General features: G+C 33.9%; 10 protein-coding genes across 14 annotated transcripts; 7 read left to right on the forward strand and 3 right to left on the reverse strand.

Annotated features, from left to right (window-relative positions):
• Positions 6,309-10,535, forward strand: LOC18593722 (WD repeat-containing protein 25). The gene is made up of 4 exons (XM_007021075.2): positions 6,309-6,619; positions 7,495-7,659; positions 7,882-8,366; positions 10,000-10,535. The coding sequence occupies exons 1-4, from the start codon at positions 6,343-6,345 to the stop codon at positions 10,369-10,371; spliced, it is 1,299 nt and encodes a 432-aa protein (XP_007021137.2). The 5' UTR covers positions 6,309-6,342; the 3' UTR covers positions 10,372-10,535.
• Positions 21,638-24,411, forward strand: LOC18593723 (indole-3-acetic acid-amido synthetase GH3.6). Its single transcript, XM_007021077.2, has 3 exons — positions 21,638-22,087; positions 22,459-23,387; positions 23,489-24,411. Exons 1-3 carry the CDS (start codon positions 21,765-21,767, stop codon positions 24,070-24,072), a joined length of 1,836 nt encoding a protein of 611 aa, XP_007021139.2. The 5' UTR covers positions 21,638-21,764; the 3' UTR covers positions 24,073-24,411.
• Positions 33,653-35,895, forward strand: LOC18593724 (multiple organellar RNA editing factor 9, chloroplastic). Its single transcript, XM_007021078.2, has 5 exons — positions 33,653-34,075; positions 34,981-35,078; positions 35,164-35,229; positions 35,326-35,502; positions 35,590-35,895. Exons 1-4 carry the CDS (start codon positions 33,735-33,737, stop codon positions 35,496-35,498), a joined length of 678 nt encoding a protein of 225 aa, XP_007021140.2. The 5' UTR covers positions 33,653-33,734; the 3' UTR covers positions 35,499-35,502; positions 35,590-35,895.
• Positions 36,453-41,264, reverse strand: LOC18593725 (disease resistance RPP13-like protein 4). 3 transcript variants are annotated; one of them, XM_018124046.1, is made up of 4 exons: positions 40,807-40,895; positions 40,122-40,264; positions 39,960-40,011; positions 36,453-39,276 (listed from the first exon to the last, which is right to left on the reverse strand). In XM_018124046.1, exon 4 carries the CDS (start codon positions 39,257-39,259, stop codon positions 36,719-36,721), a length of 2,541 nt encoding a protein of 846 aa, XP_017979535.1. In that variant the 5' UTR covers positions 39,260-39,276; positions 39,960-40,011; positions 40,122-40,264; positions 40,807-40,895; the 3' UTR covers positions 36,453-36,718. The 3 variants fall into 3 exon arrangements, with proteins under 3 accessions (XP_017979535.1, XP_007021141.2, XP_007021144.2); XM_007021079.2 differs by lacking the exon at positions 40,122-40,264 and having other exon boundaries at positions 40,807-40,898; XM_007021082.2 differs by lacking the exons at positions 39,960-40,011; positions 40,122-40,264 and having other exon boundaries at positions 40,807-41,264.
• On the forward strand, positions 45,402-46,814 carry LOC18593726. The gene is made up of 2 exons (XM_007021083.2): positions 45,402-45,990; positions 46,571-46,814. The coding sequence occupies exons 1-2, from the start codon at positions 45,546-45,548 to the stop codon at positions 46,621-46,623; spliced, it is 498 nt and encodes a 165-aa protein (XP_007021145.2). The 5' UTR covers positions 45,402-45,545; the 3' UTR covers positions 46,624-46,814.
• Positions 49,919-52,275, forward strand: LOC18593727. Its single transcript, XM_018125087.1, has 4 exons — positions 49,919-50,411; positions 50,990-51,161; positions 51,556-51,649; positions 51,741-52,275. The coding sequence occupies exons 1-4, from the start codon at positions 50,026-50,028 to the stop codon at positions 52,052-52,054; spliced, it is 966 nt and encodes a 321-aa protein (XP_017980576.1). The 5' UTR covers positions 49,919-50,025; the 3' UTR covers positions 52,055-52,275.
• LOC18593728 (mRNA cap guanine-N7 methyltransferase 1) lies at positions 52,688-57,595 on the reverse strand. Its single transcript, XM_007021086.2, has 13 exons — positions 57,262-57,595; positions 56,543-56,682; positions 56,386-56,454; positions 56,218-56,289; positions 55,575-55,676; positions 55,247-55,303; positions 54,770-54,908; positions 54,165-54,229; positions 54,013-54,063; positions 53,746-53,808; positions 53,424-53,547; positions 53,217-53,278; positions 52,688-53,074 (listed from the first exon to the last, which is right to left on the reverse strand). Exons 1-13 carry the CDS (start codon positions 57,335-57,337, stop codon positions 52,976-52,978), a joined length of 1,119 nt encoding a protein of 372 aa, XP_007021148.1. The 5' UTR covers positions 57,338-57,595; the 3' UTR covers positions 52,688-52,975.
• Positions 59,556-62,987, reverse strand: LOC18593729 (putative beta-glucosidase 41). Of its 3 annotated transcripts, none has more exons than XM_018124054.1 (13): positions 62,619-62,987; positions 62,446-62,512; positions 62,305-62,363; positions 61,731-61,806; positions 61,566-61,637; positions 61,394-61,481; positions 61,053-61,308; positions 60,833-60,948; positions 60,516-60,739; positions 60,392-60,423; positions 60,196-60,298; positions 60,016-60,124; positions 59,556-59,868 (listed from the first exon to the last, which is right to left on the reverse strand). In XM_018124054.1, the coding sequence occupies exons 1-13, from the start codon at positions 62,742-62,744 to the stop codon at positions 59,667-59,669; spliced, it is 1,530 nt and encodes a 509-aa protein (XP_017979543.1). In that variant the 5' UTR covers positions 62,745-62,987; the 3' UTR covers positions 59,556-59,666. The 3 variants fall into 3 exon arrangements, with proteins under 3 accessions (XP_017979543.1, XP_017979545.1, XP_017979544.1); XM_018124056.1 differs by having other exon boundaries at positions 61,731-61,796; positions 62,619-62,986; XM_018124055.1 differs by having other exon boundaries at positions 61,566-61,654; positions 61,731-61,796; positions 62,619-62,751.
• LOC18593730 lies at positions 65,222-65,882 on the forward strand. The gene has a single exon (XM_007021091.2). The coding sequence runs from the start codon at positions 65,280-65,282 to the stop codon at positions 65,832-65,834; it is 555 nt and encodes a 184-aa protein (XP_007021153.2). The 5' UTR covers positions 65,222-65,279; the 3' UTR covers positions 65,835-65,882.
• Positions 68,751-69,480, forward strand: LOC18593731. Its single transcript, XM_007021092.2, has one exon. It carries the CDS (start codon positions 68,859-68,861, stop codon positions 69,393-69,395), a length of 537 nt encoding a protein of 178 aa, XP_007021154.2. The 5' UTR covers positions 68,751-68,858; the 3' UTR covers positions 69,396-69,480.

A 69,637-nucleotide genomic window follows, 5' to 3' on the forward strand; every position in this document is an offset into this window, starting at 1 on the left:
GAGTCAGAGCCCCGAAAATGACCATTTTTATTCCTCCTTCCTAATCATTTGCTTCCCCTACCCTCGTTTACACGTACCCATCGTCCTCCTCTTTCCTTTCTTTTTCTTTCTTTCTTTTTTTTTTAAATAAATTCAATGATTCAACAACAAATATACTATTAATATTAACATATTACACAACCATTTCATACCCTAACTTTTCTCTTTGGTAATTTAAATTCGAAGACAAATAAGTTGTTTCAATTCTTACATCGATTATATTTTGTTGTCTATTTTTAGACAATAAAACACATAATGCACCGAATAAAGAGATAATAAGTTAGATAATGATATTTGCATGTGCGTGTGAGCGAATTCAATATCGTAAATGAAAAACGAGTTCTACAATATGGCTTTTAAATTTTTTTTATCCATATCAATAATTTATTCCTTTTGAGAATTGTCGCGGATTGATTTTAAAATATCAAATATTTGATATATGTTTATAATGGTTGTATAGAGTTTCACATTATTTGCAAGTTGCTCTTCTAGATATTCTATACAATAATTTTAGGTCTTTTTTAATTCTCACACGCTTAGATAAATTTGTCATGATTAGATTATTTTTATTACTTTATTTCCTTTTTAAAAAAAATCAAAATCAAATTCTCTATTACCTTTCAATTAAAAAGATTAGTTTTTTATTTTCTTTCTGATAATTATGTTTGAAAAATTATCTCCTGTATTGTCGGCGGAGTTTTTATTCGTGCTTTTTGTAAGTGAATGTGACAAAATATTTTTTTATATATTTTTTTGAAGTAAGTACAAATTAACATAGTATATGGATAGTTTGTGCATGGAAATTTTGTTAATGTCTATTGAATGCTAGGCAAGAGGCTTTGGGTAGAAAATTTAGGCTCAAACTCATAATGCCATCTCCCATTAATTAATATTCACGGTTGTGCATATACGTAAGAGAGATTTTGACAATTTAGATCATCATTATGGTGAAAGTGCTCAAAATAGGTCGAAAGGGTGTAATGATTTTTCTAGGATCTTTACTTGTTTCTTTCATTCTTATTATTTTTTAAAATTAATTGAAAATACATAAATATCAATTTGAGTCTGTTGTCGTGAACAATCCAACCATAGACTCGGTGCCACATTATTTATCGAATATTTTAACAAGTTGTTTATACAAAACTTGTTTTGTAGGCTTAGTGGTGGTAGCTGGTTGGGTTGTGAAAGCCTTCTGATAAAAGAGAGATTCATTCCTCTGTGAAAGAACCTGTTGCCATCCCCATGTATAGATATCTTTTAGTTTTCTTTGATAGACATCGGTTGAAAGACAACTAGCAGCCACTTGAAGATCATTTGAACACTCAATGTTTTTCCAATAGCATGTGCTGTATTTTTCTTTCATTGGTCCCCATCAACATACTAAACCCAAATATCACTTGTTCAATTCATGAGAAGCCCTTGAATCATGCAATAAACATGAATTTTGCAAACCCTAAATGGAGATAAGTACAAAATGACATGACGGCAAACCCTGGGTCACATATATTGCACGAATATATGAAAACATGAATATATCTAAACAAACAGTCGCATACGTGCACACACATTACACACAGGTGAAAATTGCACAAAAGAAAAGCATCCCACTATGTGGAGAACACAAAGTTTTCTTTCCAAGTCCTATTGGGAAATGTAATTATTGCCCTAACATGCAGGTTTCAGACTGTGTTTATGCGAAAATTGCGCCTAGTGTATTTTGGAGGCAGCCTGTCATTTTCGGATACTGAATTTGTGTAACCCATTAAAATTGTACTATGTGTTTCAATGTGAAAGAGTTTCACATCTCAGTCTTGGTTCCTTTTGGTAACTTTCACATTTCCCCCATCCTTTGTTTGGGTTATTACCAACTGCCCAAAGAGAGGAATGTCAAGAATATAACATAATTAAGAGACAAGAAGAGTATATCAATCCGAAGCTATATATCAAAGAAGATTTTTTTCTTCCTATATTGGATGGGGGTGTTTGAGGTATCTCTTCTAATTCTAAGACAGATTGAAGAAGAAATGTTTGTCTTCCAAATTTATCATTCTAATGACAATATGATGTCAGATTGCTGTAAGCTTATGGTGTGCTAAGAGACAAAATGGAAGACTTTCACCTATAATTTTGACACAAGGTAGTGACCCCTTGCATAAGAAAGAGAAAGAGAGAATCAAAGGGGGACAAGCCACACGAGTGAAGGAAGGACTAAAGAGTGTGACTCCTTAGCTACAAAGCTGACCTTTGTGGGGTCTTTTTAATGATTCATAATCAAAGTGAATACACACAAAGCAAAAAACAATTACAAATAAGTTAGCATCGAAGGGATTTGGCTTTGTTTATGGCCCATGTGTTTTGGTCAATCCCCAAAACAATAAACATGCTTATATATAATTAATTAATTAAATGAGTTCGTCGCGGACAATGTTGAAAGTTATGATATACATAATTAAAAGTCTATCAATTTTTCCAATTCAACGCGTATATGTGGATATGTTTTTAATCGTGACGAATAGGGTTTACTTTTTTCTCTCAACTACCAATAGTATAATAATTTAGCTACCTAGATCATAAAATTGAAAGGGATTTAAAGGTTAATAAAATGGAGCATGTCAAAGCAAACACTTAGAAATATATATCTATATACATCTTAGTTTGATGTGATTGATTCATGCTAGGAGAGACAATCTGTTTGCTAAGTCATAAGTCAATAAATTCTAACCATTTAACAGTAGTCAACTGATATAATTTTGGCGATTGACTTATGCAAAGGATTGAAAACCAGCAGGAGCAATATAAGTGGCTTACATTCGTGGCCTTGTGACTTTGATTTAACCTGTTGATTTTCTTTGAAAATAAAACACTCTAAGCCCTCCCTTAGATCTTTTCATTTCCATTCTCAAAATTAATAAGACCATGTTTTGAATGTACAAAATTGTTTATATTTTTTTATGTACGATTTGGATTACATCAACAAGATAAACTCAACATTTTCTCTTGTTTTCACAAATCAAAAGACATACGCCACCTCAATTGTAAAATTTAAACGTTTTAATTCAAACCCTTTATTGAATCGATATCTTGAATTAAATTTAAGAATTGTCTATTTATGTATATATGTATATACACGTATTATCGGGAAAAATTTATTGTATATATATATAAATATATATGAATTTGGTTTGCTTGACATAAAATAGTGTAATATCGCCGTTACACCCCACTCATCATGATTCATATTTCCTACAAAAAACCAACTAAGATTTCCACTTTGATCAAATGGACTGCGCCGATCCGTATAATAGCCAAAAGACCATTTGCCAACTTTAAAAAGTTGTTGGCTCTCCCCCTAAAAAGACAAGAGGGTATGGATAGAAATGTTTAACAACTTGAAATAATTCAACCCTAATTATTATTTTTATATATATATTAAAATAAGGCAAGCAGATCCCCTAGTTTCTTATTCTAGTAACATCTAATTAATGGCAACATAGTCTATAATATAGTATTCAATTAACTCAACATTCTCTTAGAAGATAATTTTTAATATAAAGTCAGAGATGTGTACACATTGTTTAATCAATCAAATGTATATCTAAATCCCACCTTGTCCTAATTCTAATCATCCTTACCAACTCCCCCTCCAAGCTATAATCCCATCATTTAGGGCTAAAATCACTTTCAATTTTAGGGTTTATCTTAGGGCACAACAATTTCAATTTAGGGGGTTTCATAAAATCATTCATTGGATGTTCATTCTTATCTATATAAAAAAAATCCTAGTTTTACTTTGAAAACAAGACAAGTTTGTAAGAAAGAGTTTGTGCCTTAAACGACCATCTCTCTTTTCATTGACTTTGGTTGAAATTCTCATGGGGTTTGAAAATTGTACTTTGAATTTCCACCATGAAAAAGAAATTAAAATATATTAAAGGGTCATCTTGTCAATACAAAGATGATGAGTGAATAAACAAATTGACTAGTGGACATGTGTCTTTGTCACCTACTTAGCCCTCCCACCTGGTGGGGTTGACATGGATCTTGACCCTCTTTGATGAAACATTCCTTTAGATATTTTTTTTATTTTTTTTTATTTTCTTTTCTTTTTAGTGAATTGAATTTTCTTTTGTTATTGGCCCCCACACCCATCACAACCATGTTATGTAATCCTACAATATTTGAAGACTTGGGTTGAATGCTGTTTCATTGCTTTGTCCTCTTATACTTTTTTTTGTCCCTATTTGAAAAACCATTCTTTTCTCTTTGGTTTGGTCGGTTTGTCCTACAATTCCTCTTTGTCCTTGCTTTCTTTGGGGTTATAAATATATTGGAGAATAGTTGTAATAAGATGAGAAAGCCTAAACATTCACAAACTTTTTGAAAATCAGAGGAAACATTTCTTTTTCTCATATAACATTCATTGTCGATATTATTTGCTTTATGACAAATTGACATATTTTATTAGTTCATCCCACGTTACGCTATTCGATTTAAATGAAAATTATATTATTAGTTAGTCAAATATTTAAGTTAAATTGGTGACAATATCGTGATTCAATATTGAATTTCATCACTATATCTTCAAATTTCATTGATTTTTAAATTAAAAAAAAAAAGATACTCTTTTGAAAGTATAATGACAAAACTCAATGAAAAATTTGATCTTAATTCCTATTACTTATGTCAAAGCAATTTTAGTTTATCTTCTTACATATAATTGAAATGATCAAGTACTATTCAATTATTGAGTTCCAACATTTTTCCCTCATTGTCTCTTCTAAAACACTCTTGTCTCTTTGGGAAGACAATGAATGAAGCAGAGCTATCCTATCAAAACTCCCATGAAGTACCATCATTTTGGCAGTTGGGAACTTGGGTTGGGATCTGTCATTGCTGCAAAACTGCTTCGAAGAATGTACAGTACTTGAAGAATATTGTGGGGGTTAGGGCACATGGGTTAGTTTCTAGGCCAACAGCTTGACAGCATGACCTCATATTTGCATCAATAAAAAGAAACCTATATTCTTATACAAAAGCAAAGGATGCTCTCTATTATTGTTCTTTATTTATAAATCTCTAATTAAAGAGTAGGACCATGGGGAGCCTGGAAAAAGTGAGGGCTCATTTTTTTATTTTTATTGAAGGGTTTATGATGGAAATATGAAGAGTGATTGGATGGTCCTCCTTCATATATTCTCTTTCTTCTCTTGTCATGATTGGTGTTTAGGGCCATCCCCCATTTTTTTTTCTGTTCAGACCCATATTTATTAAGGGAAAAAAAACCTCAAAAGAGGCTGATGTTGGGTTACCTCAGCTTCATTAGCCCATATATTTTTTATTTCTGCAAAAGAATCCTAACTTTTTCTAACTTGGAGGAAGGGTTCAATTCAAGAATTTCATGGACTTGTGTTTTAGTTCGAAGTTTCTTCACAACTCATTCTTTAACCTTTTCTTTCTTTTGGAACCTTTACAAGCTTGACTTCCATGGCAATGTGGGCTTTACATAGGCCATGAAAAGATTGATTGATGATGGAATTTGGAAGGTTGATTCATGTTGTGGTTCAACCAGCTTCATCAAGGCTTGAGAGAAAGATGAGATATAAAGTGTTTAGGGCTCAAAAACAATGGCTCATATAATGGGATTGGGATTTGGAGACAAAGGAAATGCTGCAAATTTCATTTTGCAATTGAGAAAAACATACCCTCAAAAAGTCTATGCATCGTCGAATTTACATTCATCATTCATTTCTGCAATAGTTTTTTAAAAACGTTATTATATTATGAATTTATTTTTGATATACTATCAGTGTATAGATTCTATACATTATACATCAATAAGAAAATTTAAAAACCCTGCAAATGAGCTTATACATTATTCATTTTAACACAGACAAGGAAAGTTTCTTTTAATCATATCAATTACATAAATCTATGACTCACTCCAAGGATATGGATCACTCAAAATCATTTATCCAACTTCAAAATATAGAAATCAATAAGATGAACATTGGCCCATACTGGTTGATATATTAGGGGTTCATTTAGCAAAACTAGGGCTTGTAAATAACCTTTGGGTCCATTTTTTTATGGAAATTGGTCCAAAATGGTTAGATTTAGTAGCCCATTTGGCACTATAAATCATTTTAGGTCCCATTTTTTATAAGATCAAAGATCAAAACAAAATCTCACCAAATTGGCCCAATTTGTGTCCAATTCTTTCCAAATTGGCCCAATTTGGAGCTCTTTATTTGATTGGAAGAAAGGGGCAATGAAAAGGAAAAAGAAACTCTATTCAGTTCAGCCATGGATCTTCTCTGCAAAGCTTACTCCAACATCTCGGATGACGAACCGGAATCGGAACCGGAACCCAAGCCCGTAAACTATAACTACCATCCCCCCCGGCCATCGAAACGGCGCAAACCCGAATACCCATTTCCCATGGTGGATCTTCAAAAGAGAGAAGAAGCTCCGGTTCCCGGAAGATACATATCTAAGAGGGAGCGAGCACTTTCCGGTTCGGTTCCCCGGGCTGCTGAACCGAACCTGAGTCAAAACGATCCTCATTTCATCCCTCAGCCAGGTATTTCTTGCTTCTTCCTTCTTCTTTTATTGGTGACGGTTTTTTTTTTTCTCTTTTTTGGGTTTAAAGTTACAGATTTGATGATTTTTTGGTTGAAAACTGATCAAAAGGGGAAATGGGTAGTGATGTAACTGATGAAATAATTAGTGTTTATAATTAGAAGCTCATTTTAATTTGTTTTTTTTTTCAACTGAGTAGAGAAATTTTGGATAGAATTGGTGATGACCATTTGAGCAAAAGCTCAAAAAGGAACTCTATGTGGCAAGAAGTTAGACTTTTTCATGTCAAGTTGCTAGTTCATAGCTTTAGGAAAGGAGGAGGTGAGGCTCAATTGCCTTACACTCTATTTTCTATGCCTTGTATAATGGATAGTCTCATTCAAAGACAAGTGCCATATTGACTGTTGCCTTTTTCATGTGCCCATTATCTTTTTGATGGATCTTATGTTAAGCTTTCCTCTCCTTTTTTTTTTTTGCATTAATACGGTAGTATTTTACTTATCTATTTTATGGCTTGATTAGAATTGCTTGTGTTTCTTTCGTGTACATTAAAAGATTGGAACTTCAGAACAAAGTCAGGGAAGCAAAATACAAATTGATTGAAATCCTTGAATGATAGAAACAAAATTCTAATAAGGTTTGTTCTGGTAATTGGCACCTCTCGGATGGAGGGTCAAGTCAAATGAGAGAGATGTGAAAAGGAGGAAAGTCGGACTGTGTAAGACTGCTTAATTTTTATGGAGTAGTGTCAATAACAGTAAGGATTATGCATAGTTGTCTTATTCATCAAGTGTTCACTTCTGTCCAGATTAACTTTTACTGTAGTCATAGAAACTTGTCTCTTTGACAGCTGATACAGTAAATTCTTGTTTTCAGGTCTGGGAAGCATTTCAGATTTGGATCTTCCACATCATATTCTCTCATCACTGCAGCATAAACCAAAGGTCCATACACAGTTAAGTCAAATTCCTGAAAAGCTGTCCGTAGCTCTGTGTGGCCATGCAAAAGCTGTTAATGCTGTTCATTGGTCACCAACTCATGGTATGCTCTTATTTTTGAAAACTGTTGTTGTAGTTTAATCTCTTTAGTTGCAAGGATGTTGTTTTAGTGCATTTTTTCTATTGGTTCAAACTTCTTAGTGCCGCTTTAACTGTTTAAACTCAAGTGTCAGTTCATACATCATTCTTTTTGCATGTGCCACTCTATTTCATAGAATTATCAGCCACTGGCCTTATTGATCTGTTCATTGTAGTTAGTTTACAGCTCATCTTCTTGCTTCTGCTGGGATGGATCAAACAATCTGCATATGGAATGTATGGAGCAGAGATCAGAAGAAAGCTCGTGTGTTTAGCTTTCACAATGCTGCTGTGAAAGATGTTAAGTGGTCACAGCAGGGATTATTTGTGCTTTCTTGTGGATATGACTGTTCATCAAGGTTGATTGACGTTGAAAAGGGAATTGAAACGCAGACTTTTAAAGATAATCAAGTTGTTGGAGTTATAAAGTTCCATCCAGATAACTCAAACCTATTCCTTTCTGGGGGATCAAAGGGTGGACTCAGATTGTGGGATGTTAGAACTGGCCAGGTGGTGCATGAATACATTCGAGGTCTGGGTCCAATTCTTGATGTTGAATTCACCATTGATGGGAAGCAATTTGTATCTTCCAGTGATGTTTCTGGGGGTAATGTCAGTGAAAATTCTATTATTGTTTGGGACATCTCCAGGCAGGTTCCGCTGTCTAATCAGGTTAGAGATGCCTTTCAACATCATTTACTCTCCATCACTGAGATTTTTATGGTAGAGCTTTCTCCACCTCATATTTGTTGCAGAAAGTTATCATAAGGCTACCTCCAACCTAGATATATTGCCTTTTGCTACACTGCATTTTTTAGCATAGGCTCCTATTATGATGGTTAGCATATCACAAACAAAAATGAGTAGATACTTTAAAATAGATTTTAAATCAGTTTTATTTGCACAGAAATGGAACACAAGTCTTCCATATCAACTTTTGTTTCATCTCACAAATTTGTTTCTAATTAAAACTGTATGTAGTATGTAGGTAGAGTCATGACATAAGTCTCTACTAATAGTCTATTAGCAACACTTATGTCATTGAACTGTAATAAGCTGTAAGTATTAAATTTTCAGCAAATATTTTAAAAAGAAGTAGCACAACAAGTGAGGATGCATGCTTATCTATTACTGTGTGGTCAGGTTATTGGATCCCACTATTTTAGGTAATGTCATATCAGCATATATCTGTGTTGTATCATACCTTTATTCAATTCCCTTTTCTTCATGTCTCAAACTGCCTTGTTCTAATTTCTGACCGATGCTTTAAGGAGCACAGTGAAAGTATCTGCAGACTGAGACAAGGGGTCTAATAGCCTGTGTGATTAAAAGACCCTTATGTCTGCTATGCTTTGCCATTATGTCTGCTATGCTTTGCGTTAACCTATCTAGCACACATACTTTAGCTTTATAGGTCATAACTGCTTAGATTTTGAACATTTGTGTTAATAATTTCTCAGCACAAATCACAAAAGCCTCATGACCATAATTTTGGGGTTGAATACACCAGGTAAATCAAATAGAAAGAAAGAATACTACTTTAGGCTTTTAGCAAGAGTTAGCATTAAACTATTGAACAGAGATCCAGTGCTGCTTTTATAGAAAACCTTTGCACAAACTTTAAATGAATGCCTTTAGAAACCTTGAAAAATGAACCATTGATTTGATTATTGACTTGGCACTTAGCTTTGCTGTTCAAGTAATCAAGTTGACAGTTCTTGAGAGAGTTGTATGATAATTGCGTCTTGAGTTATATCAACTTAAGTTAGGTTTAACAAGTTGTATGACTTTGAAATTTGACGTGAGTCCTGTCATTAAAATGCACATGCATGCCCAAAATTATTGCTTTTTGTATGGAAGAGGAGATGCGTAATCACTCAACCATGTAAAAACACTGTACCCTTGTTGTGTTCAATTTCTCGTCACTTCAGTTGCCCTTTCAAATCTAAAAGGAGATGTATGAAATATATATCTTTAACCATTTGATATAGATATGTCCCAAGCATATCTTTTCATTTGGCCCTCATCACATGGATATTCTAATTCAAGACAAGCATGATAAGATATATGGACAAAGTTTTGCATGATAAGATATATGGACAAAGTTTTAACATATAAAATGGCTTACATGATACACCTAAATGCTATTGTCTTGTCTTAGTGACAATGGTAATGGTGGTGAACGTTTAGAATATAGGTAAGGAGAGTTGTTCTGTATAGAATATTAATGAATGCATATAAGGTGATAACTTTGCATATTGTTCTAATAACTTATTTGGTGATGCTCATGTTTCCTCTTTTTCAGGTTTATGCAGAAGCCTACACCTGTCCTTGTGTTAGGTACCATCCATTTGATCCCTATTTTGTGGCCCAATCAAATGGAAATTATATTGCCATTTTTTCTTCAAGTCCTCCTTTCAAGCTAGACAAGTATAAAAGGTATGAAAGCCATAGAGTGTCGGGATTTCCAGTTAAGTGCAATTTCAGCTTGGATGGGGAGAGACTTGTCTCTGGTTCCTCAGATGGTTCTATCTACTTCTATAACTCCCAATCATCAGTGCTTGTCAAGAAAATGAAGGCATATGAGCAAGCCTGTATAGACGTCGCTTTCCATCCCATCTTGTCTAATGTAATTGCTTCATGCAGTTGGAATGGAGATGTTTCAGTGTTTGAGTGAGACAGCTTATTTATCCTTAATCCCAGGGCAAGAAAACGACTGTGAAAATGCAAAGATGTATAAAACAGTATCTTCCATTTTTTTTTCTTCATCTGTGTGTGTAAAGGCACTAGTGAAACAGAATCAAAATCATTGACAATGACAATATCTCAGTCTTCTGGTAACTCTTATGGAGGTTCTCTCTAACATAATCTGTGCATTTTTTCTTATAGACCTTAACAATGAAAACAGGGCTTGATCCAGCCATAATACTCTCAGAAGCAGAGAGATCTCACTCTCCATTGGTCAGATTAGCAGACTATGCAGAAATAGAGCTAGTATACCTGGCTCTGAACCATCTCTATCACCCTTTGGTATCATAATGGAAAGTTTTCATATTACTCCATGAGCATGCATGAAAGCAGTCTGTTTCCAGAGACCAATTCAAGTGCCCCTTTGACTATCTGTAAACTCACTTGACACAGCACATGATGTTTTGAGTTTTCTGTAATGAACTCTAACAGTTGTGACATGACATTAAACTCTTTCACCTATCATTGGTTAAAAATAGATTGGTAAACTCAAGACATTCTAAACATGGAATGTTCAGTTTAATTCTCAATCTTCAGTCTTTGAAGAATTTTTCTGTTAAAAAAGGGGAAAAAAAAAAGAGAAAGATGGGAAGAAAGGGCAGCAACAATCCTTGAAATATGTAGAATTTTGCTGCCTAATGTGGCTGTCTGGCAGTGGTGTAGCTGTTATTCAGTGTCTAGGTACCACTAACCCATACCTACCGTCACATAACAGGTATAATTCATTTAAGAGTTGATGTGTGGGGGCATACTCAAAGCTGTGCTTTGTGTTCCATCCACCTCCCTTGCATGAGAAAGAAAGGGGAGATCAAGGGAGAGAGAGACGGAAGGGGTGGGAGGGGGGCCAAAAGCCAAAAAGGATACTTAAACAAAAGACATAATTATTCAACTCCCTTTTCTTCAATTCCTCATGGGGGTCAATTGGAAATGAGGGGGGGACAAAACACGCCACCTCTCTTTTTAGATGCATTTGCAAAATGGGTCCAATGAAAACCCTCCAAGCTCTCCTATCTTTCAACACCACCTTGCACAAAACACAAACCAGAAGTCAAAAAATATTATATCTATAAACAAATTAAAATGTGAAAAAATCCCCAACATGCTAATACCTCCATTTCCCTTAGCACTGTTTGGACAAACCAGCATTTCTTCCTAAACATGCATGGTCCACAAACCCCCTCTTAAAACTGTGTCTATTGGCAAATTAAAACCAAATTATAATCCATGCCTTCAGATTCTTTGATATATTCCCATTTTGAATTGAGGAACACAGTCATGCAGCCTATCTGCCTATGTGCTTATTATATTTTTTTTCAACTTCCATATGAATATGTTCCCCACCTTAACTGGTCTTCAAAGCCCTTGGTTATCATTTCTCTCTCTCTCAAAATCTAATATCTCTATCTCTTTGTCCCAACAACAGAACAATTGAAAAGTTAAATGGAAAAAACGAATGGACCAAGCAAATTAAAGAACCCCTAAAAAAAAAAGGTAATATAAAAAAGGGTGATGAAGCTTGAGTATGCCCCTATTGCATATGACTGCAATCATCATCTACAAGAGATATATACCCTTTTTATTCCATCCTTTCTTTCTTTCTTTCCCCTCCTCTTTGCGTACTTGTGGTCAAGCGGGTGTTCGCTAAATGAGGGACCCCATTGGCTAGCCTAACCGGAGACAAGAAACGATGGGCTGAAAGGTTTTACCTAAGCAAATTGATCTCTCTAGGATTGGACATTAACTCCCCCGTACTTAGCTCTCTCCCATGTTCATTTAAACATCTAATTAACGGGTGTTTACATAAAGATCACTTTAATTAATGTCTAAAACACATCTTAACATTTCTCGTCAACTTAATTTAAACAAAGCAAATCGACAAAGAATCCAAAACCAACACTTAACGATGGAGAATTGTTGCTTTGGAATCATATATAGAACATTAAAACGCATAGGGCCAATTAGTCTTATTCATTATCTTTTGCTAAGCTTTGGGTTACATTTCTTTTTTTGTTTTTTGGCCTTTGCCTACCCTTTTTGATCCATCTTGTCAACTTTAGATTAATGTTTATGTTTATCCTCTCCTACATGCTAGACCATAATCAAAATGTTTGTCCCTTAAGTCTTCTCCAATCCAGGCCCTAAAAAGTGAGCCGACAAACTCATTTTATTGGAACTACCGTGTGATCTGTGGCCACAACCAAGTCACCCATTTGGTTGGTTCTTCCTTCTTTTTTGGCTTAGGGAGGGGGAGAGAAAAACATAAATAAATTAAAAAGATTTGCTTCATCATAAAAAAAAGAAATTAATTTAATAATTTTGTCAAAGCACCAATCATGGTTTTAGTTAAATGCCATTCTTTTTTTTAATTTTTTTCCCTATTTAGGAAATATTCCTTATTAAGGTCTTCCTTTTGTAGGCCATCAAGACATTCAACAAAGTGCTGGCACTTTATTTATATTTTATTCCTAGATAGATTAATAAAATATATTCCACTTTATTTTCATTTTGTTGTATATATGCACCACAAACATGATTATAATCCTATAAGCCCCTCAATTAAACAAGAATTCTTTATGGTAATCATATTACTGAAAAGCTTTTGAACAAGATGTTTAATCAAAGTCACCAGTTGACACCACAAATGTCAAGAAACTGAGTCCAGCTAGAATCCAAGTTGCTTTAGATTCTGTATTGCCAGTGTGCATATGTTCATGCTTTTCTCCGTTCAAAAGAAAGATTTCATTTCAGCTTTTTGGGAAACCCCTTTTCTCCTTTTCTTGAATATAACAATATTATTATTTCAACAGTAACATTAATATATATATCCTCCTATGCAATTGCCAATATTATTGCATGAACTTCTAGTCAACTAGATTTCACCCTGTTACTGTTGGGTTTGCTTTTCTAACATAATAAAATAGTTTTCCAAAGTTGAAACTATTGTTAGGTAAACATTAGAACTGTTTTCCAGTAGACAGAATCATTACTTACAGTAATGTACAATAAGGAAAGAATCTTACTACTATCATTATTTAACCTATGTATACAATTGGTATGCATATAGTATTATGTTAATAACTTTGCTTTTTCCCATCAAGTTGTTTTAGAAAGATTCGAAATCGATGTGATATGAATATCGTGACGTTTCTTATTATCGACAAATAAACTAATTATAAAAAAACACGAGAATTCTGTACTTAATAAAATTACTTGCATCGAAATGTTGTGACCAATAAACTAATTAAAGTTTGTACATCCCAGCTTTCTAAACCTAATGCAAGGCAGAGGCACTAGGGCAATTTCTTTAAGTTATCTTTCTCTTGGAAAAAGTTAAAAAGTGTTTGATTGTGAGTATGATAAGTATTATAATGTTTCAAACTAACCATAATGTAATCCTAAACTCTTTCCTCAAAATGTGAGTTTTTAGGCAGTGACAAAATAATTGGGGGAGCTCTCTTTTGCTAGTCACTGCCTCATATACAACAATAATTCCTCTACATTCTTCTAACCCTATGAAGACTTGACTTATTACAGAGCCATGAACAGTGTCCCCTAATTTTTGGGGCACTGGACCGACAAGAGTGCATGAACAGTAAGTGGATAAAGACCTGTACCAGACGAGCCCCATTATCACTTCCCATATGCTAATCAAACAACAAAAAGAAAGTGTTTGTAACCCATGGAGGTGAAACACCACATCGCTCTAATGGGCAAAAGTTAGCCCCCCCCAAGTGACACTTTTGCCAAAAGGTAAAGGGGAAACATTTTTATGTTGTTACTTAGATAAGGACTTGACTTCCTCGTGCCATTGCATGATACCTAGGCAGTTCCGACTTTCCGATGTATAATCTTGTAAGCAGTCCACGTCATAAAATTTTTTCGCAATGCATTAAGCATAAAGTTTTCATGATCGAAATCAATTCGTATGACTGTGTTGACGAGTAAAATCTAATAACTTTTGAGACATGTAGCTTTGTGGTATATAGTGGGGGTTTGATAGCTTCTTTTGGAGAGTGAAGACTCGATGGGTGATTATCACTTTCGTAGTATAATGGTGTTGTGAGTCATCGATGGATCTTGTTGCATGAAGTGGAGAACATGGCTTCATCATACTATATCCATAAAGCTAAATAGTTTTGGTTTTTTTTTTTTCCTTGTGGGATCGTAAGTACATGTCCGGATGATCTTGGTACTAATGCAAGTACCAAATTTACATCGTAGCTATACAATGTCAATTCATATTTTCTTCCACTCTTCCTACATATGATGATGGGCTTTCACTTGTCGGCAAGCTACATGTGTCGGTAAGAGAGGCTTAAGATTTTTACAAGCAAAAGGAAAAAGAAAAGGAAAAAGCATCAAGTCATGTCATTTAACCTTATCATGCATTTAAGTTTGTTTCCGAATTATAATGACACATATCATCAATCTTTTAGGGCACAAACGTTCAAAAGAGGTGTACTTATGGTTCCCCATGTTGAAACCCTAATGGGAATACTTATGTTAATTCATTGAATTTCAGACTCCGCATGTCATTAATCCCCCAATGATCTCTAGTGACCTAATTGTACTTTTTTTCCTTTACGAAGTGATAAAGCAACAAAAAGTTTAAGATCGCTTCGAATGTTTTAGATTATACTGTGTGGCAGAATAAGAGAAGATTAGTGATATTTCAACAACTTAGATTTCATCCAATTATTGTTATCTCTCTCGAGCGATAGAGTTCAAAGTTAAAACGATCTCTCCTTTCTTTCTCGACTTTATCAAAATATACCAAAAAAAGAAAAAAAATGAACATTAATTACTTCTCAGTACATATAAATTTTACTCGAAAAGAAAAGGGTAAGAATTAATGATAGCTATAAAGTATAAACAAGAAATGATAGGAGAATTTTTTACTGTACCATCCATTTAACTTTGCATTACAACTTTAACTCTCCAATTCCTTCAATAATTTCAGGATGTACGGTGCAATGGGGTTTCTTTTTGTGCAATGCCACTTTTCTGACAAAAAGAAAAGAGAAAAAGGGAGAGGGTACACTGCCAAAAATTTGGCCAATTAATTAATTGAATTTGGTATATAAATCTAAATTTTCTATATAGAGACATAAGGAGAATTAGATTCAATGCATGAATTTAATACATGTAGGGACATTGAAATATTTTTGAGATGACACAGAAAAGCAAGTACTGAGAAGCTATTGCCCTAGAAATAACCTTTAAGAGAGATGCCATATATTTGCTTGCTTTCAACATGTTTCAAAAACCCTCATTATTTTGCTACTTGACTGGCCATCTTGAACAAGGTAGAAAAGGAATGCTACAGAAATAATTCTGCAAGGTAGGACAGGCAGGCAGCCAAAAATTTGATCAAAAGTTGGGATGGTCTTGAACTCCATCATTGCATGAATCGGGAGCTGAGCTTAATTTGCCTTCCTGTGGGCAAAAAGAAAAAAAATACTATGTAAAAACTATGATTTTGGATGACGGAAAGTCACATTTTAAAATAAAAATTTATATTATCATCATCTCATAAGATACAGATATATAAATAATTAAATTTAAAAAAGTTGACATGTAAAATTTTGATTACATGTTGACACGTTCATGTCGGTTGTCTCTTTCTTTTTTGCCAGCTTCGAACCCTAAACAGGTTTATATTAAAGCCATGATTAAGAAGTATTACATTTGATATAAAAAGAAGTGAAATTACACAAGCTCCAAAGCCCTTTTGAAGTGTCAAAGGAAGGAGGACCATGATACAATCCTTAACCCCCCAAAAAGAAAAATATATGAAAAAGTTTTGCATGTGATAATGGAATAGTTTAACATGAACCCTTGATTGTGGATCTTTCCCCACTGCCAATTAACATGCAGTAATGCCTAGATCGTACTTTGCTTAATCATGGTAATTTAATTTAATTTAATTTAACTCAAAAACACCCCAAAAAAAATGTATACATGTATGTCCACGTTAAGGCACAAGATCCTGCCTTAACGATGCAGTGATGATTCTTACCTTTATTGATCTCATAAAAATGTCCTCTATCCCATATGTTTGAACTGTCAAATGGCAGCAATTCTCTTCCCCTTTTCCCACTACCTTAATGCATGGCGACACGATATTAAGGACCACATTATTGGTTTCCTAAGCCCAATTAATGTATTAAATATATATGCATATATGCATATATATAGTATATATATAGTTTCAATATATATATATATATATTCCCTAAGTTAAATAAAAATTTCAGATATTTTATGTGTTGTTGCCTAGAATTTGCTGATAAAAACAATATATATATATATATATTTATTTATATTTATATTTCCAGTTCCCCCTCGTACCATGAGATCTTTTCTCTGAACATTCACTACCCCACATGTTTTTGCAACTATGATTGATCAAATTTCAACCAATGTGGAATGAATGAATATATATATATATATATATATATATATATTATATATATATATTTATATATTTAGACAACTTAATTTCACGCGATCATCTTCTTGATTTTTTAGTTTAATTAGCTTTTGATAATTATTAGTTAATTAACTACATGCATGCATGAAATAATATGTTTAACAAGCTCTTTATATATATAGCATGTAAATTTGATGATAATTAATTAACCAACCTTAATTGTTATAATTCACATGATAATTATAAATGTTAGGATATAAATTTACATCAATTGCTAAAATTAGTGCTATCTTTGATAATTAGGGTTACATTGCTTAGTAATTAACTAAGTGATTATCGCATGTACCCGAGCATTTAACTTATTGATTAATACATTATCCCCTTATCTAAAGAGTAGGGTTCGAATCTCTCTTCCCTCAATTAAAAAAAAAAAACCAAGTGATTATTGCATACCCTTTACAATGAGTATTAAACACATTATTAAAATTACGGTTTGCACATTTAGCTCAATGATAAGTATTTTAGTTTTAGAAATGCCTATGATTAGTGATTCTTACTGGTATGGAACATCACTACCTATTTGAAAATTACAAGGTTATCAAATTATTCTTAATAATGAATTAAAAGCAATTGACATGATCAATTAGTCTTTCATGCACCAATTATACACCTTAATGACTTTATACAAGGAGAAAGGGTAGAAAGATGGGATAATGGGAGACAGTTAAGACGAGCAAGGATTTGGGCATGGTTTTTTGTACTTTCCATAGCCTTTTCACTTACAATATACACAAATACATTAAAGGTGTATATAATATATTTTTTCCCAATATCCACCAAATTTTCTCGAGATGTTAAAAACCCAGTTAAACTTAAAAAATTAAAATAAAATATCTGTTTTGATGTAAATGTCAACGGTCAAAGATTTGCATTACTGTCTCTGTCTCCCACACCCACCACACTCCCCTCCTAAGCTCACACACATTCTCGCACCCCAAAAACAACAATTTAACATTCCATTTCGCCTAAACCCCCCCCCCCCCCACCTCATCAAGCACTATGCACCCCACTTGGCTCCGGTCCTACCTGCTTTGGTGCACACAATTTCTCCTCCCACCAAGCATGGAGGTCCCACTCTTTTTTTTTTATTTTATAAACAAATATTTTTTCATTCTATTTATAATTATATATATATAATTTTCCAACACTTATTTATGGTATTTTAACGGATTTTCGGATAATGTTTTTTCGAGTCGATTTGTTTTGACCGGTCAACGGAGCCGGGTTTTTTTCTCTCCCCCCACGTGGGATTTGCTACGGTGGCGAAAAGGGAGTGGACATGTGGGTGACACGGGTTAGGGCGCATACACGTGTCGGAAGTGGAGGTAACCTTGGTGGAGGGCAATGTGATGATGTGGCAGTGAAAGCCCTTTACCCAACAAAGTCCTCTTGAATTCTGAATGGGTAGGAAACGTTGTTGTGAACTTTGGGTGGTGATACGCTGACGTGGCGATTATTAGTTTATCCTCTTTACATCGCCGATCATCTCCATGGTCATCATCAACGTACTACTTCCGTTTCCTTCATTCTCCTTATATCATCTAAATTAGTGTAATTTCCTTTGTTCTATATATTCATGCATGGAGGAGGGTATGTGATGAGAATATCTTTAGGAAATTGGTGAGACAGGCATTAAAGCCTATGTTTCAACCTAAATAGAATAGATAGTCAAATCCCCTTAGTTTGCATTCCATGAATCTGTTCTATATTTCCATGAAAGATCAAACTCATTTATTACACATTTGTTTTTACATACCAATTTAGAATTATAAACAACTACAACGAGATTAGAAGATTAAACGAGTCTACTTCGAAAAATATTATATAATTTTTATATTCTGCTAACGATATCGGTAAGTGATAATTTAAATGATATGTCTTAGCCTATGATATTTGACAATTAAGGTATTACGTGTGCTATATAAGTCGAGTATTTGACCTAAAAACAACAAAGATAGTCTTGGATATGTTAGGTACCAAATGCCAATGTAGTTTTAATATATTTTTTTTTCCTTGGGTGTTCTTGAGCATGCACCCTTCATCATCAAAACAAGCTAGACCATCCTTGTCGAAGTGATCCTATGAGAAAGCAAGTGAAACAAACATGCTTTTAAAGAAAAAGTCCTGCAAAGATTTCTTCTTTGTCAAAGGTTGTTAGTGAGATTTCGGTTTGAGGAAATATGAGCTGTCCCCCTTTGATCTTTTGCCCATTTCATGTCAACTACAAATGTTTGCCTTCTTCAATCTACTGAGCCAGGGTTGTTGGACTTAAACATAAGTAGGATATGATGAGAAACTACTGGACCACCCATCAAACGTTTTTTATGGATTGCCTTGTCGATATACATTGAATGGTGGTGAAATATGGAAAAAGCATGAGTTCTGCCAAACGATGCCACCAACGTTTTCCTTGACTTGTTGCAGTACTCATAGTATATTTACGGTAAAAGTTTTAGAGTTACTGAATTTAAATAAATATAATACGACAATTTAAAAGTTTTAATAGAAAATTTAAGTTAGAGTTACAGACCGATACATATAAAAATATTATAAAAAACGAAAAACTGACATTAACCCTTTTAATTGACCAATCTCCAAAGATAGAATTATTGAAACAAAGTGATGAAATGGAAAGCGATGGATAAGCGTGATTCACATTATCCACAATTATATACCCACTTTTTTAGAAGTATCCACTCTTTGTTTCACATATATATAGCAAAGCAAACTTTCAAATTCTTAATCATTTTGTTCAAAACCATAAGTCAACTTTAATTAAGCTTGATTAATCTTAGCAAGTTGAAACTTCCTTCTCATAATATCTTGGAGTTTCTTTAACTAATTACTTTGAAATTAATATATAGAGGCTGATAGACCCTTTTGATGTCATGCCGGCAAGACTTGATGCTTCCTTCCAAGACACACCTTCTTCGCAGCAGTATTCGTGCAAAATTTAGTTATGGGTCTATTCTCACACCCCCGCATGCATTCTTTGGTTAGGTTAACAAGTTGTTCCACAATTTTCAAGCTCAACAGTCACTATCTTTTTTTCTTCCTTATAACTATCTTCTGTTCACATTATAAGTGTCCAAGGGTCAAGTTATCTATCCATGTCCATGACCCAATCCAAACTAGAGTCGAGTTTGACATGTATTTCGAGGCTCAAGTTTGATCTCATGTGATCCGATTAAGTTAGGTTTAATAAATAGTATGTTTTTAATTTTAATTTTTCAATATATTTTATTAATATTTTAATATTTTTAAATATACGAGTCAAGCTCGAGTTTGACTTTTAAAAAAGAAGATTGGATAAGTCTAGCTCGAACACGACTCAAACCAATCAATGATCACTCCTAGTTCACTTACGAAAACAAAGTAACTTTACGTTTCTTTTGTATTTGAAAAGTGAGATTAAAACCTAAAATTTTTAATATAAGATATATGCACTTACTATTAAGTTAAAAAATTGAATGCAACCAAGCGAATGAAACCGAATCACTTTTATAGAAAGGGAAAAATAAGTCTATTTTATGCTATTTTGGTTCTCAACATAATACATAAATTATCAATGTTTCTCTCATATTTAACATCTGGATATATATGTATAATAACTTTATGGACTATATATATAATTAATTTTACACTTGTTATTTTCTCTCAATATAAAAGATGGCTACTTAAATACCAAGTCAAACTCCTATAAGATTTTCTACAATCCACTAGAGGGGGCCATACATTTAATGTCATATGAATTATGTTTTTATTAATCAAAAAATTTCATATAAATGTTACAATATTTTACTCAATAAAATTTTAAAATAATATGAAATATGAATCATTGACTTATATATGTATTAAAAATATATTTGTAGTTCATAATAAATGTAAATCAAAAACCACAACTATACATAGTTAATACAAGCGTTATATTTCTTTTTATTTTAATTTTCGGATGGATATGTAATAAATAGTTAATATATCGGGTTTTTTTATATAAAGAGAATATTATGGTTTAGATTTAAATTTGTACTCAAATCTTATTATTTGAGTTAATTCTAAATACTTGAAATCTCAAAAAAAATTAAAAGTGAAATTTCAAAAATACCAAATTATACTATACATACATATATATATATATATATATATATATATATATATATATATATATATAAAGAAGCCGAGTATTTGCCGAGGAAGGAGGGCGACTAGAATCCTAATGAAAATAAACGACGTGAAGGCACTGAACTCCCATTCGTACACGTGTCAACCTATCAAGTTTGGCAGCCAGCTGGCTGGTCCCATTTGGATACTTCAACAAGAAAATTTAATTTAAAAAAGGGAAAAAAAATCCAATTATTTACCGTACACGTCAAACACACAGAATTATTTCTCTCAAAGTTTCGTTTTTATCTTTTCAAGGGAGATATAGACATAATGTGTCGCGAGAAATTGAAGGTAAACGCCGTAATCCATTAACCGGGAATTCCAAGTGATTAAACTAAATAAAGGGAGATGGCTGCCGGTATTTTGTGAGACACCCGCGGTACAAGCGCGACTGTAATCGGTGATTTTACTGCGGGCTTACCTTTTATCCCTCCTAGTATCCATTGTTACTACTCCCTAATCTACACTATGGAAAGCTTAGCCAACTTCATTTCTCCCTCTATATATACCCAAGCTCTTTCTTCTTTTTCCTTCACACCAAAACCAAAAGCAAAGAAAGACTTTCCAGCTCTGTTTGTGTTGAGCACCTCTCTCTTGGTTTTTTATTTTTTTCTCTCTTCTTGTTTCTTTGAAAGGCTTTCTCATTTTCCCATAACACAAGCAACATGCCAGAAGCGCCAAAGAACACACAGAAGCCAACAGATTACAGCCTGGAACTGAAGAACAAGAAGACCCTTCAGTTCATTGAGGATGTAACTTCAAACGCTGATGGAGTTCAGAAGAAAGTCCTGGAAGAGATCCTTTCACGCAATGCTCATGTCGAGTACTTGCAAAGACATGGCCTCAACGGTCACACTGATCGAGAGACTTTCAAGAAAGTCATGCCTGTCATCACCTATGAGGATATCCAGCTTCATATTGACCGTATTGCCAATGGTGATACCTCCCCAATCCTTTGTTCTAAGCCCATTTCAGAGTTCTTGACAAGGTCAGGATAACAAAAATGAAACAACCCTTTGCTTTATACATGTTGAATTTCAGTTTTTCTAATGGCAGCTTACTTCCCCTGATCTCAGAGTTCCTGTTTTTCATGTACAACAATGAATTTCTTTTTTTGGACTTTTTGAGTTGTTTTTCGTTTAAAGAAGCAAATAATAATAATAATAATGACTGTTAATGGTATGGAGTCCTATGGACACCTCCAACAGTTACAAATTGTTAAACTCGGTTATACTACTTTAACCGTCATTATTGTTTCTTGTCTTCATTACACTTTAACAGTCAATATAAATTTCTGGTTTCTTTGGCTTTTTTTTAGCTGGATCTTGGCTAAATGGGTGGTTTTGGTTTGTTCTTCAGCTCTGGGACATCAGGTGGAGAGAGAAAGTTGATGCCAACAATTGAAGAGGAGTTAGGGAGGAGGTCACTGCTCTATAGCCTATTGATGCCTGTTATGAGCCAATTTGTTCCTGGTCTAGACAAAGGCAAAGGAATGTACTTTTTGTTTATAAAATCCGAGGCTAAAACCCCTAGTGGCCTTGTGGCACGCCCAGTTCTCACTAGCTATTACAAAAGCAGCCATTTCAAAGATAGGCCTTATGACCCTTACACAAACTACACTAGCCCAAATGAAACCATTCTTTGTCCCGATTCTTACCAAAGCATGTACTCTCAAATGCTCTGTGGACTTTGCCAACACAAAGAAGTTCTCAGGGTGGGAGCTGTTTTTGCCTCTGGCTTCATCAGGGCCATCAGGTTTCTTGAAAAACATTGGCCTCTCCTTTGCAAGGATATAAGAGCCGGAACCGTTGATGCCCAAATCACAGACCAACCTGTCAGAGAGGCTGTCATGAAAATCCTGAAACCTGACCCTAAACTTGCTGATTTCATTGAGGCTGAGTGTAGCAAAGATTCGTGGCAAGGGATCATAACAAGGTTATGGCCTAATACAAAGTATGTGGATGTGATTGTGACTGGGACCATGTCACAGTATATTCCCACTCTTGATTACTATAGCAATGGCCTCCCTCTCGTCTGCACTATGTATGCATCTAGTGAATGCTACTTTGGTGTCAACCTGAAGCCTCTTTGCAAGCCAAGTGAAGTTTCCTACACTCTCATTCCCACCATGGCCTATTTTGAGTTCTTGCCAGTTCACAGGAACAATGGGGTCACTAATTCTATTTCTGTGCCCAAATCTCTCAATGAGAAAGAGCAACAACAATTGGTTGATCTTGTTGATGTTAAGCTTGGCCAAGAATACGAGCTTGTTGTCACCACTTATGCAGGTACTCAGCTACATGGATCCAGTTAACATTTTAAGAAATTTAGTATAGTTTTACTTGTCCATATCTACTGAGACTCATTGTTAAAACCAATATTTTTGCAGGACTTTACCGTTATAGAGTTGGTGATGTGCTAAGGGTAGCAGGGTTCAAGAACAAGGCACCACAATTCAATTTCATATGCAGGAAAAATGTGGTTTTGAGCATTGACTCAGATAAGACCGATGAGGTTGAACTTCAACATGCTGTCAAGAATGCAGTGAACCATTTGCTGCCATTTGATGCAACATTGGCTGAGTACACTAGTTATGCAGATACCACTACAATTCCAGGCCACTATGTGCTGTACTGGGAACTTAGCCTCAATGGCACCACCCCAATTCCTCCATCAGTTTTTGAGGACTGTTGCTTGACCATTGAAGAGTCTCTCAATAGTGTTTACCGCCAGGGGCGTGTATGTGACAAATCAATTGGACCTCTAGAGATCAAGATTGTTGAGCCAGGGACATTTGACAAGCTGATGGACTATGCCATTAGCTTGGGTGCATCAATAAACCAGTACAAGACTCCAAGATGCGTGAAATTTGCTCCCATTGTTGAGCTTTTGAACTCCAGGGCTGTGTCCAGTTACTTCAGTCCTAAATGCCCCAAATGGTTGCCTGGACGCAAGCAATGGAACATGAACTGAAGGGGAAATGGAGGGAACTCTTAATTGGTAACTTTAATTGGAAGTTCACAAGAACTGTTTTTGTGATCATCTTAGGGAAAAGTTAATGGACCCATTCTAGGATAAACCACCCCCCCCCCCCCCCTCCTTCCCTCCTCCCCTCAATGTTTTTACATTTCTTTTTCTTTCAACTCTTTTTTTTTTTTTTTTGCTGTTGTTCAATATGCATAGGGACTTTTGATTTAGCCATGTACAAAAACGGTTCATGTTTCAAGGAAAGCTCTTCCAAGCAAAAAAAAAAAGAAATTCTCTTTTCTTTTGTTTAGCTGTTCTATCTATAGATAATCATCACATTTTATGGGAATTTGGTTCTTAATTCCAGCCAGGAATCCTGCCCACTGAAGTCTCATGGGCCATTTACTAAAACGGCAAACAAGAAAGACAACTACCATAAACATCTATTCTTTTCCATTATTTTCAAGAAAAGAAAAAGCACACCAACTTTTTTCGATTGTGTTTATCCATTAACTCTTAGTAATTGTAAACTAAACTGTTGTCTTTGATTGCTCAAATGACCAACAAAACCACAATCTGAAAAGTTCAAGGCCCATCTCCTGGAATCTAATAACTCTGCAAGCCAAGTATAGTAACCTAGTTATAAATAAAGAAACAATCATACCCTTTTTTCAGTGGACCAAAAAGAGAATCAAAATCTGTCAAAAGATGATTCCAGCTTTTAATGACAGACCCTATTAGCATCAATTACATGCATAATCCTAGAAGATTAGGCTTTGATTTAGAATTATTCTCTTAAACTCAATTAGCTCCTTGCTCAATGTTCATCACATCACATCACCACTCATTAATGGTTTTTTTAACCCCAGCGATTGCTGAGACTGAAACTAGTATACAAGAACTCATCTTCAAGGATATCCAACTTCCCAACGCCATTTTCCAATTGGCCAAGCACAATATTTTATTGAATACCATCCATGATATTTTCCCATGAAGCCAAAGTTTTAAAGATATATTTAAAAGGAATGTGACAAAATTCAATGTTTATATTAAAAACAATGTCAATGTAAGCCACCTGTATGAAGTGTGTCACTTGGCCCCTACAATTTCTGTTTCCGGCCATAAAATTGGCCAGGAATTCATACAAAGGGGTCAAGAAAGAACTCGAAGACAACAACTGCTGATCGGGCACCAACTTTTGTTTTAAAGTGGCTGGGAGAGATAAGGTAGAATCAGAGGCTGTTCCCTTTGCCAGTGCCATTGTCTGAGTAAACAAACAAAAGCAGTTTTGTTTTTTCACAGAACAATTTGAGGATCCAGACAGACAATTAATAGCAGAGTCACCAGACATAAACCCCAGAAAAAAAAAATAAGAAACGAGACAGTTTTTTCAGCTTTCAGATAAAAGCCATTTTTTCTAAAAGAAATGAAAAGCATTGAAAGTGAATGAAGAGAAGATAAGGTCTTTTCTTTCTCTGCCTTTTCTTTTTCTGTGTGTCTGTTGGTTCATTGCTGTGGTGCAAGGCACTGTTGCCATGTTCAGAATGTGTTGGAAAATCTCATGATTTCTTTACTGATTTTCTTTGAGCACCATTGCCTCAAAGATTTCTCCACTCAAAAATCCCACCAATATGTTCTTAACAAATGTATTTTTACTTATGTTTATGTCACATGTGAATGACTGCTTTAATTGTTTTAGGCTTTGAATTGTGGATAACAATAATAATAATAATGATAAATAAATATGGGAAATTTTTTTTACTTTTAGGGGTTTTCAACAGGACACATTAAGGTTGCAATCACTTTATCAACTCAACTAAATTTTGTGGTTTCTTTCTTCAATGTACAATAGATGGTGATGTATATTGATGTTGAAGCTTTCTATTAGAAAGTGGAGGCATTTTTCAGGTCTTGATTGGACCTTTGCTAATGTGAGATTAGGTGTTCTTGTATAAATTAAAAGGAACAAGAAGCTCTTAATTTAATGCATGGTAACTCTACCTAAGCATGATAAACAGTTAAGCAGAATTTAAAGTCAAATTAATGAAGAGAAACAAGCCTACCCTTAATCATAACTTAAAACTTATTTTACTCCAACTGTTTGACTTTAATGGGTTTAGGATTGTGTACGCCAAGAAACCTCTGCTCCCTATTCAATCATTTTCACCTTTGAGATAGCCAAGTTGACTTTGTTTCTCATGTACCAATTTCAGCACATTATCCAAGTTAGTGAACAAGCCACAATGGTGATGAAACTTTGGTTTATCTTGTGTATGCAAGTGCCTTGATTAGCTGAATTGGGCAAAGATTGTGACCCTTGGGCACAAAACCAATTGTTAAAATATATAAAATGCCAAAGGTGCTGGTTCCCCTTATAACTAAAACATTTTTAGTTCAAAGATTTCTCCCTAAAATTTTGAATCATACAAAATGGGAATAATTGAAGAATTGACCTTCTTTAGGACAAGTCCCTAAAGTTGTGGGTGAAATTTCTTTCGAGGAAGTAACAAATGAGGTAAGCAGAAAGTGTCCCATAAATCATAGCATCTTTGTTGCCTCTATAATGCAAGGTTGAGGACTAAGCTTTTCCCACTATTAAATGCCTTCATTTGCCAATTTATACATGCTATCCTCCCCTTATCCCACTGCTTTATCCCATCTTAAAACAAAAGCTTCTTGTCAAATAGGGGTCACTTCACCAACATAATGTTTGTACATCAAATTTTCCTTTTGGTATCACATATCAGTGATAAGGTCGATATCTAGGTAGGGGGGCTAACAATCCATTCCTTAAACAAGACATTTGAAAGCAACTTTCACCTATGATTCTCATGTAGTGGGGAGGGGAAAGAAATGAAATGGTACTTTGACATAAATTATTGAAGTGATCATTCATTAATGAAAAGAGTTAAGCATGGGATGGGTGGGTGATTGCAAACAAGGCAGGGGGATCGATGGAGGGGGGGTACTTACTCCATTAGGAAAGCCCAAAACCAACCCTTTAAAGAGCAAAAGTTAAAGACGAAGGACAAATATCTTTTTGCCACAGTCACATGCTTGAACATTATCTCTTTGTTTTTCGGCCTTTCTTTTATGACTATGAAAGACAACCCCACCTTTTTTCTTTTGCTAGTGACTTATTTTTAATTAAGGGTGAATTAACCCCATGTTTAAATATTACTCAATGGAGAAAACTCTAGCATGCAACAAGATTTCCTTAATTATCTTACTCAAATGACAATGTTCCCATTTTAGGATATTTTGATTATTGAGCAATTTTAATCTCCCATGTTTGCTTTGAATATTTATTATATAGAAATGGAATTCAACACTTTTATGACAAAAACCATATACTAACTTCAAATAAGAAAAAACCCAACACTAAAAACCTTCATAATTTTTTTTAAAAAAAAAGATTCGATTTAAATTTGTCTGATTTTAATTAATGAAATGAATTTTTATAAAGGAAAATATTGATATAAATTCCTTAATTTTTTTATGAAATATTTAATTTTAAATTTATATTGATGAATATTTTCTTAATAAAATTGGGTGAAATGCAATATTTTTCTTTAATATAATTTTAATTAGATATCGTTGAAGATAGGTAGCATGGGCACAAAGGAATCGAAACCCAAAATCTATAGAATGATCAGCAGTTTGATAAATCGGCGAGGAGGACTTGAAAAGATCAAAAGGAGAGACAAAGCCACGTGTACCGTTGCCCGTAGGGTCCACGTGGCAAGGTGGGACCCAAAAGTCCATGCAGATCACGGTTCTGGAGAAGCGTAGAATCCGGGGAAATTTTTGGAATTAAATTTTGAGTTAAAAAATAATATTTGACGTGGGGACCCTTCTCAGAATGCAGCCACGTGGCAAGCAATAACCGTTGACCAGACGTACTAAACAAGGGGTCCTTTTGGGTGGGGCCGCCCTCTTGTTGTTGACACCAATCAGAGCACAGAAATCCACGTGGGGATGTTCAGCTTTTCGTTGGCCCCATGAGGATATATATAAAAAAATCAGACGCAATGCTAGCCGTTCGATTTGAAGATTTTGATATGGTTGGAAGTGACTAGGTGGAATTAAAACTGTTGGATTTTGGTGGTCTTAGGGCAAATTATTTTTAAAGTATTAATTGAGAATATCTTTGCTTGAATCTTAAAATAAGTACATTTAAATTTTAATTTTTTTTTATTTTTACTTTAACAGGAGTGAATTGGATAACTTATTGAAATAAAATTCAAATAAATTGAGAAAAAAGAAATGCTTGATATAAAGGTCTCAAAGGATGATACTGATGCTCTTATAATTTTGATTTTTTTATTTATAGAGTTTTTGTTCGATTCCAAACAGAAGATGCACTTCTACGAAAAGCACTTTCTAAAATGATTTTGATGCTGCTGAATACTTAATTTTCGTTACTTAAACGTGTTTCTAATTCAAAATATTAATATTCTTTTTATCCAATTTAAGATTAAGTTGAGTGATTCTATTGAATTAAAGTTGGAAAATACCAATTTGGACATGAGCTAATCCAATTTAAAAATAATTGTAGCATATTCTACCTCCATATATTCACAAGGTAGTGAAAGTTTCTTAATTGTTAACCTTCTAAGATTGGAAGCAAAGAGCATGATGAACTCATGCTTAATGAACACAGACCACTCTATTGCTCTTTAGTTCGGGTATAATAATCTTCATTTGATTCCCCCTTGCTTTTCTATAGATGCCCAATGAGCTAAAATAGTATAATAATCCTCCACAATGACATAATCAAGTTGGTCGTAGGAGGTGGTGGTAAGGGCGAAGATAAAAAGTTGCTAGTGGTGATAGTCGTTATTTTTTAATTTTTATTTATTTTTTATTATTTTATGTATAACTCTTAATATATATAATATGATTATTTTATAATTATTTTTTAGTCACCTTTCATGCATAATTCTGAATTTGTCATTGGGTGGTGATTATCATTTTTGAGTTTTTAATTTTTTTTATTATTATATGTATAAAATTTGAAATATATAATATAATTACCCTTTAGACACTTTTAAGGTAAAATTCCAAACTCGTCTTTGATCCTTCATTCCTCTAAAATTAACATCTCAAATGCCCAAAATTATGAATTAAAAAACAATGGTAGGAAACTAAATTGTAGAGTTGAGAGTGATTGACAGATCGGAGAAATGTTTACAAAGGGAAAGAAGCTTTATAGGGAAAAAAGTAGAGGTTTTGCTTTTGAGGGACAAATTAATCCAACAATGGTTTAATTGATGCTGATTATGAATCAAAAGATGATTTGATATGTGGACAATGAAATTTTATAACAAATAATAAAGCAAAGGATGTCGGATTGAATATCAATCTTAATAATAATATCACAGAGAGAGAGAGAGGCACACTCTCAAAACTATGAATGGTATCAAAATCCCAAACTTTTTCTCTTATGACTATGCAAATTTTGTGATTAAATATGATTGATTATGTTCTAAATATATAATTGAAAAAAGGGTAAAATTTATTTATAGAGTTCTTTGATTTCTATTCATAATCCTGCCAAATTGTATAGTCGATTTTTGGTTCAAATTGTTGTCGGAAATAAGATACATGCATATCTAGGAAAATGTCAATGGATTACATGGAAAAATGGTGAGATGATAGCTTTGAATAATGCAAGTAGGAGAGCTAATTTACAAAGTACAATAATAGAATCAATTCCTTGTCTAAAAATTTATTCTCAAAGTAGACAATTTCATTAAAAAAATTTTAAATTAAAAATTCGAAATTGTTCTCGCCAACTGTATTCACATATACGTTTGATTTTATATAACAAATTTAAGATGTTTGGATTTTTTTAATTTAGAAAATGAAACAATTTGGTCAAAAGTAGAGACAATAGATTTTCCAAAGAGGACCCCTCAAAAATGGGCATCATGTTGTGACTAAAATTTTGTAGTATTACTCATTAGGTAAACCCTAATTAAGAGCCATTCCACTAAGACAAAAAAAATACAAAAAAAAAAATTATAAAAAAGACCTAAGTTGGCCCAAAATTCACGTGAAATGGTGACTATGGCCATGTCGGATGGTTTGTGGAGGTACCTATTTGACGTCACCTCACACGTGGCCATCATCGATATGACACGTCATCAGACAATAACACGTGTGGCCCCATAGCTTATGGCCTTTGACTGTCCCAAAAAACCCCACCCACACGTGAGGGATATCTGCCTTAGTTCCCCCTTGGGCCCCTTGCTACAGGCCCAACATGCTGGCCCAAAAACATTGTCATACACAGTTTGTGGTAAAGCTGATTGATTGATAACATTCCACCATGAAACTGTGGTTACTGTCTGGTCTTGTTCAATCTGAATGATTAATTCATATTTTTCTTTTTTAGGTTTATTTCGTTTCCAATTTAAATAGATAGCAATATCATTAATTATTGGCCACTCTTGGCCAATTTGTAACTATCTTGGTACATTAATAATGTATTACAAATGTCGTAATCGTTTTATGTTCGACATGAAAATTACGTAACGTGTTGTTTGTACATTAGATGACGTGAGTTGAACAGCACTCTTGATTCTGATCCGATCCCTGTCTGATAATTGTCCTTCTCCCACTCATGCAACTTCATGTGCAAATAATTGTCAACAAGTTTGGATAGTAGTAGTTTTAAGGTCTGGTAATGGTGTCAAACTCATACCAACAAAGTAAACAAAAAACATTTGCCCTATATAATTGAAGGTGATGAAAAGATGACAGGAGCAGCTCCCTAATTTGGGAAACTTTCTTTTGGTCAAGCAACTACCTGATTTAAGGTCAAGACAAGGTTTGGTTTGTTGAGTTAGTATAAAACTTTGAAAGATTCCCTTAATTCTACTTGTACTCCTTGCTGAAATTTGTTTATTGAATACCAATCCTAGAGGGACAAGGTTGCAGTTTTACTCAGTATTATCTGGTTCAGTCTGGTCAGAAGTTCTTGTCTAATGTTCTCCTAACATCTAGCATTGTTGAATTTAACAAAACCCCAGGATAATTACAAGGGTTTGTGATGTTGATTGCTGAGGTTGAATGAGAGAAAAAAAAAAAGAAGAAGCTGATAAAGATGGATTTATGTTAATTTATGGGAGAATTTTCGGACTTTTTTGTTGTGAAATAGACACTTGGACAGCCTGCATGAATTAACTATGGCCACCTGAGGCGCATTATTCATGCAAAAAGCCTTAAAATACTCTTTCCGGTCTGCAATCTGAATTGACTGTATGTATATATTGGAACCACACTATTCATGCAGAAGCTTTGAAAAACTGGAATTTGCATCATTGATAGCTGCTTGGAAACATTGTTTAATAAGCAGAGAGAGGGTATATACCTTTTCTTTCAGAATTTATAAAGGAATTGCAGTAATCTCAGTTGGTGGAGTCAGCATTCAATCAAGTTCAAGACTGGGAAAAGATAATTTTCTTTTTTCTTGGAGTTCTTTACAAGGTATCATGTGCAACTTTTCAAGGTGATGTCTGAGACTTTGGAACAAAGATAACAACACTTGACATTATTTTCAAGTTTGAATCTATGGCAAGTTGTAATATGACCCTTAAACCACCCCTCAATTTTCAAAGACCCTTCTCTTTTTTCTTGGTTTTTTAGGCTTTTCTTAACTGCTAAAATCCTAGGGGTTTTTTTGTCTCAGCAATGATTATTCAACTATATTCTGATGTTGGGTTATGTTAAGAAGTATATGTCCATGTCTTCCTACCATCTAACACTGCTAAACTCAACTGATTAAACAGCCTTCCTTTCTTTCTGTGTCCATGTCTTCCTACCATCTAACACTGCTAATATTTCAACCGATTAAACAGCCTTCTTCTCTAACAGAACCAGCAGGTTTCATCTTCAAATACATGGAAAAGACTAAATCAAATGATATACAATATGCCCAAACATGTTTGAATGTCTACCCCATTGAGATCAGTGATGATGATAATAATAATAATAATAATAATAAAAAGTCAACTAAACCACTCTTTGAGCTAGCTTTATAATATTGTCTTCTTATCTGCTATCTCCCACTAACTACTCTGGTTACTTAAACAAGTTGATTTTGACACTGTTTTCAAGCTTCCATCACTGACTGCTAGTTAAAAAAATAATTTTGCATTTGAAGAAGAGGAGGAATGGGCCAAAAGTGGTTGAGGAGTTGCTGATATTTCAAATCTGTTATTTTCAATAATGATGTGTGTCTGCTTAGATGTCAAATAGTTTGGAGAATCATTCCAACAAATTCTTCTTGGAAGAATTCCTCAAGTTGGGCCATAGCCCCAGGAAGCTTCAGTTAAGCCCACTTTCATGGCTTGGCCTTACCTTGGCCAAGTTGCTCCATTCTTGACCATACTCCAAGTGACTTAAGTTTCACCTCTTTCTTGGTTCCATTTCTTTCTTCATCTGACCAGTACAATCCAGTTATGTAGTAAATAATGGGAAAAGAAGTGAAACTAGCTTCAAAAGGTCACAAGGAAACTCTATTTTTTAACCATTGACATGAAACAGGACATAATTGGGATTAGAATTCAACATGAAAAAGGTTACAATGCCATTATTCTGCTGCTAGGTGAAGAAAACAGTAATGAACCAGAATATAGCTTCAAATGCATGTCTTTGCATCTGAAGCATTCTAGCACATTCATTAAAATGAAGTTCCACTCTGACCCAAAATTTTAGGATAACAGTTTGCTGCTCCAGTTTTCACAGCATTTGACTTATATTTCAAATCAGAGTATCAGCAAGAGCAAAAGTCCTCTAGCCAGGAATTGAAACCAAGTCCTGAGGCATACCAAATCTAAATAAAGTTCAGGCTGTAATGCACTTGCATGTAGCAAAAACTCATGCATAATTCTATGTGACATATGCATCTGTTACTTATTTCTAAGCTTCTTCTGTCACCAGTAAAAGTAGCTTGAATTCCGCAAGGTGATCAACAGAACATCATTTTAGTGTAGATTTTAGCAAACTCAAATTTTTCAGAGAGGACCCAAGAACATGTGAAAATGAGAATTGATAGTAACACTGGATAATCAGGTTGTAAGACCCAATTCTCCTTTAGGCCCAAGGAGATCAATTATGGAACTGATTTACTATCTACATCATTAATGAATATGTTAGTACAGTTTCTGGAACCAGAAATAGCATCTTTTTGTTAATGTCATTGTCGAGTAAGTACAAGCAAGAATGTCATGTACCTTAATGCAAAGATTTCAAAGATTACAGAATTTGAGCAGAAGCTGAAGTAGCTAAATCAAGGCTCCTCACGAGTGAGGGATGGTAATGGGTACCCTATAAAGATGTATTCGTCGTTATCCAATCCAATTATATAAAGTATGCATATTATCCATTTAAGTTGGAGATGAATTCGGATAATAAATATAAAATAAATAATCAGGAACTATTACAATTCAAATTTATGAATTTTAGATTTTAAGCCCACAAAAACAATTGACACAAACTCAAATTTTTATTCTTAGCCCAGGCTCTTTGTTTGAGCCCAAACTCAAATACTGATATCAACTTCCTTAAAGCCTTCAAACCTTGTAACATTTTACTTCAAAGTCCAGAAAATATCACAATCTAATCTCTTCTCCTCGCCCTCTCTCTGGCTGACACTTCCAATGGCAAGTCTCTTAAACCCTTCTTCTCTCCTTCTACGCCCCAAACCCTTCCTTTCAACTCGTCTCCAACCCACCCCACCTCTTTCTCTCCGAGTCAACTCACTGACTCATCACCTTCCTTCAACATCAGCTCGTCTTCCTCGTTCCGTCAAAGCTGCAGCACTTGACAGTGACTATTCACCCAAGAGGAGCAGCAGCAATGAGCCGAGGGAAACGATAATGTTGCCTGGATGTGATTATAATCATTGGCTTATTGTTATGGAGTTCCCTAAAGACCCTGCGCCTACAAGAGAGCAAATGATTGAGACATATCTTAACACTCTTGCTACTGTCCTTGGCAGGTGAGACTTTGTGGGATTCTTTTGTTTTGTTGAAAAAAGACTGAAAGGTATGGAATTTTGATGTAACTTTTTGTGGGTTCTGCTTGGTCTTTTATGAAGTGTTTGAAAACTCCTCTTTTCGTGTTTTCTGGATTTGCTTTTGTTGCCTTTGGGAATGTCAAATTTTGGTGAGATTGTTTGTGGTTTTTGCTTTCTTTTATGATGTAAGTGTTTTAGGTTCTTTATGATATATAGAAAGTGAATTCCTTTGTTTAATAGTTGTAGTGAGTTTAAGGTCCGGAGTTTATTATAGTTATGTATCTAATTGTTTGAGAAGTTATGATGGAGCCTTGAGTTAAATGAAAGAAATAAGATTGAAAAATACATTGCTTACAAGCATTTGAATGACCCTAATTAGTAGTTGCCAATGAAGTCTCGCATAGAGTAAAGAGGAAAAGAGTTGGCCCTTTGCAATTCATCTGGTTTATCTAAAGCCTTTGAGACCTCATTATAACAGTTTATTCTTAGAAATTGAAGCTAGTTAGGGCAGAATCTTTGGCTTGGGCTAGAAATATATCTGTTTACCTGAATCTGCTGACTCAGCTTTGTGATAGAATTAGTTATTGTCAAGAACTCACGAGCATAACTGGTTTGTTTGAGCTGCATTTATATATATCAGTGAAGCTCACAACTCATATGTCTCTTTTTCTGGCCGTCTGCTGTCTTGTTCAATGCCAGATATCATGAACAAGCCTTTCTTAGTTATGAACATGAGATCTGCATTTCTTTGTCCATGTGTTTAATCATTAAGAGCCTGTTATGTGTAATAATTTAACATACGATAAGCACCATTTCCATCAGTACATGTGTATCTAGTAATTGTAATAAAGGACCCTTAGAGATGATTTTTTTCTTCTTTATCACAGCATGGAAGAAGCAAAGAAGAACATGTATGCTTTTAGCACCACTACATATACAGGGTTCCAATGTACTGTATCAGAAGAAACCTCTGAAAAGTTTAAGGGTAAGTAGATTTATCAGGAACTTGTTTGTTTAAACTATGTTGTTATTTGTGACTTAAGAATGAATTTCTATTCTTTTGGGTGTAGGATTGCCTGGAGTTCTGTGGGTGCTGCCTGATTCCTACATAGATGTCAAAAATAAAGATTATGGAGGTTGGTTGGGCATATTAACTTTAGTCATGCAAAGAAATCTTTTGTTTTTACCAGACCCTATATTATGGTCATATAATGTGCTTTTGCATGTTTTAGGTGATAAATATATCAATGGCGAAATAATTCCCTGCAAATACCCTACTTATCAACCAAAGCCAAGAAAAGAATCAAAATATGTGAACAGAAGATATGAAAGACGAAAAGATGGTCCTCCTGCTGGACAGTTCAGACCAAAGCAAGCAGCAAATCAGTCAGAATCATCATCTTGACAAGGTACCAGAAACGCCTTTTTATACTCCTGTTTGTTATGTGGTCTAAAGTTTAATTTTTATCTGACAACTTATTTTCTTTTGTTGACAGTTAATAAATGTTTCACTGCAAGGATGATTGCTACTTGGCAAGCTGATATCACTACTCTGCATGTTATTGGAACACTTGTTCTGGGGTAGCATATATCTGTTCTATAAATTTTCCCTTGTAAAGCCTTTGTGGTAGTTTTATGCGAACTGAATTAGACCTATATGATTTTATTATTTAAAACATTGTCGATTAAGAAGTATGTTAGCAAACATGTTATCTTTGATCTCACATCAGATCTATTTCCGTGTAACTTTGAGCTATATGGATGCAGTTGACCTTTTGGTAATCAGATGGATTTTGGTTATATGTGCTTGCTTTGGTTTCCCGTTGCCTTTGTCTTGGCCAACTTTGTGTATATGAGGGCATGCAGAGCACTTAGATATAAACACAGTTTGACAAAACGCTATGAACTTCTATGCAGAAAGCCTTGATTTATGTATTAATTGATGAATGTGGGATATATTCATGTAACCAATCTTGAAATCTAGTACTCGTGAACCAAAAGCTAGGTGTTTGAGCTTTCATTGTACGAGTAGAATCTTGCTAAAACCAAATTTCCTACATTGTTGAATAACAATATGATTATTCTCTATCATTCTGTGGACTTAAAACGAGTTATATCATCAGTTCACTATGTTAACTAACTAATTTAAGGAGTTATTTCGGGATCATTGCTTGGCACTGAGTAGTTTTGAGCCTTTTGGCATTGACACAAATGACAATGACAAGCTGAAGGTTGATGTTTTGTGTTATTTGCGTTAGTGATTACAGTTTAAAGGCCTACTTCCACACATTTTCATATAGTTTCAAAGGAAAGGTAAATAGTCAATCGAAGTTAACTATACCAAACAGTTCTATCCAAATGAAGGGGGAAAAAGAACATTGCGACTCGTTTCATAGATTTTGAAAATTATTGGTACATTCAAATCCGTAAGTAAGCTTTAATAAGATACTAATTTCTGCAGATTATTTGATGATATAACAGCTGCTTTCTGTTAAAAAAAAAACTCAGACTTAGAAGAACTTGTAAGCCTTGGGCACGACGATCACGTCCCCATCTTCAAGAGTGAAAGACTCTGCAAGCTTGGCTGTGTAATACTACTTAATGCAACACTTTAGTTCTCTTCTGTCATTTCCTCCAAACTCCTAGCTTTTCAATGTTGCAAGGAAACGATTTCAACATGTAACAATGACTAACTTCCACATATCTTATTCGCGGCATCACATTCTGCAGCAAATCCCACTCCACCTGTAGCCTCGCCAGGAACTTGAGACAAAGACCTTCAACCTTCCAAGTGACTGTCTTGCCACCCTCGAAGCTAGGGTGCATGAATTGCAGGTCTCCATTTTCAATACAAAGATACTGCAATTGACGGAGTGACTCAGGATTTATCCACATTGGTGTGGTTACACCACGGTAATACCTGAGGTACAGCTCCTCAAGATGTGGTGGAGGAGACAAGGCATCTAGTTTCCGGAAAATCTCCTCTTTCTCGCATCCTTCGGTGTTGATTGATAAAACCTTTAGTTGTTTGAGGCGGGACAGGACAGTCAGTTCCTGTTCTGCAATGTCGCTTTCTTCGCTTATGTTTACTCGCAGCACTTTAAGCTGTGACAGGCCTTGGAGCTCACCTAAACGACAGCCATTCCTGTCTGCTGCACTTGGTACTGTGAATCCTGACAGCTCTTGAAGATTTGAGAGCCTCCCTAGCCCCTGAGGGAGATATTGGATAGGACAGTACCCTATGTCCAATACATTTAACTTCTGCAGATTTGTGATCGACGAGGGCAGTTTCTGTAGATTGTTGCATCCAGTTAAAACCAAAAGCTGGAGGTTTCGGAGCTCTCCGATTAACTGTGGCAGTTCCTTAAGGGCAGCAACTCCTCTTAGGTTTAGATATACTAGGCGTTCAAGGGAGGTGATCCAGCGCAGTAGTTTCTGAATGGGAATGTTATCTAACTTATTCTGTGAGAAATCCAACACCCTGAGGGACTTTACTCTGAACAGTGGGATGGTCCTATCAAAGTCAACTGAAGAGCTGCTCATCATCAGGAAAGCCCGGAGCTTCGATTTTCTATTCAGTGATTTCATATCTTCTTCACCTGTAACACCCAAACGCCTGGATCGTACAGTAGGTATTTGCTTGCCATGTTCATCAAAGCTGCAAAAGGCCTCTTCTCTAGCAATTTTAATGGTCAAGTCTCTGACAAGATCATGCATCTTGCAACTATAGACTCTTCCATCAAAACCTCTCTGCTTGACAACTTCAACAAGGCATCTACCAATGAGCTCCGACAGGTAATCAAATGCTAATTCTATTGCTGTTCTGGTGTCTTTTCCCTGGACGAAACCCTCTCCAACCCACCAATGAACCAACTGCTCAGCACTTATCACCGAGTCCTCTGGATAGATGGAGAAACATAATAGACACTGCTTCAGGCGAGTAGGCAGCTCATCGTAACTCAATTGTAAGGAAGCCATTACTGAGCTTTCACCTTCTCTAGTGGCCAATTCCTCATGGAAATTGTTGTAAATCCGTCTCCAAACATCAGTTGACAGAGTTTTTGATTTCAGCAAGCCTCCTACTGTCTTAATAGCTAGCGGAAGTCCACTGCATTTCTTCACTATATCTTTCCCTAGTTCTTCCAACTCATAGTGCTGTTTTGCTTCCTTTTCTGAAGAAAATGCAATTCTACAGAATAAGGCCCAGCTTTCTTCATCATTGAGAGTTCGGGGTTGGTGAATTCGAGCTTTCTCCACCCCCATCTCCGTGGCAACACTTTCTTTCCGTGTAGTGATTATTATAGCATTGCTCTGCCCCTGCCTCTTGGGTAGTCCAGCAAGTAATCTTTCCCACCAGCCATGAGCACTCCAGACATCATCCATCACGATCAGATAGTCCTTACCTTCAAGTGCATTTTTAATCTTTGGCAGCATTTGACCCATATCCAGTCCATAAGTATCCTCTCCCAGTTGTTTCAGAATGGTCTTCATGATCTCTTCCTCATTGACAGTCTGAGATATTGACACCCAAATCCTCTCCTCAAATCGCTCGAGGATCATATCATTGTTGTAGATCTTCTGGGTTATGGTTGTTTTCCCCAAACCCCCCATCCCCACAATCCCAACTTGGTGTAACAGTTTTTTCGTAGGAAGAATCCACCCTATAATCTTCTGTGTATCTTCTGCCAAACCAACTATGCTGGATTCATCAAAAGCTGGTGACGTCCACCTCCTAGCGATACTGCCACCATCATCATGGACACTCTGCTGTCCAATTGTCTTGAAATAGGTTTTCAAGATCTTCTGCATCTTCTCTATCCGTCCATTAATCTCTTTCAGCTTTTTCCCAGTTCGATGCTGAAAGATCATCTTACGATGGAGGAAATTGTTGCAGTGGAAAACTTCTTCCTGGTATTCAGCTCTAAGTAAGCAATCTGTCAGTATATCCTCCGCATCATAAGTCAATTCTCTGATCATGCTTAGAGTTGTCTTCACGGTTTCCTCCTTCCTTTTCAGCTTGTTAGCATCAGCAAGAAAGGATTTCATCAGGTCAAGCTGCGTCTTCAGCTCCATGAACTGGCTTCGAAATTCAAGCACACGACCACTATGCTCTTTCAGTGCATCAATCAACTTCCCTGCTACAACTTCTATGATAGCATCTGCCATCTTTTTCCGTTGCTGACCTGCAAAATCCAGCATTATAGATTTTATATCATCAAATCTGATAAATCATGTTTAATTAATCGGCGTGCTGAAGATGTAAGTTCTATCTATGTAATTATTCAGTAGTTGAAAATATCTATGGCGCATTACTGTTAGTATTCTGTCCCCTCCCCCCTACCTGCATCCTTCTCTTTACCACCATCCCTTCTTTGTTTCAGATCGATAACAATAACTTTGATCATTTGCTTCGTGGAGTAGCATCTTTTAACGCACATAAACATTAACATTCTATACCCTATTTGATTCAATTTCCAATGACAATTTTGATCATGATTCTAGTTAGCATGTTATAAACATTATCTAAATCTCTTTCATCCTTTCTCCCTTTGGCCTGCTCTCCTTTTCGTAACTCCTTTCCTAAAGGCTAAACGGATGCAAGTGGAAAGGGGAGGAAGAACAGAGAAAGAAGGGAATTCTAAGTGCAATTCAGAACACAGGAAAAAAAAAGGAGGAGAACATCAACATGAACAGAAGCATTCAGATACCTACTCAGATGTTTCTTAGTGGTTCTATGATTATCTCTAGTCCGTATGAACAGTAAATCCTGAAAATCTGAGTGTTTGTGGATTGAAGCAAATTGATAACCAATTAAACAGGAAATATTGAAAACAACATGAACATGAAGATAAATTCAAGGACTTACTCAGATGTTTCTTTCAGATATTATAGTATCCGACGATTATGAACTTCAAATCCTGAGAAACATCAAGTTTTGGGAACGAAAACACATCAACAATCACCTTTGTGAAAAGTTAATATATCTATGAAGATAAATCTGAAGAGACATTGAAAACATGGATCAAACCTGAAGTTGAGGGGAGTTGCTTGACTCAGATGAGAGAGGTAGTTCATGTTGGAAGGGAAGGACCTTGCAATCTAAGGTCTTATATGGTAAACAAACCATTGAAAAAACTTGTTCTTCCTTGAAATTGCTCATTTTTTATTTTCCTATCCACCATCCGAGTTCAAATGATTGTCAATTAAGACTAACATTAAATGATGTTAAAAATGATCATAGTCCAATGGCAATCCCAGGCTTTCTCTAGTGTAAACAGGAGAAAAGTTGATGACAGCCGATTACAGAATAGGATAGTGGACTGTCATCTTCCATCATCCTTACTCGTTTCCTTTAAATTTTGATTCAATTAACAGGGTAAATGGGATTAGGGTCCTACCACTAGATTTGCCACTAAATCCTGCTTGTTGACAGAACCTGGAAACTCATTTCTTGGCAATTCAGAAGATCATACTGATCTTGTTTCCTTAAAACCTTTTTTGATCCTCATTTCAAAAGGAAATTATATATCAGTAACAAAATTGCAACCACAAATTGTTTCATGTGATCATCTTTATAGCAGAATTTATCATTGGAATAACATTGAAAGTTGACTGACTGCAAACTTGTCAGATTATCAGCTCCTGAATCAAAAGAATAAAGACTTGCAGAAGGATTACAAAATACATAAGACAGAGGGGAATGTGAGACTTACCAAGCTGAAAAAGGTTGGTATGGGTGTGAGCCTGTGAATCTGCCAATGACCAGAACCTTATTTCTTTTCTTTTTTCTTTTTTTTTATTTGTTTCTTTTTCTGGTGGGAATGGAAAGCTAATCCTTTCTATCATCTAGCAAGGTAAAGATAAACTTAATTTACTATAACTTAAACTTGAAGAAGTAAGTTTGATTATTCTTTGAGTTTGATCTACTACAACTTAAACTTAAGTTAAATCTAAGTAAACTTAATTCACTTTCATCCCTCATGGCATCCCTTTCTAATACCATTTTTTTCCTTTTTTTCATTTCTCCCCACTCCCTGGACCCTTGACCACTGAGAGCCCTGTCACACCATGTCTCCATTAGCCTAAAGGCTTAATTCAAAGCGGGGGGTTGTTCTTCTCCTTTTCCCTTGATTTGGAAAGGGAGGAGAAAAAAGAAAGTGAGAGAGAGAGAGAGAGAGAGAGAGAGAATAAGAGACATTGATAGATGATACAAGAGAGAGAATGCAACAATGACAAGAGTTCCCCAGTGCCTTTACAACATTTTCCATCTGCCATTGATTGTATTTTAAGTGAACACACCACTTTTTTTTTTCTTTTGTTATTGGAACATGAACTGAAAATCTAATTTTATGCTTCTTTTTTTTTTAATTTAAATTTGATATGGGTATCTATTGAAAAGGATTGATGAACATGATTTTTTTTCTTCCAAGAAGAATTGACCACCACAATTGACGCCATTATTCACAAGTTCTGATTGCCTCCCATGTACCATTCTTTTCTTTCACCTTTCTAGCTAATTCACAACTGCAAACTTTGTTAAAGCTTGATCATGAATTCATGTCAAAGAAGAAAAAGGTGAATGCAATTCAACCATGATTGAATTTGACTGCCATAAGGTGAAAGCATGTGCTTTTTTTGACACCATTTTTTGTGCTTGGAGAATGGGGTGAATCCCCATTTTTCAGTCTTCCCCATTATTCCCCCTTGCCCATGATTCAGCCAACTGATCATTTCACGTAGTTAGTGTAGACAAAAGTCAACCAAAATGAGAACATGAAAATTAAATAAAGAGCAATAGCTTCAAATGAAATTGGGTTATGTACTTTGCCTTTTGAAACAAGTGAATCACCATTTCTATCGCCTTAAGTCTCAAAATTTCATATCAATATAACCATCATTCCCTTATATATGGGATATGCTTAAAAGCAATAACAAAGCAACCTTTGATCAACTAGAAAATATAAATGAAATTGGGTTTATTAGCTTATAAACAAACAAAAAGATCTCATTAAGAAAAAGACAAAAAAAAAACCCAATATATATATATGTATATATAAAAAGAAAAATGAAAACAAGCTTTCTTTGATGTATTTGAGAGATTATCTTTCTCAATTTCTTTTGACTTTTTGTGAAAGTTGATGGACCTTATACCAAGAACAAGATATAACAAATCATTCTTGAAAACAAAGAGAATATATTAGAAAAAAGCACTTTTCCTTTTTCTTCAACATGTGAGCTAGTTTAGTTAGCTATCTATATATATATATATATATATATATATATTCAATTATGAATGCATCCTACATAACTAGCTTACACTTTACTTATAGAATAAACTTTAATAAGCTAATTCACATAATTAAATTTTATTCCATATGTTAAAATAATTGTATGTATTATTTAAATATAATTAAATTATGAATAAAATTAATTATATGTATATATATATCATTCACCTATGTAATACGTAATATTATAAATTTGCTTTAATCATGATATTAATTCTATAAATATGGAAAACAAAGAAATGTGAAGAAAGATTATAAGATAGTGACATTTTAATTATAATATATAGTAAAGATGAACAAAAAAGGGTTAATATACTTATTATTATTATAACAGAGCATGCTGGGTATGGAGATTTGCATGTTTTTAATGAAGAAAATAACACAACATCAAATCTTAATCATTAGTAAACATAATGTAGACATAATAATGATTAGCAGTGATTTATAACCTTCTCGTTTCTTGAGGAATGCCCTTGTTTTAAGCTCTCTTTTTCTTCCTTCGAGACTCTCACCATTTCTTATTATTTTGTTTATCTCAATTTAATTCTTTAATGGCCCAAGATCCCACTTTCCCTTCGTAACTTGAATTTTATTTTTAAATATAAATATTATATGTTGATAGTATATTAAATAATTATTTATTTACGATAGTATAATGCTGAATTAATATGTTTTAAAATCATAAAAAAAGGAATAAAAGGTAAAGATAAGTATTAAGTAATGTTAACCTCATCTGCTTTATGTCTTGTATCATTGAAAAATTGGCTTTAAAAGATGTCTATGACTTCAAGAATCCTTATTACTTGTTGAGGAACCAATACCAGAGAACAAGAATCTATTTTCTTTTTGTAAAATTAAAGGCAAAATTCTGTCTTCTTCCCCAAAACAAAAGGAAACACAAAGAGAATCAAAATCTAGCATTGTGAAAATTTTTGTCTAGTGTATATACTATCATACCAAAAATAATATAAAAAACAAAAAAAACCTACTTTTTTAAAAAAATAAAAAAACCCAAAAATATATAGTAAATATAGCAAATACTTCATTAAATAACCCGAAAAAGTTCATTTTAAATTAATATAGATAGAAATAATGACACCAGAAGTAAATGATTTTTTTTTTTTGGAAAAATTTGTGTCTTAAAAAAACATTATTTTCTTAAAAAATTACCAAAATAATAATTTAAGAGGTAAAGAAAGAATTTAAATTATTTATTTTATAATTTAATAATAATAGTGATGCTGTTGGGACATTAGATTCCATTACAGAAAGAGGCCACGGAAATGTCACGCGTGGGGACCTGCATGACCCACACGTGGGCCAGTTTCCGCACCGGCAACCTGCTTTTTACCTTGACCCATCACGCCCCCAGCACAATCCAAACGCTCGTGACCATCTGACCAACGGGAGTGCCAAGTTGCCGGTCACCCTTGGTCCACGTGTGTCAAATCATTTGGCTGGGTCACCTACCCTAGGGTTCCCCCGTCCGTAACGCAATCATTACCCCTCAAGAAAACAAAAAAAGGAAAAAACAAAGGACTTTGTCCTCTTAACAGTTTGAGGTTACTGTCCCTTCAATGACTCTCTCACCCTTTTCCTTTCCCAGAGTGGCAAAAAGGTGAATTAAGAATCTGTTTGTCCCTTTTTGTCAGAAATATTTTTTTCCCTTATATTTTCTTCTGAAGGTAATTCCAATCCTAGCATGGGATCTGAACTGTGGAAGGGTGAAATGACTATTTTGCCCTTCAGTTATTAATCTGACAATATGGGTGACTTTGAGAGTTTCTGTCTTTTTGACTGCAAATATGCAACCGTTACATGCTTCATGTCCTTCTGTAATCCAAGCTTGAAGATTGAGTCATGAGTTTACCAAATTGCCCTTCCATGGCTAATTAACCCTAGGGTTATGTCTGACCACTAAAAATTAGGGTTAGGGTTTTTAGATATTTTTGCTTGCCTTTTGGAGCAGCATCCTTGTATGATGAGATCTGAAATGAGAAAGATTGAGCTTGATTGAGCTTGAGTCCATGCAACAATTTGGCAAAGGGGACCCATTTTTGTGTGTGAATTATTTAAGTTTTGCTTGTGAGAAAAGAAAAGCAATTCCCAAGATTGTAAAAATTGCATGTCATTTGTAAAATTATTCTAAAATCTAATAATTACGGAAAATTTCGAGTGAAAAATTATCTTATAGTTCATTATTAAATAGATTAAGAATGTTGTCAATTTGACAAATGAAAAATTGTATATAATTGAATATTTTATCTCATTTATCAAACGCAAAAGAAAAGATAATTAGATAATTTGATAACATCTTAATTGATCATGTAACAAGTTTGCATTAATAGTAAATGTTGAATACATTCATTAAGCTCAAATATCGATAAATCGTATATGATTTAAAGTAAAAGAAAAGTAAAAACAATATCAAAATTTCATGGATTGATACTGATTGGTTTAATTATTAATATCTTTTTTGAATGTAATTTTTTCGTATAATATACAATTTTATAAAAAAAAAAAAAAAACTTGTATAAACCTATCAAATTTGATCAATTTTCATGAATGATTTAAGATGCTGCAATTGAATTCCAACTTCCACATGACAACATACCAATTTCTAAGCAGCAACACTCAATAATTATGCACATAAAAACAAAGAGACATAATGCAAATAATGCAAGAGTGCATCATACTTTATACCCTCCCTATCCAATGGACCACTATGTTTCAAAGCTTACAACAGATATTAACACAAGACGAAGCAAAAGCAATGGCAAGTAGTAGGCAACAAATTATATTAAAAATCTGTCACAATAATTAAAAAATATATATATATTTATATCAATCAAACCTAAGAGCCAATTAATGTTCATTAGTTGATAAATTACAAAGACAATTAATTAAACCCTAATCAAACCACCCCCTCCTCCTTGAGTTGGCCCCAGTCACCAACCGAGGACAAAGGAGTCATCTCATATTTTTCTTCTAACCCTTTTTAAAACAGTCTTTCCACTTTTTTCCCATTCCTCACTCACTCTCTCTCTCTCTCTCCCCTTCCAGCTCCCTTACACCATTCCTCTCTTAAACCTTTCCTTTCTATTTTCTAATTTTTTTCTCCCCCTTTCTCTTTTCCATCTTTCTATGCATATCAATTATCATCCATGGCATTCTTTAGCACCAATCAGAGCAGAGTCTATTTAACAAGGCTGCTGTGGTTTTTCATTTTCTTCTGCTTTCTGACCCTCTCTTCTTCTTCAATCCATGATCTCCTTGTTTCAAGAGGGTTACCAGCAGGGCTCCTACCAAAGGAAGTGAAATCCTACACTCTTTCAGAGAATGGAACCCTGGAAGTGTTCTTGGATGGACCATGCTTGACCAAGTATGAGAACAGGGTGTTCTTTGACAGTGTGGTGAGGGCTAACCTCACCTATGGCAGCCTCATTGGAGTCGTTGGGTTGACACAGGAAGAACTCTTCCTCTGGTTACCTGTTAAAGACATCATTGTCGATGACCCCAAATCTGGTCTTATCTTGTTTGACATTGGAGTTGCTCACAAGCAGCTCTCCTTATCCCTCTTTGAAGAACCTCCTGACTGTAAGCCTCAAGGTATCTACATCTTCACCATTTTTTCCCTATTTTTTGGTCATTTATCAGTCAAGCAACACATTGGGAGATAACCCTTTTTATCATTTCATAAACATGATTTGAAAACTGAAACATTCCTTGCATAGATCAGAGTATCTGTCACTTAATCATGATACTTGGAAGATATTTTGTTGGGTGTTTAAGGTTGATGTAGATTTCATATCTATGGTTAGTGAAGGGTGGGGTTTCTGTTATTACTTTGGGAACAAAAACAGCTTTGGATTTTAATGCCAGAACTATGCGTCTGATCAATCCAGTTACATTTCAGTGGTGTTGTTTCCCCTTAATAATTGATTATGTAGTCAGTTTCCTTTTCCTCTTTTCCTTTGTTGTTTGTATTATAACTTTTGTTTTCTTTGTCTATTCTTTCAATTACATAAGAAAATAGCATTTCAGTATAGTACAAGGTACAAGTACGATCAGCACAGAACCCAATTTACTCCTTAGCAGGGCCTTGGTGACTAAAAAAAATAAATACCTTAATTTAATTTGTATTATTTCGTATTATTATTTGTAATTTTGGGGTTTTTTGTTTTTGCAGGAATGTTGAAGAATCATGTGAGGAAGGAGAAAGGGTTTGAGGCTGTGAGATAGAGAAAAGATGCCCCAAGCTGTTTCAACTTTATTTTCTTTTTTTTTGTTTAATATGTAATAATTAATTAGGGTTTTTTGTCTTCTAATTATAGTTAAATATAAGTAATTTAGGTCTTGTTTAGGAGTTGTAAAAAAGTGGATTTATGGGAATCTAATGTCCTAATCAATTTAGAAGGTCTAATCTTTTTAAACCCTTTTTTTTTCCCTTTTGTTTTAATCCATTTTAAAGATTTTTTTTAAAAAAAAGAGATTAGATTAGCACCAAAGCAATGGATAAATTCTTATTTATCTCCCCACAACAATAATTATTATCTACTTTTGATTTTTCTTTTTTTTTTTTAATTTAAAAATTTTTTTTGTTAATAAATTTCACACATGGCTTTTGAATTTTTTCAATTTTCTTATCTATACAAAAATTTTGAAAATAAAAGGTAAAATAGATAATCTTTAACAATTTTTTGAACATTTAAATCTAAGGCTATATATTTATCTAAATGTCAGTTACAAAACCCTTTTTTTTTAAATAATAAACATTTAATCCACTAAAATATTATAAAATTTTTTATAATAATTTCTTAGAACGATGAGAGATTTTTCTCTTCGAACTATTATTTTATACATCGGGAAGTCCCGTTTTACTGTAAAATTTATGTTGATATATCAAAACAAAAACATTTTTTTTCATTCATGGATTTTACTATAAAGTTTCTTTAAATTATGATCATAACTTTCTTTCAATCTCTCCTTTCTTAATTAATACTATAGTGCATGTAAATATAATAATTATATATGATCATGAAGGTTTTTTTCTTTTTTATTTTTTTTACAACATGATCTTAACTTTATTTTACGCGGGAAAAGTGGGGTCAGTGTGTTAATATATGTTTGTATTGTTATATGGACCCACAAGCACCTAGTTGGAGGGCACATGAAGCATTTTTTTTGGCCCCTTTTGTTTTCATTGCCTTTGGCTTTTATTTTGGCTTGGCATTATCACAAAGTCTTTGCACTCCTCTTGGTATATTCCCTTCTACCCTCTTTTGGGATATGATATAGCATTGAATTCAAGAGACAAAGTAGCAAATTAGATAATAGGGTATTCTATTGATAAAAATACCCCAAAAATCTCTATATTATATCGTTTTGTTCAATTTAATCTTTATAAAAAAAATTATCTAATTTAATCTAATTATTGTGCTATTTAGTGTAATTTGATCCTTATAAGCTCCATATATTATTTGTGAAATCCTTTTTGTAACATTCATGATTTAAATTAATATTCTTATTCATTCTAACATCTAGAGTCATTCTATCTTCCTCACTTGTTCATCTATGTTCCAATTCTGACTTAATTCTAGTTAATCAAATTCTTTTTTATCATCAATGAGAAGTCCGTAGCCGTCCAATTTTCAAAGAGAAAAATGTTTTGGCTGATTTTATGACTAACAAATGTTTTGATAGTTCACCGATTGGAGCTTGGGCCTTGTTGATGAATGATACGATGAGAGTTTATTTTCCTTGAATGATTAGATTGTAATATTTTATTTTCCGCGATATAAAAAAAGATCAATCTTACCTAACAAACAAAACTTAAGATACCTTGTCATAAAAATGGTGCACCACTAGCTACTAAAATAAAAATTTAAGGAAGAATAATCCATTCAAACCAAAGCTAAGTCCACATCCAACTAAGCTTTAGAGTATGGGTTTCACTAAAGACATTTTGTATAAATCCACTTAATTAAATCAAAGCTGCCAATGTTACTAAAGTTAGGAAAACCATCAATTATTATAGGACCTTCCCATTTGAAATTCCCATTTATCTCTTTTCTTTTCAATATGGGGAATCTGCCCTTGGCCCTCCTTTTGGTGGGTTCCCTTGTCCTTTCATGTTCATCACCTTGTGAAAAGGTCATGGTTCTAATGTCAGTTTATGCTTTTTTTATTTATTATAATAAATGAGGTCAAGCTCAAAGGGCTAGTTAGTTATACATTAAAGAGAAGAAAGATCAAAGGATTCTTTAAGGGTCATTGTCTCGGGGGATTTTGGTTTGTGGTGAGATTGAAACCATCCAAGACATTGTGATAGTACAATCTATGAGATTAATTATGTTACTGAAAATGGGTTGATAATTTTTTTTTATATAATGAAAAATATAATTATCGANNCCCCCCCCCCCCCCCCCCCATGTGATAGTTTCTTAGTACATTGGATGCTGATATATAACCTAATAATCTTCCTTTTTTCTCAATTTTGTGAACTATATGTATGTATCCCTGTTGATGTGTACATTATAGTTGGAAAAAAAACACTAAGCTTAGCAGTCATAGGTTTAAAAGCAGAAACTTTTCGGGTTACTTCCGAAATTTAATACTTCCTTTGTCTCATTTTATTTGTCTATATTTGACCTTTTTGATTAAATGAATTCAATTTTTTTATATTTTTAAAATTGAATTCATTTTGATTAAAAAGCTCGATAAAGAATGAACACAATGAGATGGACAAAGTATGAAGTGTGATAGTATCAGGCTCGGATTAAGTTAGTGTCGAACGGGGGTTTAAGTAGAAATTATATGTTTGAATTTTTTCATATTTCGTCTTATATTACAATGAATTTATCATTGAAATTTCTTTGATTGAAACTACATTGAATTAATGGAAAAAAAGGAAAAGAATAAAAAAATGGTTTTAAATTGGTGAGAAAAAAGGGTTTAACTATAGTGTTAGGCCAATATAAATTTGGACCGAAGCTGAATTGCATTATTGGGCTAATATCAAAGCCCAAAGTTTCATGGTGGGTTGGGTTTAGGTTAAAAGGGCTTTCTACATTAACCATAACCTTGATAGGCTGCGGGCCTTAACATTGAAAGCAAAAAACAGAGGCTAATTTAGGACCGTCGGATCTGGATACTTTTTAGATAAACAAAGAATAAATTCAAACTAGATTTTTTGGATAAACATAATCCAAAAAAAAAGATAAATTTGTTCATACAAAATTTTAAATTAAATAATTGAATAATATATTCCATTAAATGACTGATTATTTTTTATATTATTTAAAAAATGAAATTTCTTTTTTTTTTTAGAGTCTACATAAGATTATTTCATAGGAAAATAGCCAAATACTACTACTATTAGGAATTGAAACGACGCCGTATGGGAGATTGGTTCCTCTCCAAACGAGGCATTGTTGTGACGTCGACGTCATCACCTTGGGAAAATCATTTCCTTGTCAACTAAAAGGAATAAATAATAATAAAAAATAAAAGCCATAGATTTTATTTATTAATTTAATTTTGCTCTATAAAGAGCCATATCCATTTCTTCACTTCCTCAAAATTCGCTAGTTCCACAGAAAAGGAGAACAAACCTTAATTTCTTCGAACTCTGTTTTTGGCAATATGGGTGGAGGAGTCATCAGAGCGGCGGCGAAGGTCGCCGGGCTGGGAGTTGTCAACACCGGTTTACGTGCCGGTTTTCAGGTGTCACCGTCGTCAACCGAGCACTCCGTCATGCGAGTCGCCTCTCGTCCGGTTTCTTCTGCGATGGCTGTTTCGAGTGGCGGGGTTTCCTCCGTTGCTGACGCGGCTGCGTCGGTCAATCAGAAGGTGGGTTGGGAGACATTTGATGACTGGGAATTTGCTGGTGGTGTTGAAGAGGAGGTGGCTATGGTAGGGTCCACCGCCTCCGGCGGTGGGGAGCCGATGGCTCGGGTGTTATTTGGTGGCGTTCCGAGCCATGAGGAGGCTAAAGAAGCCACTGCTGATTTGAAAGATGCGTTGGATAAGTAAGGATATTGCTTTTTGTGAAATTTTAAATATCATTTTAAGATACTTTGATTCTTTTTTTTTTTATACGCAACTTTGATTCTATTTAGTGCAAATTTGATTCTTTGATAAAGGTCTTGAAAGCCCTTTTGATGATTGTTAGTAGTGTTTATGGTGTATTATAAAAAAGTTGGTTTCTTTTTTTAAAAAAAAAATTCATTTTTTTCTTAAATGTTAGTTTAATGCTTAGGAATTTTTAAGAAAAATATGAATTAAGCTAAAATTTTGGTTATTATTGCTTTTCTTGGATAAAGATGTTGAATTTATTGATTTTTTTAATATGTTTGTTTAGGTGTTCTATTATGTTACTTATATGAGTGTAATGTTACTCATAAAGACTGATTTCAAGAACAATAAACTAAAAAGTTAGAATTTTTGAAGTTGTGGACTGTTCTTGATATTGAAGGTGTAAGTTGCTTAATGATATATTTACTTTTGAGGGTGGGATGGATCACTGATGTTATTGGAATATGTGGAAACCATATTGTTATTTTTTCTGGATGTGTTGGCTAATTTGTTGGTTATTGATTTTTTTAAGGGTTTATCTGTCATCTCCAAATTCTGCTGACACTGCTCAGGCGTGTCCCCTGACGTTGCTTTCATACCCTGAGGAGACTAAAGATTGTGTTGCTTGTAATGTCAAAGCCACTTCAGTGCCAAAACCTGCTATTCAGGCATTCAAATTATTTAATGAGAGTCCTCAAGTTCAGGTTGTGGTTAACCTTTGTTTTTTTTTTTTTTTTGTTCATGTTTTCAAGTACTTATAATTGCTTTGTGGTGTGGAGACCAGTAGACGAGTTTCCTTCCTGGATTCTTGTGCCTTGGGAAATGTTAGATGTGTCTTTGCAATCATTTCTTGCCCTCCAGTTGGCTTTCTACATATTGTGGTGACTTTTGCATTTGTAGTGATCTTCCATACAGAATTATGATAATAATTGTTATTAGGGTCACTTCCTCCCCGATGTAGCTTCCATACTTTGCAAAAGTACTAGGATGCTTATTTGGTTGTTGATTTCCTAATCCTTCAATTTTAGATTTATTCCCTTTACCTATAGGTTATAACATATAAGCTTACTTGGTTGATGGTTTTGGTTTTGCACTCAGTCTGTTGTTACTTCACTTGCTGCCGATCAGAATGTATGGAATGCTGTATTGAACAATTCGGCTTACATGGAATTTGTCCAGTCCCAGAAGACCAGTGAGAATTGTTGCACATTGTTTTTCTGTTACTTTCAATATTTGAAGCATCTTGTACTCCTTTTTTGAATTTAAAAATGAATGTGTTGCAGATGATGAACTTGAAGATCATGGATCTCCTCGAAGCTCTGAATCTTCGGTGAAGTTAGAAGAATATGTTGATGCAAGTCATCCCAAAGACAGTGGAAATCAATTTTCAAATTTTCTACTGAAAGTCAAGACTACTGTGATTGAGTTGGTGAATAAAGCGACTGATTTCCTTCAGAGCCTCTTTACTTTGCCTTCTGCTGAAAATGCCGAAGGAAATGCTGGATCAACCTTCAGTAGTTTTGATAAGACAATTGGAGCTAGCTTGATGGGATTGGCAGTGATGGTTATTATGGTTGTGCTTGTGAAACGAGCCTAGAGTGAAGCTTGATAGCACTCTTATGTGAATTTGCCGATCTTACAATCCCAAAATTCTCCATTTTCATTTGGATGCTTTATGGATGATAATGGTGATGAAAAATACTAGCTTATCTAGTTAAGTACATTTATCAATAGGTGGTCAAGGGTTGGATGTCTTGTACAGCTTTACTTGGTATTAAGCCTTGGAATGAGTTCTCATTTCTACTTTTATATTTGCTATCTCATCATCTCTGGCATAATGCTACACTTCCCCTTTGGTGGTTTCCATGCATTTTTACCTATCTGTTTAGGTGAAACCATCCCATTTTTTGCTGAGCAGTTTTGGTACTTAGGCAACTGAATTCTGATAGAGAGTGTATGGCTTTTTGAGACCATGAGAACTGGGAAGCATAAACAATCTCAAATCGAAGATGATGTGAAAGGTTAGATATCCAAAGTATACAGCAGCTTGAGATTCACAGCCCTTTTCGTATAAATTCTACCAACTTAACAATGACATCTTAGAACTTGCATTACATGGATGACACCGCACGCACATCTGACAGTGAAAAGGCTAAATTTCTACCAACTTGACAAGGAAGTTTTCTAATATTATTGTCATTTTCATAGAACTTAAAGCAAAGCAGAGAGATTTTCTGTCAGTCTACTTTTTTCTTTACTAGTATTTTCCTTGGTCCCAAAATTACAATCTTGAGTATTATAGATTGGCAATTTCTTAGAAGTTTCATGCGGAAGCAATGTCACAACAAGAATCCTGTAAACCTACAAAACTGAATAGCCTTTGAAAAATTTTGTAAGGCTTTGTGAAAAGAGCAAGACCAACTTCACCAAGGTATTGCTCCATGCCCTAGCCGCCCCAGTTATTGTCCCTTTCCAACTATAAATATAAATCTTTGGGATTTTTATTGGGTTTGTCCTGTTATACCCCACTATTAATATACAGGATATCCTCTTTTGCTATTTGCATCTGTCCTTTATCTCTTCTACTATTTGCTTGTGTCCGGTCTGGCTGGCCACGCTGGAAAGAAGATTTTCCGATGAGTTAGTATCATCCAATTGTAAAGGAATTCAAAAGGACGCCTTAATTTGACAATGCATAATGCAAATGGAAAATAAGAGGAGGTATCAGAATCTAATATGATACAGGATCCAAGACCAACCTTCTTTAAAACAAATGCAAGGTATAAATAAGCCACCTCCCACTCATCTGGAGATAATGTGCCTGGGTGCCACAATGAAAAAAACAAAACAATAATTTAATCAGTGTCAAAAGTAAAAATGACTGGCAAAGATAAATGACTGAAATGAGTCAATGGAAGTGACGAACTTTATGGGGGTTAATGAACTATGGAGGTTAATGGACTTACTCTGGTCTTGGTTACCATCACCTAATGCACCAAGCCTCCGCATAAGCTCTACATATTCAGGTTTTTTCAAGTACTCGTGCACAAATTCATGCGAGTTTTTAACAAAAACTAGTTCTAGATCATACTGCAAAGACAGATACCAGAAAGCATGAACGTAACACATTTATAGTACATAAGAAATCTCAAAAATGCCAAGTGTCAGCTTATATTCAAGTGTGTGAAATTGTTGCAAGGAAAAAGAATTATAATTAGAATAATATTTAAAAGAAGGTTAGAAACCTCCATTTCCTTGAAAAGGGGTTGGCTATGATCAGAATTATACCTCTTCTGCTAATGACTTGAAGAGATGGAAGGGAACAATCCATTCAGGACAGTCGACAGCATCCTGCAACAAAACATCCCAATGGATCATAATAAGCAAAATTCTATGATGAAGTTCAAGAACATAGTTAAGGAGGACAGCAAAAAAGTATGGACCAAATGCATAACGCTATTTTTCCCCCTCAAATTACTGTACTAAAAGCAATAGATTGCTCATGATTTAAAATGAAAGGCTGATATCTAAAATAGGAATTGTCAAAAACAGTACCTCTAAGTGAAACTTGTACTTGATACCAAAGGGGCTTGAAGATTTAAATTTCTGAACCATGTCATAAAAGTGTCAGGATTAGATATTATTTTTAGCCAACATTGATATCTTTCCAAAAATGTAGCTGCAAGATAAAGGAGGATCCCATTCACCTTGTCAGAAAATTCTTCGTCAAACCGTATCCAGTAGACACTGTTGCCAAAGGCCAATCCTTCAGCTGCATATTCACAGTGAAAATAGCATCTCCAATCAAGAATGACAAAAGTAGTCAGTCATGCCCAACAATCCAAATGCTCAAAAATGGCAGGGAAGAAATGACAAGAAACAGAAGAAATCTTGCTTTGCAATAATATATAGTCTAGAAAGAAATAGTTAATCATGACTAGATAACCTAAAACCGATTTAAACATACAACAGCTGAGATATGTTAAAACTTTACCAAGAAGACTATGCCATTGCTTTTCTGATTGGTATAACGAAACGATAAAATAACATGATGTTATTTACTTGAAATACTAGCTTTTGGTCACTTAACAAATCTATCATTAAAATTTGGATACACAGATATGCGAGGTGATAGAGGCACCTACCTATTTTAGCTTTTTGTGGAAATCAAATTTCCCATTTAATTATATTAAATGTTTATAGATTGGATGCTTCTTGACTCTAAATTTCAGTTATTGCTTCACTTAACTATACATTCTCTATAACATTTTTTGTAAGACAAGAAATATAAAAGCAAGTTGCAATTTTCAACCTTCTCTAAGTTTTTTGATTATCACATTGGCATCTGGCATTGTCCCAATGAAGGTGCCTCCTGGACGAAGTAAGGCTGATACATTGGCCAGTGCCCGACGTGCACGCGCTTCTGTAGACCAGGAATAATGCATGGCAAACTGCATAATTCAAGATAGCACTTTTACAACCACAATTATGGTTTCAGTTATATATAGAGCTAGCATGAAAAAGCAGCTTAGTTTGTAGCATGGGTAGCTGTAATACATATGCAGCATTTTGTTAAGAATATTGTCAAAAAATACTAAAAAACTCCAGCAAAAAGTTGTGAATAATAACCAACTCATTGACTTGGCAACATATTGGTAAATAGCTTCAACAGATAAAATTTCCAAAGTTGTGCTAAACCTTTGTAGTAATTTTATCATGGGGCAGCAGAATAGACATATAATAGCAGATTTTCCAACTATTCAAGAAAACATCAATAGCACTCAATCACCTGGCAACTGCAGATATCAAAAGGAGCATCATCGGCCAAAACTCTATCCAGGCGTACCTGAAAATCATCAAAATATAAAAAATTTGAAACATATCCTCTAACACCTGCTAAACCTTGTACATCCTTAATAAGTTGGTCCCAAGGTCCAGTTCACCAAAAGGCAAATTTGTTTCACTGGGATGGATATCTGTTCTGTATGGCACTAATCAATATTGTCCACGACTAAGCATGCCATTTTATGTGATAATAATTCCAGAGAAGTAGAGACCAACTTAGCTAGCCAGTAATTAAGATGTGTTTCAAAAGTGACTATCAATATTGCCATTACCTCATAACAATCTCCACATATGAGACGGGCAGGAAAAGTGAACTTTTTGCGACGTTGATGATGGTCTGCATCACCATTATATCGCGTACGGCAATCTTCTATCTGTGCATAAATGGAGAACGCAAAATCAATATGGCAACTTGTGACATAAATAGTTATCAAAAGAAGATTTTTTTCCACTTCTGTTCTTTCCTCTCTAATTTCCTTTTTGGGTGTGGACGAGGGTGGGATGCAAAGCATATAGCAAAACAACTTTACTGCAAGCTGTTATTGGCCTTAGAAACACATGATTTATTTGTGATTTTAAGCTAGAAACTATCTAAACTGCCATTGACTATTGCACAGGACTCACGTTTCAGAAAGCTGCATTTTGAAATTATTTCATGAGGTCATACGTAGAACTAACTGTGCAACAAACCCAAGGATTAATTCACATGTGTCTATTTGGAAACGAATTCAATCATGGCATCATATTTACCAATGGTACTGCTTAAAGAAATTAATCTTCAGAATAAGTATGATTGTAAGTACTCAAGGAGGCCCAGATACCAGATAGATTGACCACAACTTAACTGACCGACTAATACGGAAAATAGAGTGAACAAAAATAGAAAAAAAAAAAGAGAGTATTTCAGCACTTCACCGAGCCGTCAGCTATATCAATGCCAACATAATATCCAATTTTTGCTTTATCCCATTTGATGAGATCGCCACCCTAAAACACATAAAATAAACAATAACAGAAGGTTTAAAATACTTTGAATTCGCATGAAAAAAGATAATTTAAATAAAAATAAGTGTCCTAAAATACCTTGCCACATGCAAGATCAAGAACAGCATCACCCCGACGAGCATAAAGCTGAATCAACACACTTTTAATCTGTCCAACGAAAGAAGAAAATGAATGACAAAAGATTCAAAAGCATATCATCAATTCACGAAGCAGTTCATGAGATTCAATGACATACCCAGTTATTTAGCTTCTTTAAGTGAATGATAGGACTTGCTTCTCGTTCTTCCAAAGTTTGATTTGTTCTTGCACTATAATGGTCAGCCACTTTCCGAGCAAAAATTTTTGTGCTTTCATCCTCCAAAAATTGAGCATCACCTAATACCACAACACAATTTCAGCTTCTTTAGCAAAAGTTTTACACTGAATCCTTCAGTTTTAGCCATAAAGCTAACAAACAAAATTTGCATTCTTTTCCTATCCTCTCAAACTAAACCTTATGAACTTTAAAAGCCAAGTTCAAAAAATAAACTCGTTATCAAAAACCTGATAAAAAGAATATAAAACTAAATTGCATCTGAAGCAACTAACCTATTGTAAAAGATTGAAAACTTTCTATTTACTTTCATTCAGCTACAACACAAGTTTAGCTGCTTTAATGCAAACCTTTTCATACTAAATTCTTCATTACTTAATATTTCACTTAGCAATTAAAAAATTGGGTTATTTTTTTCTTGTTTTCTTACATTTAACCATACGAACTTTAGAGCCCAATTGCAAAAATCAACACTTTAACCAAACAACCATAAATTAAACTAAACTAAACTAAAGGAAACTATTTTATTAACTTTTAACCAAACCGCAACTATAATTCGATAAAATATAAGAAACCCAAAGTTCTAAAATTTAACTAATTACACACAAGACTATCAAGAGCCTCATAAGAAACAACCCCACCTTCAGGGTTATGTTTGAATCTGGATTGAGGTGGACCAAAAGAGGAAGATGGAGATTCTGGGTATCCACGTTTCATAGCCAAAATTATGAAACGAAAAAAGAAGAAGAAAATTGTTCTTTTCTTGAGGTTCCTGTAAGAAAAGGATCAAATGTGATTTGAAAGACCAGTTCTTTTTTATGGTTCCTCTTTGGGGGCTTGGGTGTTTTAGGGAACTGAAGAAACAGGGAAAAACAGACGTGGGTGTTTCGTTTTTGGAGGGGTTGGTTTTATCTGTGGCCTGCAATGAAAGGGGAGAGAGAGAGGGGATATTGGGCTAAGTGTTTTTGTGCATGACCCTTTGAGTCAAAGAGAAGTTTGGTTTATTGGGTTTTACTTGATGAGGTGGAGTTAGGGTGTTAGCCGCTGGGAAAGAAGAATCTGTGGGCTTTTGTCGGCTGTTGGATTTTATTCGTAGATTTGTTTTCTCTTTGTATCCACAGAACGTCACCGTTCAGCTTGGTTTCTTGTTGTGGATAGATTATAGCATGATATCTTTTCTTAGCTAGGCTTGAGCAAAGATAAAACATTGCTCCAAGATTTCAGAAGAGTTCTGATTGGAAATGGAAACCGTTTATGCACCCTTTGATTCCTAGTTAACATTGCAGACGAGAGATTTTGTCCTATTGACTATGTTTGCGGACATAGTTAAGAGTTATCTTACATTGTATATTTTTAAAATAAAAAATTATCTCGTGTAATAGAAAACTACCTTAATCACTATGTCATATAATGAAAAGTTACGTGAATTTAAACATAATAAAAAATTACATGAACTTAAAAATTATGTCACACAGTATGATTGTTGAATTGTAAATGATTTTTCATGTAAATAGTTATCTCTTTGTAAAGAAACGTGTTGAAAAAATACTATTCAATCCAAAAATTATGATACAATAAAAAACACTCAACTCAAAAGTTTAGAAATAAAAAGTTATTTTTTCATATTGTAGCTAAAAGATTATATTTTATAGAATAAATAGTTATAATTTTATAAGGTAATTATTGAAATAATATATTGTCTCTTACAAAATGCAAACGTGTTTTTAGTTTAAAACAAAAAAGTACTTCAATAAAAGGTTTGTATCTTTGAGAAGAAATACTTACAAGTCTATATAAAGAATTTATTACCAATCATTTTGACATGCTAAAAATAAATAAGATAAAAGCAAAAAAATCAAAAGTAGTTTTTTCATATTGTAAGTAAAATATTATATCTTATAGAATAAATGGTTGTCTTCTCATAAGTTAATTATTAAAACAATATATTGTATTTTGTAAAATGCAAACGTGTTTTTAATTTAAGACAAAAAGGTACTTTGATGAAAGATTTGTATCCATGTAATTTACTTATTGCAGAAAGTAGTTTTTAGGATCGAATAACTTTGTAAATCCTTGAATGTATTTAACGGTCTACTCTTATATAATACAAGATGAAATTAGATGTTGACTTCATTGTATACTCGAAGTTATTCGTGTTATTCTCCTTAGCATATCAAGTGATGTGAGCGACATAAGTCTTAAAGATACATTTTGAAGTTAATTTCACTGATTTTTCAAATTTCATCTAAATCGCAATTGCACCAACATTTTATGCAATATTTTTCTTTTTTGCCAATATGGCAGGTTGAAGCAGCTGTTAAGGTCATCAACTCGTCATGAATCTTTGACTAGAAAATTTCATTTGAAGGGCATTGCCAAGATAAATGAGTCTGATGTATCCTTCTGTCTTTTGTGTATCCTTTGTTGAGAACCCTTTCCAGTAGAAAATGTAAAGATTTCCTTGGAAGTTAACAAACAAGTTCGTAATAGATGTTACTGCTAATATGCATTAATTACTGGTTTGGGTTTTTTCATCCAAATTTGATATGAAAGGCAGATTCCTTTGACAAAACTAGACTTCCTTGGCAGTAACTAGCCAATGCATTCCAAATGACATGTTGGTTTTCGTTGTTTGGTTGCTTGTTCATGGAGGTCTAGCTTTTCAATTTGCAACTTTTATGTTGGAATGTCAGGCTATTCGACTTTTGGGTCTCATGAGTTGCTGAAACTTCTGGCTTTGGTTTATGATTAAAATGAATATGATTAGCTTTAGTCATCTGTCACCCATTTTCAGCAACTTGTGCAGAAAATATTGGTTTTGGCATGTAGCAAATGATTTCCTCCTAATTGAGGTCTCATTTTTTGATGCAATGAGATTAGGTGAACTGGCACCAGAAAATAGAGGAGATGAATTGGGGAAAGAGGAAAAACAGGATTGATCCATGCAGTCGTGGTATATTTTTCATTCCTTATATTTGTTACTATTTTCTTTTTCGAATTTCAATGGTGTGACATTTACATATTGTTGCAGATTCAACAAGAAGTATTAAATCTGGTTCCTCAAATTGCTCAAATGACTTGGTCTGAGTACACCTTTAAACCATTCAACAGAAGCCTTTGGAACCCTTGTAAGATTGTTTTTGTAGTCCACAAAGTAGAGTCCAAACCGGACGGTGTAGCCAGAGTTCCATTCCCAGTTATCCAGCAAAGACCACACAAAATAACCCCGCACATCACAGTTGTCTTCCCTGTGTTCATTTTCAACTTCTTCTGTCAGCTAACTATGTAATAGTGCTTCAAATCGAAACAGCTGACTTCAAATTGAAACAGCTGATTCTGAAGCACCCCAGTTCAGAACTGCAGGAATTACAAACTATAGCAGGATTGTGGATTACCTTATAGCAGCTGATAGGTTTGACAGATAATCCCTGTGGAATTTTATCCTCTTGTCATCTTGCAAGGCCTTTTTCATGTTTATGAATGGGCTATTTAGATCATCCATGCCTGCAGGAGTGTTAACTGTGTAACATTTCCTAGAAGCTTGAAGGATAAGCTCTGAGGTTGAAAGTACTCACCATTTTCTGTTATTATAACAGGTGGATTCCCATATTTATCTTTCACATATCTAGCCAACTTCCTGATGCCCCATGGGACAACACGTAGCCAGCGTGAAGCTGCCTGGAGGAGGAAGTACTCATCAGCACCAGCTGACTTTTATATATGATTTCTATAACAAAAATTTAGGTTTCACAGTAAGTTGTCAGGACATACTCTTTCTCCGATTGGAGCTCCACCTCGAAAAGCTACCATTAAGATGTATATGAAATTATTACTTTTCTATGAATTCATATTCTCATTGCAAAGATTTATAAAAGATTATGTTCTGGCATCTTACAGGTAGTAATGACAGCAGCATCAGATGAAGCATCCTGCAAGATTAGTTTCCTGATGCGAGTTCTGTCATTCCTGGCATATAATGTGGTATAATGGTTTATGCCAATGAAGTCCAGAGACCCCAGTAGCATTTTGGACATCTCTGGTAAAACTTGAGGTAACCTCTCTCCAACAAGCCTTTTCATTGAAAGAGGATAGTCACCAAAGAAAAGTGGATCAAGGAACCTGATACAATGAAAAGCAGATTAAGGAATCTGATTCAAGAATTTGATTTATTCCGTAATGTCGTAAAGTGTAGAAATTAGCATCAGATATTACCATCCAATCCCAAAATCCATTGCTCTATTTGCTGCATCTTTATCCTCGTCGCTTTCAGAGATTGGTTCATACCATTTGGCATCCAGTGCCATTCCAATTTGTCCTCCCTGTCTTTCCTGAAAAGCCAAGATATAGGAATCAAAACCATCTCCAATACTTTTTTACTAATTTTCATTGAAAAATCATAGTGATGTGTGATGAAACATTTGATTCGGGATACCTTGAAATTTTTCCGGTAACTGTGATAAGCAGCAGCATGAGACAGTAGGATGTTGTGAGCTACAATATATGGTTCAGTGGATGAGTTTCCTGTCTTACAAAGTAGACCCCCAAGAATTGAGCACCTTCCAGGAGCTTGAATGCCTGAGTCATAACCCTGGATTGAGAAACCGTGAGGTTCGTTGAAGGTGATCCAGTGTTTTACTCTGTCTCCAAAAGCTTGGAAGCAAGTAAAGGCGAAATGCTCAAAGTCATCTCTGTAATTAATTGCATTCTCTTTGTAAAATCTGTTCTTTTTTCTATCTGCAAAGATTTTCATATGCACAATTCTGTAATACTTACACTATCTGTCTACTCAACCATCCTTCATATTTATCCTCAAGCATCTGTGGAAGATCCCAATGATATAGAGTTACATAAGGCTGGATTCCTGATTGAAAACAAGAGCTAAAGCTTCAATAATTTTATCTACTCCATGAAAGTTTTAACTCTCAGCAATGTTCTTACAGTCAACCTTTCTGTATCAAAGCATCAATGAGTCTGTTGTAGTAGTTTATTCCTTCCACATTAGATTCCCCTGCTCCATCTATTGACAGTAATATTCTAAAGCAATTACTGATATTATCAGATGATAAAAGAACAAAAGAAAACTGAAACTTCAGACCGCATTCAAGCTTACTCGGAAATATTCTTGACCAAGATATTGAAAATCTGTAAGCATCCATTCCCAAATCCTTCATCAAGTCTATATCACTCTGAAAAATTTGGTCAGTAAAAGACAAACTAAAGCTTTGGATTGACTTACATAAATATATAAATATTTTTTTGACTTTATGCATATTGTCTTCTTTGAATTTTCTCATGTGTTTTTATTCTATTATTTAATAAATTGGTGGCACATCTTCATCATCCAGTCTTCTTGTCATTATATATCAGTTCCATAATTACCATGAATGATTATGTAATTTATGTTATTGATTCTTATCCAAATGGGTTCTCCTTCCTTAGCTATTGGGCGGTGCACTAAGCTTTCATATCAATTTTCTTTACACTTTTGACTATTTTTTGTGTTTTCTTTTTCCTTTGGGTTGGTGAGGCAGAAAGTTTCCTTCCACCAGCTTTCTTTACAAAGAATGACAGAAAAGGCTATCCTATCATCAACTTCAGAGGGAAACAGAAGAAGAAAGAAAAGAGTTTGAACTGATCATCATAATCATTTATATTCTTTGCCTATATCTATGCATGTAATTCACCTCAAACCGATGATACTGATCAACAGCCGTGTCTGCATTGCTGAAGTCCATAATCTTCCCTGATTGAACACATAAAACGAAAAAGCTGAATATATTGGAACTATGATTTCCTTTCCGGGATTTATGGTATTATTACCTTACCTGGTTTTCTAGTGAAGGTATCCCATATGCTATCTCCCTTGTTCCCTTCATTGACAGCTCCTTCAAACTATATACCAGATTATAACATTCAGATTAAGCAATGCTTTTCCAAAAACCAAAACCAAAACCGAAGGCAGGGTTATCTGTCTATCCAACTAGCCAATTAACATCACCTGGTAAGCAGAAGAAGCTGTTCCAAAGGTGAAACCATGAGGGAAATCAGCTCTCCTAACGGATTCTGAGCAGACAAAAAAGAGCCTGGTTATCAAAAACAAGACCAGCAGGGTAATGATTGACATAGGTGAAGCTATAGCTAGGCTTCGACAAGGTGTTTAATGAGAGGGGTAGGTTGTTGCCTGCAGGATACTATATAAGAAAAAACAATGTTAGTTATCGTTGTTGTAAAGTCTAAAAATACAGTCTGAACAAGAAATATATTGGGGCAAATTTTCTCTTGCAGGTGAAGATGTTTCAAGGGATAGGCTATGAGGTGGCCTGGTGTGAAGTTGTTTGTGTAAGCTATCTTGCCTTCCATGAACACGTTACTGTAGAGAAAGCTTATTAATAACACAGATTTAGGACCCACCAAGAGGAGAGAGTGCAGGAAGTGTGGGGACAAAACACACCAACAACTTTAAAATACTAGAAAAAAATACTAGAAATGAGTACGAAGATGACATGTATGAATGATAAAGCTAAAGCATATAGTTCTTTTTCTAATTTAATAACTAATTAATTTCTTATAATAAATTTTTCCCGAGAACATATCTCTGTCGAATAATACACTACAGTTAACCAATTATAATTATAAATTACGTTAAAATTATAAAAAAATATTATGTAGAAAAGAAAAATAATATCCAACTTGCAAGATCAAAGATTTAATCTCTTGACCTACGGATTATTGAGAAGACATGTAATTAATCGCCTGATTCTCAATTTTACTTGTATCTATAAAATTACTTTTAAATTTAAAATGTAATATAAAATTACAAGTTATTCAAACGTTTTGTATAATTTGGTAGTTGTATAATTTTTGGATAAGGAAAAATACAAAAGGTTAGGGTCAAAGCTTGGGTTCCCATTAAATTTGGTAAGAAAAGAAATATTGCATGCTTTATATGATTAAATAATGATTAAATACATATAATATAGGAATCTCACCTAGATTGGACATTGTCATGTACCAATTGAGTGGAGGATTGGATCCATTGACTGTAACCTTCAAGTTGAAGCTTGGGTTTTGTATGAATTGCGTGGAAAATGTATCAATTTTTGTTCCATGCCCTGCTGACACCTGCTAGTCAAGAAATTTTCTTGGAATATCACATCTTTTCTATTGCTTTTTTATCTTTCTTTTTCCTTCCTTTTTTGTTCACTATATATACTTTTTGGATGGATAATTCTTCTCCCTCAATTTTCCCTTAATCTAATTAATTTTCGGCTTTGGAAATTCTTATTATTTTCTGAATTTCAAATTATAAGAAAAGAATACAATAAAATAAGTTTTCGAAATCAAGTTGATGTGTCCAAACTCGAAGAAAAACAATTTACCTAACATATATAGACTAGTCTTTTTTATAAAATACTGTACATTTTGTCTAAATTAATATTCATTGACACTGCATGATATAAGACATACCTTTTTTTTTTCTTTCATGTTTTTTTGATGGGGAAAACAAAGATTTTATATGATTATCCATAAGCTTGACTATGCTTGCACGCATCCATTCTTTTCCACGTCTGCAAGTAGTTGGAAAGAAGCATATGCATAATGCATAATGCATAATGCATAATGCATGCAAAATAGAAGGAAATTTCAATTTGAAACTCTTTGGGGATGGATTGTCTTTATATCATAATTGAGTTGATTTTGTGAAGAAAGTTTTATCCAAATGAACCATGAAGAAACGTATTCCTAATTCAATTAACCCCTAAATTAAATCATTTGAGAATTATATTGTCTATGTTTTTAGTTTCATTAATATCTCGAGAATTATTGCAGGTGGTGGAAGGAAGTTGATTTTGCCTCAAAAGCTATACCTTTTGCAAGGGATACAGTGGTGGAATGCTTCTCTTTCTGATTCTGGGACTTTGCTATGAGCCCAAATACTCTTCTTTCATAAAAAATACATGACAGGAACAATAGCAATAGCCTGATGTTTATGGCACCTTGGAAGAGCTGAACGTGTTTACTGATGCCATTAAAAGGTGTTTGCTTGTATATGAATGGTTTTCAATCCAAACAAAGTTGCTTCATTATTTATTTTTTTATCTCAATATCACTCAGTTAATAATGGTTATTTAGCTTCAGATGAGAAGTTGCAGCTGCAGATTCTTTACCTGAACATATACAAACATTTTACCACTGCTCTTTGATGTCAACAAGGAACGGCAGGACAAGCTGACCAGTGATGGAAAAATCCTATCAAACATACTATGCAAAAGAGGCTGTAAGATTGTATCTATTAATCCGGTTAATGGGTGTCTATATATAAACACTGATTAAGGGTACTTAAAATATTATTTTAATTTTTTTTTCATTTAATGCATTATTTAATTTACTAAATTCAAGAAGGAATAGTTCAATTAATTAATATTTAAGGGATCTTTTTCCTTTTCTACTTCTTATTTGAGGTGATATTCCTGGAGATATGGAATCCGTTATATAAATAACTTCCCTAAGTAGATTCATGCTATATAATATAATATTAATTATAAAATCCACCAAATCCTTTTTGACAAATATTTTCTTTATAAAACCTTATGCCTCTTCCTAACTTTATCTCATTGGAGTTGAATTTCTTTGCATCCTGCTTTTCTAGAAACCAAGAATGGGTAATCTTTTCCCTGCCATGGTGCCCATAGCTCTAATCCCTTTTCTTGTTTTCCATCAATCTTTCCTAGTAGCTGGTGAGGAAGCAGGGAAGGCTCTAATTGCAAAGACTTGCAACCAAACTGAGTATCCTGAAGAATGCATCTCAGCTTTGGAGTCAGATGCCAGTAGCCTCAGTGCCAACTTAACAGGACTAGGCAGGATTGCAGTAGAGCAATCTGCCTCTAAGCTTAATCAAACCTTATCCTATGTTGATTCCTTGGTCAATAATGCAACTGATTATGCAACTTGGGCTTCCCTTGTGGTCTGTCAATATTCTTACAATGCCAGTGCCAACCAAATTCAACAAGGTCTCCAGGCTTTTGATCAGTTCAAGTATGATAAAACCTACCAAAGTGTTGCTGCTGTCAACCAAGCTGTCATTGAGTGCAATAACCAAGGATTGGGAATTTTAACCCAAGTTGACACTGCTTTGTTTAGGCTTACCAAGGATGCTATGATGATTGTTGATCTCCTGTATTATGCTAACTCAAGTTATATATTTTCTTTGTGATAATGTATCTAATAAATTAAGTTTCGATGAAATACGAATAAAAGAGTAATAAATTTTATGAGATTTCGTTGAGTAACATTTTTAATAGCAACAAAATTAAATAATCAAATTAGCACATTTTTTCTTCGAATAATCTTATTTTCGAGCCCAAATCACATGCCAAAACTATCCTCATTCTTTCAACTCATTCCATTCTATGATATTCTATTCTCCCTCATTCAAAGGGGCATTTCTGTCATTCTAGCTCATACTTGTTACTATTTTGAGAATAAATATGCATTTTTCCTTTTTGACTAAAGAAAATGACTTAGACAAATAACAATTAAATTTAAACACGTCAATGTTTTTACTTTGACGGAAATATCATCTACTTTTGAAAAATAATTATTTTCCTATTTCAATGAAAGAAAATGATATTAATATTGAATGAAATAATTAACGTTGGTTTAAGAAATTTGTGTTTATTAAATAAATTTATAAATATAGTACTTAAGTATTTGGTTCATTAGTTGATGTATAATTTATTTGCCTAAAAAGTAGGTTTAAATATACTTTTCCTTAATTATAAGAAAAACAAAATTATAAATGTGTGTATCTATGTGTGTTAATTATTTGTTGATTGGACTGATGGCTAAATACACATTTAATCCCAAAAGGAGAACAAAATTCTAGAAAGAAGTCATATATAAATTAATGTTGATAATAAAAACTGTCCTACATGGTTTTCTTGAAGAAATGGAGAGGCTATGAAGAAACTCTCTCTCTTTCTTTTGGTAGAATAGAGGTTCGGATTATACTTTTTGAGCAGATAATCATCTACATCGACTATTGAATAAAATAGTTCAATATCAAAGGAAGTCGTTGATCATTTCATCATGAACTAATTACAGAATTACCTAAAAAATTATATTAAAAAACTAGGTTATTATAAATTTGGCCGATGTTATTTAAAAGTATGAATTTAAATCTTTCATAATATTTTTTTGGATACATAAAATATAGTTCGTTATTAATTCTTAGTTCTACAAACTTCCCTTTTTATCTTGTAAATTTCATCATTGTATTAAGGGTCCGTTTGGTAATGAAAAATGACTTATTGGGAAAAAAATTTTTTGTTTAAAATATTTTATAGAAAAATTTAATATTTTCAATTGTTTAGATAAACTGTTGAAAGCATTTTATTGTTTGGATCATCTTATAAAAAATATTTTCCACCATCATGGTGAAGTTATTTAGGTGTTAAAATGACAATCATTGAAATATTTTTTATTATAATTATTAGTTAAATTTATTCAATTTATAAATAAAAAATTTAATTGCATTGAATGATTTCATTAAAAAATATTTTTTAATTTTAATAGCGTTGAATAATTTAAATATTAATATTTTAAATTAAAAAAATTAAGTTAAATATTGATTTTTTATTTATTAAAATTAAATATTAATATTTATCAAATTTAAGGTCCGTTTGGTAACCGTAAAATAACTAGTTGAACAAAAATGATTTTTGTGTAAAATATTTTATAGAAAAATCTAATATTTTCTGTTGTTTGAATAAATTGTCGAAAATATTTTTTGTTTTTTGAATTATCGTGTAAAAAAAGTTTCCATGATCACCTATTTTCAATAATTTTGTTTAATAACACCAAAAAATATTAACATTCACCAATTATACAATATATTCAAAATATTTTTTAATATTAAACTATTATATATAAATAATATTTGTTTATTTTACATAATATTGTATACTGATTAATTTGCTAAATCAATAAATCATAAATTAAAGCTAAAAGATCATTTGATAATCGGAAATTAACTTGTTTGAAGAAAATTTTTTCTATGAATAACATTTTACAGAAAATATAATATTTTTTATTTAAATGTATTGAAAAAAATAATTTTTTATTATTTTGATCACTTATAAGAAATATTTTCTATCATAATCCATTTTCAAAAAAATTTTCACCTTGATACATAAAAATATCAACATTCATCTATTCCCGACCATTAGAACTCATCAAAACACTAGAAAATCAACCTAAAAAAGTCCATAATCCAAAAAGCCAAAAATCATTTTCAAAAAATATAAAAAAATCACAACCGTTGAAACCTGAAAATCCACCTTAAAACCAGCAGGAAAATACGCAAGAATTTAAAAAATAAAAAGAAAAACAGTTCAAAATGGTGTGAACAAGTAAAACGAACATCAATTATTGGATTAATCAATTAGAAATAGTTAAAAATAAATTTAAAGATTGAAGATCTGAAAATCAATAATTTTAAAAAGGAGAGAGATTTGAAGCTGGAGTTGACGCAAAAGAGAAGATTTGTAGAAAAGAACAGCAAAACAGTGATTTGAAGTTGAAGCAAAAAAAAGGAAGAATCAGGGGAGATATGTGAGTTTCATGGTGGTTGGTGATGGAGAAAGGGCAAGGAAATTGGCTTTCGAAAACCATTTTCATGGTTACCAAACGGAGCTTAAGATTCAATTAAAACCGATATGATATCCCCTTGAATCATTTAAATTTATTTGTAATATTAATAGTAATGGGATTATGAAAAGGCATTTAAAGAAACTTCTAACTAATCCAAATTCCAAAACCATTTCTCCCAACAAAAAGGTGACATCCTTTTTCTTTTTGATATCTTTCCCTTCCTGACATATAATATGTGGCTCAAATTTTCTTCATAAATTCGTTAATTTAGTCTTCATTTGTACTCAATTGGTATCCTTGACGCCCTTCCCATACTAATTTTAGATGGCTTTATGCATGAAGTTGACCCATAAGTTGTTGAGCTACCAAAATCCTAAACAAACCTTATCAAAATCTTGACTACCTATAATCATAGGTACCTCTCATCTGCCTATCGTTTATTATAAAATCCACCAAATCCTTTTGGACAAATATTGTCTTTACAGAACCTTTTGCCTCTTCCTTTAAGCAAAGGTGGTGACAGGCATAGTAACTTCATCTGATTGAGGTTAAATCTCATGTCATTCTCCTTTCCTAGAAACCAAAAATGGGTAGTCAAATTGGTAATCTTTTCCCTGCTATGGTGCTCATGGCTCTAATCTCTTTTCTTGTTTTCCATCAATCTTTCCTAGTAGCTGGTGAGGAAACAGGGAAGGCTCTAATCGCAAAGACTTGCAACCAAACCGAGTATCCTGAAGAATGCATCTCTGCATTGGGGTCAGATGGTGGTAGCCTCAGTGCCAACTTAACAGGACTAGGCAGGATTGCAGTAGAGCAATCTGCCTCTAAACTGAATCACACCTTATCCTATGTTGATTCTTTGGTCAAGAATGAAACTGATTATCTAACCTGGGGTTTCCTTGCCTTCTGTCGAGATTTGTACAATACCGGTGTCAACCAAATCCAAGAAGGTCTCCAGGCTTTTGATCAGCTCAAGTATGATAAAACCTACCAAAGTGTTGATGCTGTCAACAAAGCTGTCATTGATTGCAATAAGCAAGGATTGGGACTTTTAACCCAAGTTAACACGGCTTTGTTTAGGCTGACCAAGGATGCAATGATGATTGTGGATCTCCTATATTAAGCTAACTAAAGTTATATAACGAGACTTATGTTAAAATTGTATTAATCTAATAAAGTTATATAATGAAAGTTATATTAAAGTTGCATTAATCTAATTAAAGTTATATATTTTCTTTGTGATAATGTGTCTAATAAATTAAATTTAGTATAAAAATAGTAACGAAAATGGTGAGATAAGTAACAATTTCAATATCAACAAAATTGAATAATCAAATTAACACCCTTTTCCTTCTTATAATCTTA

This window comes from Theobroma cacao, chromosome 7 (genome assembly GCF_000208745.1).
Source record: "Theobroma cacao cultivar B97-61/B2 chromosome 7, Criollo_cocoa_genome_V2, whole genome shotgun sequence".
Classification (NCBI taxonomy): Eukaryota; Viridiplantae; Streptophyta; class Magnoliopsida; order Malvales; family Malvaceae; genus Theobroma; species Theobroma cacao.

Bases quoted from the DNA above. Each gene is read 5' to 3' on its own strand.
- LOC18593722 (XM_007021075.2), top strand. From the start codon at position 6,343: ATGGATCTTCTCTGCAAAGCTTACTCCAACATCTCGGATGACGAACCG. The intron at 6,620-7,494 runs GTATTTCTTGCT...TCTTGTTTTCAG, and splicing joins TCATTTCATCCCTCAGCCAG to GTCTGGGAAGCATTTCAGAT. The intron at 7,660-7,881 runs GTATGCTCTTAT...GTTAGTTTACAG, and splicing joins TCATTGGTCACCAACTCATG to CTCATCTTCTTGCTTCTGCT.
- LOC18593723 (XM_007021077.2), top strand. From the start codon at position 21,765: ATGCCAGAAGCGCCAAAGAACACACAGAAGCCAACAGATTACAGCCTG. The intron at 22,088-22,458 runs GTCAGGATAACA...TTTGTTCTTCAG, and splicing joins ATTTCAGAGTTCTTGACAAG to CTCTGGGACATCAGGTGGAG. The intron at 23,388-23,488 runs GTACTCAGCTAC...ATATTTTTGCAG, and splicing joins TGTTGTCACCACTTATGCAG to GACTTTACCGTTATAGAGTT.
- LOC18593724 (XM_007021078.2), top strand. From the start codon at position 33,735: ATGGCAAGTCTCTTAAACCCTTCTTCTCTCCTTCTACGCCCCAAACCC. The intron at 35,079-35,163 runs GTAAGTAGATTT...TTTTGGGTGTAG, and splicing joins AACCTCTGAAAAGTTTAAGG to GATTGCCTGGAGTTCTGTGG. The intron at 35,230-35,325 runs GTTGGTTGGGCA...TGCATGTTTTAG, and splicing joins CAAAAATAAAGATTATGGAG to GTGATAAATATATCAATGGC.
- LOC18593725 (XM_007021082.2), bottom strand. From the start codon at position 40,939: ATGATAGAAAGGATTAGCTTTCCATTCCCACCAGAAAAAGAAACAAAT. The intron at 39,277-40,806 runs GTAAGTCTCACA...TGGATTTTGCAG, and splicing joins TACCAACCTTTTTCAGCTTG to GTCAGCAACGGAAAAAGATG.
- LOC18593726 (XM_007021083.2), top strand. From the start codon at position 45,546: ATGGCATTCTTTAGCACCAATCAGAGCAGAGTCTATTTAACAAGGCTG. The intron at 45,991-46,570 runs GTATCTACATCT...TTGTTTTTGCAG, and splicing joins TCCTGACTGTAAGCCTCAAG to GAATGTTGAAGAATCATGTG.
- LOC18593727 (XM_018125087.1), top strand. From the start codon at position 50,026: ATGGGTGGAGGAGTCATCAGAGCGGCGGCGAAGGTCGCCGGGCTGGGA. The intron at 50,412-50,989 runs GTAAGGATATTG...GATTTTTTTAAG, and splicing joins TTGAAAGATGCGTTGGATAA to GGTTTATCTGTCATCTCCAA. The intron at 51,650-51,740 runs GTGAGAATTGTT...AATGTGTTGCAG, and splicing joins TGTCCAGTCCCAGAAGACCA to ATGATGAACTTGAAGATCAT.
- LOC18593728 (XM_007021086.2), bottom strand. From the start codon at position 57,337: ATGAAACGTGGATACCCAGAATCTCCATCTTCCTCTTTTGGTCCACCT. The intron at 55,677-56,217 runs GTGAAGTGCTGA...ATTTATGCACAG, and splicing joins TTGATATAGCTGACGGCTCG to ATAGAAGATTGCCGTACGCG. The intron at 53,548-53,745 runs GTATAATTCTGA...CTGTCTTTGCAG, and splicing joins TCAAGTCATTAGCAGAAGAG to TATGATCTAGAACTAGTTTT.
- LOC18593729 (XM_018124054.1), bottom strand. From the start codon at position 62,744: ATGTCAATCATTACCCTGCTGGTCTTGTTTTTGATAACCAGGCTCTTT. The intron at 61,638-61,730 runs GTAAGCTTGAAT...TACTGTCAATAG, and splicing joins TTGGTCAAGAATATTTCCGA to ATGGAGCAGGGGAATCTAAT. The intron at 60,424-60,515 runs GTAAGATGCCAG...TCTTAATGGTAG, and splicing joins TGCTGCTGTCATTACTACCT to CTTTTCGAGGTGGAGCTCCA.
- LOC18593730 (XM_007021091.2), top strand. From the start codon at position 65,280: ATGGGTAATCTTTTCCCTGCCATGGTGCCCATAGCTCTAATCCCTTTT.
- LOC18593731 (XM_007021092.2), top strand. From the start codon at position 68,859: ATGGGTAGTCAAATTGGTAATCTTTTCCCTGCTATGGTGCTCATGGCT.